Here is a 53012-nt window from a genome sequence, read left to right as displayed (position 1 = left end):
TTCTGTGCATGACCCAATTGAAGAGTTGCCGAAGAAGGCAACTCTGGCACATTCAGAGCAGGAAGAGTGTCCAATCTATTAATCATCCCACCAGGTGAGGAGGATCTAAAAGGACTGACATTATTAACTTGCTGGGTTGCCTTAGAGCTGATTCTTTTCAAACGGAGTCTATATTTCTGCAGCAAGAAATATCAGCAAGAAACCCACATACTCAATCTTTTCAAGCAAGAAATATCAGCACATAATCAAACATTTTCAAGAAAAAAAGAAAAGAAAAGAAAAGAAAGGGCAGAAGTACCATACCTAGGTATTGACACCTTTGTAGGAGTGTTGCCAAACAATACAGGCTGGTTGGGTCATCATCTACTTGCATCCCATCTCCCATATTCATCCCCATCTTCTTCCATTTTCTCAGCTTCATCCTCATCTTCATCCTCTTCCATCTTCTCAGCTTCATCCTCATCTTCATCCTCTTCTACTTGCATCCCATCTCCCATATTCATCCTCATCTTCTTCCATCATCTCAGCTTCATCCTCATCTTCATCCTCTTCCATCTTCTCAGCTTCATCCTCATCTTCATCCTCTTCTACTTGCATCCCATCCCCCATTGCATCCCATCTCCCATATTCATCCTCATCTTCTTCCATCATCTCAGCTTCATCCTCTTCCATCTTCTCATCTTCATCCTCATCTACTTGCATCCCATCTCCCATATTCATCCTAATCTCCTACCATCATCTCAGCTTCATCCTCATCTTCATCCTCTTCCATCTTCTCAGCTTCATCCTCATCTTCATCCTCTTCTACTTGCATCCCATCTCCCATTGCATCCCATCTCCCATATTCATCCTCATCTTCTTCCATCATCTCAGCTTCATCCTCATCTTCATCCTCTTCCATCTTCTCAGCTTCATCAGCTTCATCCTCTTCCATCTTCTCAGCTTTTTCATCATCTTCAACATGATGAAAAACCAACATGTTATCATTCCAACCGAAACCATAGATATTTAAAAAATAAATAAAATAGAAAACCCACATATCTAAATATATCCAATGTTAGTTTGTTAAATAAAACACCAACTGAAAAAATTAACAAACTCAACTAGACAAAATCAAATTTACAAAATTAAAAAACAAAAAAACCAGTTAATAGTCCAGTAATATGATGTCTGGGCAGACAGAAACAAAAGCATACAATCAAACATCCACAGTTATCAAGAAAAAAAAGAAACGAAATCAAAAGAAAAGAAAAGCAAGATCATAATGGAAAAGCCACACCCTTAATATTGCCAGAAGAATAAAGAAAAAGAAAGAAAGAAACATATATTTCATATGGTATTGACAAGCAATTGTTGACAAGCCACACCCTCAATCTTCTATTTTCAAGAAAAGAAAAAAGAAAAGAAAAGCAAGAACATAATGGAAAAGCCACACCCTCAATATTGCCAGAATAATAAAGAAAAAGAAAGAAAGAAACATATATTTCATATGGTATTGACAAGCAACTGTTGACAAGCCACACCCTCAATCTTCTATTTTCAAAAAAAAAAAAGAAACATACTGTATTTTCAAGAAAAGAAAAAAGAACACAGTCAAATATCAGCAAGAATATGATGTCTGGGCAGACAGAAACAAAAGCATACAATCGAACATACACAGTTATCAAGAAAAAAAAAGAAACGAAATCAAAAGAAAAGAAAAGCAAGAACATAATGGAAAAGCCACACCCTCAATATTGCCAGAATAAAAAAGAAAAAGAAAGAAAGAAACATATATTTCATATGGTATTGACAAGCAACTGTTGACAAGCCACACCCTCAATCTTCTATTTTCAAGAAAAGAAAAAAGAAAAGAAAAGCAAGAACATAATGGAAAAGCCACACCCTCAATATTGCCAGAATAATAAAGAAAAAGAAAGAAAGAAACATATATTTCATATGGTATTGGCAAGCAACTGTTGACAAGCCACACCCTCAATCTTCTATTTTCAAGAAGAAAAAAGAAACATACTGTATTTTCAAGAAAAGAAAAAAGAAAAGAAAAAAGAACACAGTCAAATATCAGCAAGAAACCCACATACTCAATCTTTTCAAGCAAGAAATATCAGCACATAATCAAACATTTTCAAGAAAAAAAGAAAAGAAAAGAAAAGAAAGGGCAGAAGTACCATACCTAGGTATTGACACCTTTGTAGGAGTGTTGCCAAACAATACAGGCTGGTTGGGTCATCATCTACTTGCATCCCAATTGGAAACCCATCTCCCATATTCACCAATTCCATTGTCTTGATAAAACAATCCAAGAACAATAGAAAGAAACAAGCAAGAACAATACAAAGAAACTAGGAAACCCAAAGAAACCCTAAGAAAACCTTAAGAAGGAGTGAAAACAGAGAAAGAAACCCTTTAGATGTTTTTTTCAATCCTGTTATTAGTAGCTTACCCCCCCCCCCTTTTATTCTGTTAACTCTTAATCAAGAAAACGTGAGTGTTTTTGAAATTTTTAATTTATATTTTTTGGCGGCAAAAGTATGATGACCGTTGTATTCTCTTAACTCTTAACTCGTAAGTTATTTCCGTCCCTCTGAAGTTCTAATTTAGCTACTCTTAAAATTTATTATATTTACTAATTTATATTAGCTAATGTATATACATATTAAAAAATATATGTGTGGATGGACAGCTGAGAAATATATATTCTATTTTTTCGGAAATAAAATTCATTTTAATTATTAAAAATATGAGACATGATTGGGTTGAGAAAAAATTGATCACAATATATATATATATATAATTCATTATAGTTTGACTAATTACTTTGATTAATTTAATAAAAAAAAACCCGCGATTCACACTAAAATAAATATAATCATAATAATATTTATTAAAAAATTGGCTTTACTAAATGCTAACATCTTTTAAACAAGAGTATCAGAAGAAAGCTTGAGAAGAAGCATTTACAAAGGCCTTAATCTAGATGACTTCAAATAAACTTTGGTTATTGATACCACCATTTAGAAAAAATTCAACAGACGCTTAAACAAGGATTAAAATGCAATGAACATTATTTACCCAAAAAAAAAAAAAAACAGAATTGCAAAGAAGATTGAGAGAAGACAATATTAGAGTTCTGTTGGTTGTGTCCCCACAATCACAACATAATACAGAATGAAGAAGAGGTACTTACTTACCAGAGAGGTGACTACTTCAGTTGTTTGATGAAATACTTCTGAGGGATCTACACCACAGAACACTGGCAGGACCTTGGTATATTTGGTTCTGCTCCGCTCCATTATTACCTCCTTAAAACATTTCCAGAGAAAATAGTGTTTACTATTTTCTCTGGAAATGTTTTGAGAAAACAATAACATAAACACTATTTTGAAACGCCTCATCATTATCATGTAAAAAAAACACTAGTTGTTTGTTGGGTGCACATGCAAAGAAGAGAGTGGTTCTGATCTGTAATATAATGGGGTAGGTGGTGGCGGTTTCGGTGAACTGAAGACAATGGATCTATGGAAGTGAAATGAGAGCCCAAAGATAATGTAAAGTGAGAGAGAATGGACAGATCGCAGCAATAAGTTTTTGAGAAAGGTGAAAGAGAGAGACACGTAGAGATAGAAAGGGAGGAAGCGGAAAAGCTCAAGAGAGAAGAGTGGACGCAAAAAAATAAAAGCAAGCTCTCTTGTCAAATCACAACTTTCACATTAGGTGAAATGAGGACTGACAAAAGCAATTAATGGCTCTGATCTCTGATCAACAGAACAGTAGTATCTCTCTCCTATTCCCCAAATAAACTTTAATCTCATACTACCCATCCTTATAAACAAGAGAATACATCGATATCAGGAGCAAGGGACTCTCTCTGTGGGGAAAAAACGAAAGACCATGAATGACACAGAGATTATAAACTACAGAATAGGTGAATGAATGATACAGGGCTACACAGCACAACTAGATAGTTTTAATATAATAATCAATGGAGTCATAGCAGCAGGGATTTTAACTACAATTGTTTAAAATTAAAAAAAATAATATACTATTTAATATGTTTAGAATTTAAAAATAATAATAATAATATTCTTCATCTTCAATCTTTATTAATAATTTGATAATATCACACTATCATTTTTGGAAAGAAAAAAGATTCAAAATTCCATAAGAAGCCAAGTTTTTGAGAAAGGTGAAAGAGAGAGACACGTAGGTTAAGAGATAGAAAGATAGGAAGTGGAAAAGCTCAGGAGAGATGCAAGGAACCAAATAAAGCTCTCTTGTCAAATCACAAATTAGGTGCTCTGAGGATCTGACTCTGACTCTGATCAACAGAACAGTAGTCTAGCATCTCTCCTATTCCCCAAATAAAGTAACACAAACAGCGCAATTAAACTTCAATCTTATTAAGAAATTTTTCAAATTCATTTATTTATTTATTTTTTTCTCTTTAAATTAATCACACACTAAACTTAAACAACTATTAATTAACCTCCTCTTATATACATGCATGTTTTTAAAAGCAGAGGCAAAAAGTAATAATACTGAGTGAACCGAAACAGAGCTTCTAAGATTCATTCAGTTATATATAAGAAACTTAACACTACAAACAAAAGTAATAATACAGACAGATACAATGAATGAACCATCATAGAGCACAAACAAATATACATACATGACACGTACAGTATTAATAATGAGGATTTAAGAAAAAAATAAAGGTATGGCATGGTATGGAGGGGAAGTTACCTTATCCTCAGCATTCAGCAGCAAGTAAAGGAAGATTATTGAGAAGAATCTCAACTCAAGAGGCTCAGTGTCGGGTGCCATCAAGAGGACTAGCTCAGAAATGCCTCTGTTCAGTGTCTTTTTTGAGCTGAGCTACAAATACAAATAGAAATACATGTTTTATGGTCGCTGAAACAAAAAGAAAAAAGAAAAAGAACGCAATAACACACTTAAAATAAATGGAAGAACCAATGAAATGAAAGCAGAGGCGAAAAAAAGTTCCTTTCCTGTGAGTTGAGCTGCTGCTTGTAGTTGGTAGCTTATCTTGTTGAACAAGATCTTCAACAGTATTGTTATTGTGAGTTGAGCTGAGCATCGGCCAAAGGTAACCACCATTTTTGTGATTTGATTGAAAGAAAGAAAGAAAACTTGAAGAAGAACATTCATTCAAGTCAGATTCAATGAATCGTTTGTTTAGAAGGAAGAGAAGATAACGAAAAGAAAAGGTAACCAACCATTTTTGTGATTTGATTGAAGGGTGAGAAGAGAAGAGAAGAGAAGAGGGGGCTTAGGGTTTTTCTTTGGTGGAGAAGAGAGAGGGAGAAGAAAGAGAGGAATGAGTGAGTGTAATTAAATTAAATCCCGCCCAATTAAATTACATTTTTTACGTTTAAGCTAGATGCCAGTGAAAATTAAAATTAAACAATGAAAACATATATGTACGAGTAATATTATTCATGAGTAAAAAAATCTTATTAATATTCACATTAATTATAGTTTCTTCTTTTGTCAGCACTTTGCAGGTAACAAACAAAGGCCATCAATTAAAGTGACACTAATACTGAATACAGCAAATCAACACATTGAAGTCCTAGCTTCAACTTAGGATGTTGTCAGTGCAAAAGCACGGACCTCAAATTTATTTCTCAATTTAAGCACGGACCACAATGGATCTATGGAGGTGAAATGAGAGTCCAAAGAAAATGTAAAATGAGAGAGAATGGACAGAGCGCAGCAATTAATGATCAGGTCTTGTCTTTCCCATCGGCTGCTCTGACTTCTGAGGAGCGCATTACCCCAAGGGGCAAGTCATCACCTTAATTGGGTCGAGGAATGAAAGTTTAAAAAAGAAAAAGAAAAAAAGAATAAGCTAGCTTCCAATAAAATAATCTAACAGAGGGTTCTGTGTAATGGGGTAGGTGGTGATGGTGGTTCGGTTAACTGAACTATAATTGTTTAAAGTTAAAAAAAAATGATATACTATTTAATATGTTTAGAATTTCAAAAAAAAAATATTAATATTCTTCATCTTTCAATCTTTATTAATAACTTAATCATTTTTGGAAAGAAAAAAAGCTTCAAAATTCCATAAGAAGCCAAGTTTTTTAGAAAGGTGAAAGAGAGAGACACATAGGTTAAGAGATAGAAAGGTAGGAAGTGGAAAAGCTCAGGAGAGAAGCAAGGAAGAAAAAAAGCTCTCTTAATAACCAAATAAAGCTCTCTTGTCAAATCACAACATTAGGTGCTCTGAGGATCTGATCTCTGATCAACAGAACACTAATCTAGCATCTCTCCTATTCCCCAAATAAAGTAACACAAACAGCGCAATTAAACTTCAATCTTATTAAGAAATTTTTCAAATCCATTTTTTTATTTATTTTCTTCTCTCTAAATTAATCACACAGTAAACTTAAACAACTATTAACCTCCTCTTATATACTTTTTAAAAGCAGAGGCAAAGTAATAATACTGAGTGAACTGAAACTGAGCTTCTAAGATTCATTCAGTTATAAAAAACTTATCACTACAAACAAAAGTAACAATACAGATACAATGAATAAACCATAGACTATAGAGCACAAACAAATACATGACGTACAGTATTAATAATGAGGATTTAAGAAAAATAAAGGTATGGTATGGTATGGTATGGGAAGTTACCTTATCCTCAGCAGCAAGTAAAGGAAGATTTTTGAGAAGAATCTCAAGAGGCTTAGGGTCGGGTGCCATCAAGAGGACTACCTCAAAAATGCCTCTGTTCAGTGTCTTTTTTGAGCTACAAATACAAATACAAATACAAATACATGTTTTATGGTCGCTGAAACAAAAACAAAAACAAAAACAAAACGCAATAACACACTTAAAATAAATGGTAGAACCAATGAAATGAAATGAAATAAAAGCAGAGGCGAAAGAAAGTAGTGATAATAATACCTTCCTTCATCAGCTCAGCACCCTTTTTGAGTTGAGTTGCTGCTTGTAGTTGGTAGCTTAGCTTGTTGAACAAGATCTTCAACAGTATTGTTATCGTGAGTTGAGCTGAGCATCGGCCAAAGGTAACCACAATTTTTGTTTGGGGAAGTCGTTGATTGAAAGAAAGAAAGAAAGCATAAAGAAAGCTTGAAGAAGAACGAACATTCATTCAAGTCAGATTCAATGAATCCTTTGTTTAGAAGGAAGAGATGATAACGAAAAGAAATGGTAACCATTTTTGTGATTTGATTGAAGGGTGAGAAGAGAAGAGAAGGGGGCTTAGGGTTTTTCGCGGAGAAGAAAGAGTTATTAAATCCCATCCCGCCCAATTTGAGAATTTGTATATGAGAGAATGCATTACACTGATTGCAGTTTTGGGTTATTGGAGGGCCACACTTGACTTTGATAGACACTACACTACACTGAGAGAGAGAACAATGCAATGGTTGGACTTGGGTGTTATTTTCAGCAGCATCATCTTTGTTTTGTTTTGGGCCCAATCCAATTCAATCCAATCTACATCGACGAGGGATTTCTGAATTCTAAATAAATAATATGTTAATAAAAATGCTAATTAATATATCTGATTCTATATCTATAGTCTATACTACCTACCGGAGAAGGGAAGGGTCCACTTTTCATCATTTCAAATTCATCTTTGTTAATTAGTTACTTAATTATGTACCCAAAAAATTATTGATTTAATTATTTAAAAAAAATATATTCAAAATATACAAATTTAAATACATCTTAAAAGGATAAAATATACTCACTTAATGTTTACCGAAAAAAATATATATAACTTAAAACACTGATTATTATTATTATTATTATTATTATTATTATTATTATTATTATTATTATTATTAAAAAATAGAATTAGCAAACACGTAATATTGACCAATATGCTAAATAATATATAAAGGAAATCCCCTTCTTTGGTTTTTATTTTTTTATTTTTCAAAATTATTATTATTAACTACTCAATGAAAGAATTAAATTATAGAACAGTTTCAGACGTAAACAAAACCTATTTAGAAAGCATGACATATGCTTTGTTTTACATGTCAGGCCTATAAGTCTACACGTCGGCATATTTTATATTATTTAATTTAAATAAAATAAATAAATTATTATTTTAATGGTTTTGAATAATAAAGTTATATTATTTTAATTATTATTTTTTAAATTGTTGAATGTCTTATAGGCTTAATCAGGCTAATAAGCCTATGCCAAGTCTTTTGTTTTTTAAATATATCTCGTGCTAAATTTATAATTTGGGCGTACACAAGCTAACGAATCTGGCCAGGCCTAAAGTATTTTACATAGGTCTGACCTATTTAAGCTAAAGTCTACCTTTGCCTATTTGCACCCCTACTTTTAACAATTGGTTTTCGTCGTTGATTGAATGTGAGTGCTATAAGCATGCTTTTAACATGGGTTAATTTACATATAAAGTAAAGCCATCAAAACAGACTATCTCATCTCGTTAGACCCTAGCCCGCATGAGCTAAGGCCAACAATCCTGCAAATAAAAAAGCCCGCATGGGCCAAAAACCTATATAATCCCACGAGATAGGGCCAGTCCACGAGCCAAAATTTCATATAAATCAGTTGACAAAAATTATGATAGTAGCAAACAGCATCACCAAAAGCTTATCTTAAATTCTCATCATCGATCCATCTACCGCTCCCAACTTCTACGCTCAACAATCAACTATAATGGAAAGAACAATAAATCTTTACGTAATCCTCCAAAACAAGCAATCAAAGAGACAAAATAAACCATGTTGCCATATAATTGAATGGGAATTAGTTTCTCGGGATAAACTATTCCCATATTACAAACTCATAAAAATGTCTCATCCATTTTTTTCTCTTTAATGCAGTGAGTCCCACATATTTAATGGGTCTACAAGAGAGGAATAATTTCTTATGCAACCGGAGAAACTAGGAAAACCATTGCCACTTTGTCATTCCTCACTTTAACATAAATTCGTTGCATTAATTATGTATTTGATTATAAGACTTTGAATAAGATTTTGAAGGGTTTTTGATAAATAAGGTTTTGAAGGGTTTTGAAGAGTTTTTGATTATAAGACTTTAACATTGAAGTTAATTATGTCCATGTAAAAGAGAATATTAAAGTGTGAGCATAGTAAAATCTTATATTGGGGCTTTTTTTAATTGTTCGATAATCGAGGATATTTTAATTACTAAGTATAGAGCATTATTAGCTAGATCGATTATTTAAATTACATTCACAGAGGAGTGGGACATATTTCATGGATATTCAATATAACCCAAACTTAATAACTTCTAGGCCTTCTAAGATTTCTATTTTAGATATAAAACATTATTATATTCAATGATGACAATTGGAGATCAACGTGTAACTGGCATCTAGTTGATAGCAATTATTAGCAACTATTTGTTGTTAAGAGTTATGATTTTCCTTGTGAAGTTTTATGGCTGGTTTTTTTTAAAAGAGTATTGCAAATTTGAGATTTGTTAGTATCGTGCGGCCCTAAATCGATTGGTTTGGTTTGAAATTCAGGCCTATTACATTGTTACGACAAGTGTATTAAAGGTGTGCACATGGCAGTTAAAATCGGAAGACGAATCAAAAATCATAAAACGTAAAATCTAAACGTAAAAAAATTGTAAAAAATCATAAAAGTGTTTGGAGTTTTGATGAAATCGTTTTCATTAAAAAAATCATAAAATCACAGATTTAAATCGGGATTTTAACTACCATGGGTGTGCATGACAACCATCTGATAATCAATTTTTTTTTTAAATTACTGTTCCCAGGAACAAAATTTGATTGAAACAGCGTTTGGTAAAATTGATCTATTTTGTTGTTCTTGAGATGAATTAGTTTAATTTTTATGCCGGAAAATAAAATAAAAAACCAAAAAGTTTTTGTTCCTGGGCACAAAGAGAATCACTTTTTTATTTTTTATTTTTTCATTCATCATTCTCAACCCTTTCTTTCAAAAAGTAAAAAACTACGTCTTTTGCTCTTTCCTCCTTAGACGTTTTTGCCTTCTATAAGTTTTTTTTTCTCTTCCCTTATTTTCTCCTTTGTATGAACTGTGGTTTTGATTTTCTTTTCTCTTTCTCTTTTTCTTTCTCATTCGCTTTACATTGTCTTTTTTATCAAAAAATGATCGAAAACTTAGCATTTGGAAGTGGTTTTTCACGTTCTCAAGTCTATCATTTACGAATTTTTCTAATGTGCTCTAGAAGCACAACATTATTTCATGGTCCTTTACTAAAAAAGGAAAAGATATTTCCATTTATACCCTTTTCTTTTTTCAAATGTTCATCTCAATCCTTTTTTTCTCCCTATTTTTAGAAAGGGAGTACAAGCTCCCGAAGCACGAAAAACGAGCTCGTCATTTACGTTGCACTCTGACATACTTGAGTTTTAGGGCCTGTTTGGTGTGACGTATAAGGCATGATAGTATAAGTTTATACTATACGTTATGACATTTTCAGTTGTTTGGTGTGACCACAGTATAGTATAAGCTTATACAGCATAATCCCTTAGGGCATGTTTGGTGCATAGTATAGGATAAGGTCTGATAGTATAAGACCTGATAGTATAAGCCTGATTGTATAAGACCTGATTGAATTTTAATATTATCCAGCGTTTGACACGATGTTATATAAAATAATATCATCTAGTATTTGGTAATATACTGTATAATACTATATATGATAAAAATAAATATTTTTAATAAAAATATCCTTTAATAAAGAATTTATATAATTCTTCAAAAAATATCATATGATATTAATTTTTATAAAAATTTATTGATCAGTGTGTCCGAAATATAAATTAATTTTTATAAAAATAAAAATATTCAATATTTTAAAAATTAATATATTGAAAAATTAATTTTTATTTTCATAGATTAATATTAAGATAATATATTTATTTTTGAGAATTACATTGGTCAACGATGCTAATACATCAATCTCTTATCAGGCCTTATCCCTCACCCTTAGGCCGGATTAAGTTATACATCGTTTTGATGTATTAGGGGATTATGCTGTATAAGCTTATACTATACGATGGTCACACCAAACAACTGAAAATGTCATAACGTATAGTATAAGCTTATACTATTATGCCTTATACGTCACACCAAACAGGCCCTTAATACATCAAAATGATGTATCACTTAATCCGGCCTATTATAATAAAAATAGTGGGTCTCTCAATGGACACTGAATTTGATGGATGTGTTAGCTTGGTGTTAGTTTTTTTGTTTTATTTTCACTTTTAATTGACAGAATTTTATTTAAAATTCTATAAGTGTTGCTCTAAATTTTATTTTATTTCTTATTTTTATGAATTTGTAAAACAAATAGTAAAATCTCATTTTCACCATTTTCTATGTATACAAAATTTTAAAAACAAAAATAATATCTCTTTTTGTAAGGGCAGTCGGTCAATCTATATAGGGCGAGAAGCTCAGAAAACATTATCTATTCTTAACTCATATTGAGTGATTTAATTCTATTAAAGGTTTTATGTTGTTTTTATTTCTTTTGGGTAATGTTATTAAAAATACAGTATAAATGGGACACTAATTCAACCGATTAATTAAATTTATGTAAATATATATAGTAAATATATAAATAAAAGTAATATAATAATTAAAGTTATGTGGCTCAATGGTTAGCATTTTACTCTCCTCTCATATATTTTTTTGGTATCCACTCTCCTCTCATATTTTACTCTCCTCTCATTTGGTAACCAGTTTGAATCTCAAGAGGTGAAATATTTGTCACAATTTTAGGAACCAATTCAATCAGAAAATCAATACCAGATTAATATAAGCTGAATTGATTCATCAACTCTTTATCAAGTTTTTATCAAGTTACATATATGTCCGGTTAATTGATTCAACCGATGAGACTGATCGGGTCAAGTTAGTTTTAATAAATTGTTTTTTGGATAAGACATAATTACTGTCTTATATATGGACTTGATGGAAGAGCCTCCAGGTCGGGTCAATAAATAGCCTCTTTATTATAATGTTGTTAATGAGGTCTCCTCTTTCTTTTTTATTATTCGGGTTAGAAGTGCGACATTAGAATAATTTAATTTTATTGATTCAAAAATTACCAAAAATAAATAAAATAGAATCCGACTATAGGCCTATAGGCACCTTGGAACCACACATGTTTATCGGGAGCACTTTTTCAGTGTCAATGAAATATTTACTCTCTTACAAAAAAAAAGGAAAAAAATAAATATGAGAGAAAATAATTACAAAGACACATATAATATAATTATAATATTTTTTTTATATTTGATAAAAAAATATATTGAATACTCGATATTTTTTCAATGCCACTAAAAATATTTTTGTTTATGAGGACAGAGGAAAAATGCAAACTTCCCCAATTATAGAGAAAAATCATTGATATTATCAACGCATTGAAGTTCATTTATTCTAATATACATAAATAAATTCTATACAAATTTTTAGAATTCCAAAATCTACATATATATCCTAATATAAATAAATTACCTTCGCACTAAATTTAATGTAATGGTGGTACTAAAAGTTTGCTCCAATTATAGAGGTATAGTACCCTTTTGTTGTTTTTTGCTATAGGTGTAACACCTCGTAGTACTCCGGTTGTTAACATCCATAATATTTAGCATACACAGCAGAAGACTTTATTTTAAAGAATAATAAAACGTCTTATAAAAATACGAGTAAATTTTTTCCAAAATATTTTCTAAAACATTTTCAAAGCGTTCATATGATATATTGCATTAGCGTAACATTAACGTCTAAGTCTACTAATTAAAACTATTAGCCATCACTAGTGGTCATTGACCATCCGGATATGACCTTAAGTATCATTCCTGACGGAGTCTTGCGGACAGCATAATGGCTGTATTTCGGATAACTATATGATAAATACAATAATTAAACAGACCGCTTGCAAGTCCCACACGGACTGCAATCCCCTTTACGGGTCAATACAAACAATAATGCTCCATGCTCAAATAACTGAATACTCTATATAAATTTCAAAACGTCAAAGCATCATCAAATAATCCACGTCTCTAATACTACATTCAGGATTCAAAATAAATGCATAACATAATCTCAAAATAAGATAATTGGACATGTTAATCATTATACATGCCATCATAAAGTCTAATCAGAATATAAACAACAGCTTCAATCTACTAATCCATAGTTGGGCCATTTCCCTTATATTGCTCACTGCTACCATGGGTACCTGAAATGATGTCCCCAAAGAGGGGTGAGATTAACCACATCTCAGTAAACTCAAGGTTCTTAAAGAATCCTCTAATCCCTTGAGCCCACTTCCTGCATAATAAGTCAGATATAAAGCATATATAACAAACATACAGCATAAAGATAGTATCATTATATCAATCCTTGTGTAACCCCAGGGTCAAAGCCATAGACGGTTACACATGTGTGACTCTAGGGTCAAGCCATAGACAGTCAACACAACCTCAGTATGAAATAGCTCCCAGAGTCAAGTCATAGGCAGCCTACATACCATGATCACTGGCCAGGATCCTCATAACATATATTATCAGTGCATCATCATAACATCTATATGAATGTGAATGAATGCACATATACAGTATATCACATACTTTCATACAATAACACCATAATGCCCACCATCATGGTGGGGCAACAAGAGAGAGGAGCAACCAGAACTAGAAGCTTACCTCACTGAGCTTATCAAGCCCAACTCCAATAATATACGTATGCTCCAATACAATCCTCAAGTGCAAGGTTCTCTAGGCACACATAGAGTAGGAATCATTCACATCATTAATTACATATTAATTAGTCAAGTTATATACAAGACTTAACCATTATAATCTACGTGTCACAAGCTTTCCAACGATATATTATAAGCCTTATTCTGACAAGTACAGCCCAAGATAAGTCCGCCGTAAGTAGTAAACTGTAAATCCAATGTCACTTGAACAGAGTCGTGGACTATTTAATTTTTCTGGGATGATGTACTGCCCAGTTTAATCTTTAATATTTATGAAAAATACTAGACATCTCTATCTTTAATTTGGCACAAGAATCGTCTCGTTTCGTTAAGTAACGAAGGAGATATGAATTTCGTAAACTCACTGTTGCTTGCTGTAAAACTGTGACGTGAATGAACACTGCCTACTAATCTTTTTTGAAAACAGTGACGTTAGCTCATAAAATTCCCATATTTTAGGACAAGAAAATAGACATCCATACCTTCAATTTGGTACCTCACACGCTCCATTTGATTAAGAAATGAGTGAGATATGATTTTCGTAAAACTGAACTTACTACTCCTTAAAATTCTGAGAGCATCATCAATTTTACTTCCATATGTTTTTACATTAAATTGTCCAAGCAATTTGAACATTGTACTCTTTTCTACATATTACTTAACATACAAACTTATTTTCACTTACCTTAGCCATCCAATAACCAATCTGACTTTAACTAGATTTAAGGAAAATTCTTTAAATCTTATAATACTTAAGCCTTAATTTCAACATACATCAACCTTTATTTTACTTGGACCATAACACCAATATTCAACCTTCAAGAAATGTAACCATATACACTAAGTGAGAGATAGTTACCTTAGTTACCTTGAAGAGAACAAACTTATGAACTATCCATCTATCAACAACCTTCACAAATACTTTTATGTTGACAGCCCTCCTAATAGGTAGGATTCATGAATGGAACTCAATCTTTATCATTTAACAAGAAGAAGAATAGAAGATTATGACTTCAAGAACACAAGGATGAACTCACTAGTTTCTCTTGGTTCCCCTTAATTAGGCTGATATGGTTAGAGGAAAATGGGCAGATTTTTGAATGACTACTAAGAGAACCCAACGACCAAGTAAGCTTAGGAGTGGCCTAACTTGATTAAATCCCCTTGTCAACCTTCTTATCTATCAATTCATTTTTAAAACAATTGATTCCTTCCACCAAGGGCTAGCTACGTATGATTATTGAGAAGACAAAAGAGGACCAGCCCACTAAGAAAGAAAAGAATACAACCAACTAATAAAGAAAGGAAGACAACCAAGGTTGGCTAAGACTAGCAAATGGAGGGACCAACCATGACAACCAATTCATAAATGCTTCTATTTGATTAGTGTCATTCCACTCCAATTACTCTCCATTATGCGCTGATTTGGAATCAAAAGAGGTCAGATTTTTGTTATTTAATCTATCAAAAAAAGAAAGGAAACATGAGTGGTTATGATGAATTAGTGGAGGGTCCAACTTAATAGAAAGGAAGGCACTGAGTTACACTCAAAATACTCTACATGTGCGCTGAATTTGGACCAAGAGGGATTCAGATTTTCGTCATTTAATTTATCAAGAAAAGAAAAGAAACAAGAGTGGTTGTGATGAGTTAATGGAGGGACCATCTTATTAGGTAAAGGAAACACTAATTTAGACTCTAAATGCTATGCCTATGCGCTGATTTGGATCAAGAGGATGGATCAGATTTTTGGTTATTTAATTTATCACAACAACACTAGTAACTTTGAAACTAATTGAATTACAAGATCATAAGCTTACCTTCTTCAACCCTTTACTCTATATATATTTTTTACAATTTATCTAGACTTATTTAAACAACACTACAACCCCCCTTAAAGTTCTTAAAATTCCCTAATGAATTTAATTACATCATCCAATTGAATCTTAGACTACTTTATGTTTAATTATAATTGAACTCCCACACTTTCTCATATTAATCTTTGACACTAAAACTTGTTAATATTAATATTAAGGTCTTATTAAACTTACTTGAAATAATTTTATCCTTTTACATCTTGTCATGATAATTTCATGATCAATGAACCATTATTTGACCTTAATTATCGTAATCTCCTTAATTAATCTAACTTGATAATGAGGGTTGTTATATTCACCTCTCCTTTTAGAAATTTTGTCTGCAAAATTAAACCGGACTTAGCTTCTAACTCAGACTATAGCCGAAGAATTTCATTCTCATTCTGTTTATGACCATAAGGTTCTCGTCATAACCCTTCAATTTAAAAGTCATATAATTAGGGTTATTATAATAGGCATCTATCCCCCATAGGTATGGGCTAACGATAGCCACTCGCGGTTAGGTGTTACTTGTCTCCGATTTTTTTTTTTATCAAACATCACACAATTTCATTTTCAAATTCTGGTTAGTCCGTAGTATCATACCTGATTTTCACATGTTATGTTTGTAATGGATACACCTACCGTTGAATTATAACACTCTAGAACTTAAGTTGTTTCTCTATGATATATGCATTGGTTGAGATGATTAAGGCATTTTGTTCTTGTTAGCCTATGGTCAAAATAGCTCACCTGTATGAAAATTTTCCATTGCTAGTCCCTTGAGCCTGAGCATATTTTGTTGATAAATGACCTGTTGGCCTGATTGATGGCTTAGCTTATATCCATGTGACTTACCCTGATTGAGATTGAATTACTGATATGTTAAAAATAAATAAAGAAATTGAGGTAAGCTCCACAAAGGTTAAGTGATTAAGGGATGTATATTCTATTTTTACCCTGAAAAAAAATATTTTACTTATGCATAAAAAGGTGGCTGAAAGGAATTAATTTTCAAAATTCTGTAGAAATGTTAGTGGAGCAAGATTATTGAGTTGAATGTGCTAAATTGTAAGAGTATCAGTTTTTCAATCTCATTGGTGTTTTGAGCTATTATTCCATATATTCCTACCCTTTTAACCCGGCCAAGATACAACCTGTGAAGTGCTTTTGATCAACTAGTGCATGTGTTTGATTCTTTATTTTTAAGAATTTTGAGAATATTATCAAGCTTATGGTAGTGTTATAGCTGTGTTGGATTAAGTGCTCATGATACCCTAAAACACTGAGTGTTGAGTGAATATTATTTATCTTTGAGAGGGAAAATCAATGTAGACTTGCATCTTTAAGAAGCTGATGATATTGTTGGAATTTTGTGATGTTGGATCAGTCATGCTTAGTATATTGTGTCTGAGAGTGTCTATGTATTGTTATGCTGGATTAATATTGTTTGTTTCCTGGGTTAAGTCTTGTTCGTTGCTGGGGACAACAACGTTTAAATCTGGGAATGATTTGATCTGCATCTGGCATGTGATATTTTCCAAGCCAAAAATAATAAGAATTTAATCATAAAAGATTATTTTATGTATATTAATTACTTTTATTATTTAGTTTTCCATTTCAGTTTATTTTTCATTTTTTATATAGTTTTTATAGGTTAAAGTGAGAAAAAATTCGAATTTTGAAAAAACAAGGAAAGGAGAGCCGCGCTACCCGCGCGGGTATGCATTTCAGCACAAAATCCAGAGACTTTGCGCGAGTGCAGCGCCACTATGGCGCGACTCGCGCGAACTTCTGCTTGTAGTCAAATTCCGAATTTAAAAGGATGCTGCGAGGCTTTTTCAAGGGAGATTACAACACGGAGACTGAAACATTTCCAGAAGAAGGAGAAGAGCAGAGAATTGTTCTTAGTTTCTTATTGTAATTTCATTCTTTCATCTTTTTCTTTTATAATTTTATGTCAGCTATGTCTATGGCTGACTAATTTCTTTTATTGTAGTTAGGGTCACAAACCCTATGTGAACTCTTTTCGCGATGGATTGATTTATTTTTGCTCATTTATTTTAATATATTTTATTTTTACCCTGTGCGTATTGTTTATTATTTCTGTTAGACTTAATCAACCTAATATGAGATAATAATTTGGGAATTAGGGCTCGCAATAGGAATATTGGGGTTTTGATTCTGAAAGGGGGTAAAGTAACAATTTATGCATGCTCTAGGGATGGACTTGTGTGAATTGCAGTCGTTTAATTTATCGTGATTAATGCTTAATTTCATGCGGGATTGTTAAGAAAATAGGGTTCTAATTGAATTAAAGGGTTAAATTGCCCAGAGATTGGAATTTAACTAATTATTTTTAGAGGATAATTTGTCTGAGTTATTAAAATGAATGAGCATTGTTAATCAATCAAAAGTTTAAAGTGGGGATCATATGGTGCGTGAACCTTAGCTGTAATGTCTTTTATTATTCTCTAAAAAATCCAATTTTATTTTTATCATTGCTTATTAAATTGAAAATTATATATTTTAAATATTTGTCTTTATTTTACCATCAATTCACTATTTTCCAAAACAACCAAATTTTCCAACTTAAGGGGACTGGTTATTGTGGTACTTGGTTTACAATTCCTGTGGAGACGATACTCTACTTACTCATTATATTACTTGTGCGATCGGTACACTTACGGTGAGCATCATTTTTCTTTTTAATTAAATGACATGCTTTATGAACAAATGTGTAAATAATCAGTATTAAAATAATATGCATTTTGTTTATCAAAAAAAAAAAAAAATATGCATTTTTTTTAATACAATAATAATATGCATTTTGGCATGGAATAAGATATAACATCATTTTCCTAGACTAATGGTAATTGCGTAAAAGCATACTAATCTGTCACCACTAGAAGTTGTTAATATGTCATATTTCATAAAGTAAAATGTTTTCTCTTCCATCAAATTGTTGGCCTTTTGTAGCATAAGAGAAAAATTCTGGAGGAGAACTTCAACTTCTATACATAATACAAAAAGAAGGCATGTTATTATAGCCAACAAGCAGATAACAACTAATATCACTACTTACCAAACCTTACATCCATTATGTAATCTTGATTGTTCACTTGATTGGAATATTAACACAATATGAACATTTAAATACTACAAAATAATAACTTAAACTGAGTTACGGCAATGGGTTATGCATTATTACTCATTGATAAACTTGATGCAAACTCCTTGTTAATAATATTTTCTTTGATTTTTTTAAAAAAAAAAGTTTAATAAGAGTAAAATTTCAAATTGACTTTACTAAATAATGTAGATCCACTCTATATCAATAGAGTAAGCATGAGATTTTACTCAATAATAATGTTAAAGAGTATGCTAGTAAGTAGTAACCTTTTTTTCAATGTATTTAGTTCCTACACAATCCACTTATATCCTCCTTTCCATGTATCTATTTTTCAAGAAAATCGAAATTCCTAATTCTCTGCCCCATTTTTTTTTATTTAAATGCAACATGAATCCAATAAATACTAAACAAAATGCTGTACTAGTTAAAGAAAAAAATGAACAAAGAAATGTTGTATTACACAACAGGTGACATTTGCGGTGGTTAAAAGTGATTGTTTGAACTCCAAAGTGGATCCTTAGAGAAGCACTCCTGAAAATACTTTTCTTTTTGAATAAACCACAAGTATCTGTAATCCTGTTCGGGACGAGTTCATAATTAAAGCTTTTAACCTCTTTTAAGTATGCTATTAGGGAGGATCAAATACATATAGATCTTTACCTACTCAACTCTTACACGTCAAGTTAACATTATTTAATTCTTGGGAATACCTTTAGGTAGTGTTTGGTTCAAGTCTTCTTAAAATTTCTCGATCTAAGTGCATGTAGCAATCTCCATTCTCCTCATTTGGTTGAAGGATTCCATTACTTTTAGCCATCAAACACACTTTGCTATATAAGTACAAAAGCATGTTAAAATTGGATAAATTCACTGTTGAAGAATGCTTCTACAGACGTGGTATTTCTTGTCAAAATCTGGAGAAATGAAAAAGTGGGTGAATACAATGACATTAATACCCTTCTTTTTATATGTTGTAATGGTTCAAAATTTTATAAAAAGGTTACTTTCGTAAATTCCATCCATTTCCCCATCAAATTTTTATTTTCAACCAAACATACACTCAGCATATTTAACTCAATTTCCCTACTAATATTTTACGGTACCAAACAACTTTTTTTAAACTTTCTTACCAAACTCATTTTTCAACCATTTTTCTATCAATTACATTTTTCTAGTATTCAAAAAATTTCTCCTCAACCAAACGCCTCTTTAGCCTTTACCATACTTGGATCGAAATTGCTAAAGGAATATATAAATGAAGATGAAAATGAGCTGCAATTATCAAAATCAAATGGGCTGCAAATTGGGGTTACGTGTCCAGAGCAATGAGCCCAGGCCCAAACTTCAGTCTCTGTCTACTATCAATCCAGAGCCCAAACAAAAAGAACAAAGTAACAAACAAAATTCGAAGGGTTTTACGAGAAAACAAAGGGAGAGAGAAAGGAACTGTCGTGTTCTGAATTGGTTCCACTATCATGAAGTTCATTCAATCTCTCATTGGTACTTCTTCTTCTTCATCATCATCATTTCCACACAGAAACACTTATTTCAGAATTTAACCATCAAATTCATTTTTTTCAGCTCGAACCCGTTTTTCAGGCCGTGGCGGTTCATTGGGTCGGGTCTCGGGGCTCCGATTCTTCTCTGCTTCTCCCGAAGAGTACTCCAAGAGGAACTACGCTAACAATGTAGCTGAATACAACACTGTCTTGAGTTCAATCGCTGCTCAAAGAAGGTATCTCCACTTTTTTTTTAAATGTTATTATTATTATTATTATTATTAATATTTTTTTGGGTTTATTGGATTCTTTGGTAGGAATTTCTTGCTGAGGGATGTGTACGATGATATGATGCTTGATGGGGTGAAGCCAACCCGTGACACTTTCCATTCCCTTGTTGTTGGAACCATGAAAGGTTCTAGGATGCAAGATGCTTTCTACTTCATGGACCAAATGAAAATCATGGGTTTGGTTCCTGATGTATGTACTTTTTGTTCTCTTCATTAGTTTGCTTGTGTATGTATTATACATTTATGTTTTTTGTGCTGGGGAGGCTTGGAATGATGCTATTGATAAGGGTTATTGGTTGTAATGCTTGAAGTTGAATGCTGAAAATGGTTATTTAGTGAATTTTGTTGATGACTGTCAGAAACCTATTTGGTTGTTTGAAGTTTTAGTTAGTTGCTGACATATAATGTGATTTGAAGTGGAGCTCTTAGAACCTGTTCTGCTTCTTTTGGCTTGTTTCTTTCCAACTGAAATGTGATTTGAATGTATTTTAGACTTAGTTCTATATCTTGAGTGTGCTAAGTTGAACCTTTTTTTTTTTTTTTGTTCCTGTCTTTCCATGTTATAATAGCTTGTAGAGTGTGGATAATCTTGAGTGATAACTAAAGTTATAGAGGTTATTTTCTTTATAGAGGTTATTTTCTTCTTTAGAATCTTTCCATGCTTGCATGTGTTGGAAGATAATTTGGTAGTTTGGTTATTTTTGTTTCTTGGCTTCAGGTCAGAAAAATGTGGCTTGAGTTGGCTGAAGCTAGATGCAGGCTAGTTTGTAATTTACAATATATGAAACGGTGATTGGGTGTATGGGATGGCTGGATCACAGTGGCTGTTGGTTTTTAACCCGTTGTGAAGTTAATGCCACTTGAAGTAGAGCAGAATCATTGTTCTAATTGTTTTCTCATATAGAGTGCATGCCACTTTCCAGTTTTTATGTTTCTAGATTAGGGACTAATTTCATATTGATGACATAGGTAACTTTATACAACTTTCTGATTTCAACTTGTGGGAAATGCCAGAACTCTGATCAAGCTATTCAGGTACCTATCACCGTCTACTTGCAGACTTGTTTTTAAAATTCTACTGCATTGGAAGTGTTTATTGCTTCTTTCTCTTTAGATGTAAAATATTTTTGTTTGTTTTCCTTTGAAATGAAGATTTTGGAGGAGATGAAGCACATGGAAGTAAAACCAAATTTACAAACCTACATCTGCTTGCTACATGCTTGTGCAGCACATGGACGCTTAGACCGAGTGTATGCTATAATGCTACTTCTTTTACTATTGAATACTTCCTTCACTAAAAATTGCTTTTGCCATCCATTCCTCCCTTCAGGACTCCATTGTTTGTTTTTACCTATGTAGCACCGATACCGACACGGGACACGTGACACGACACGACACTCCGACACGTTAATTCTAAAAAATGTTAGATTTCGACACGTTAGGACACTTTTTGATATTAAATAATATTTTTAATTTATGTAGTGTATATTATATTTAATATCAATAATTTAACAAAAAAATGAATCTAAACTTATAATATTCATAAATTTTGCAAAGAAACATAACATATCCTAAATATTTATATTAAACTCAATAAAATGATAATCGTAATGCAACGTATTTAATAGTTGGAACTAAAAACTCAAACTCAAATCAACTTTTGAACCTTTTTTTGAATTTCTATAACGCGTGTTGGAGTGTCGGGGAGTGTCGAAGTGTCCGAGAGTGTCGAGAAGTGTCGGACACGACACGTCAGAGTTTTTGAAGTGTCGGTGCTTCATAGGTTTTTACCAATGCTTAGTTTGGTGTCATTCTATACCCAAGGGTTGGTGTTTTATTTTTTCACATGTTATGTGTGCTACTCTTAATGGCGTAATAAAAAGAGCCTGCTTGCCAACAATTTATATCCTTTTTTCCTTTTGGGTAAGGTAAGGGGATTTCCTACTTATAGTTGTCCTTTTATTTACCCAAGTGCATATCGGCATCATCGAGTCTCCGTTTATACACTTATATTTTTTGAAATATTTAATTATTAAAATCTATTTATCCAGGTATGCAATTGTCCGTGATATGACTGCAGCTGGTCTGGGATTAAACAAGTTCTGCTATGCTGGGCTTATAGTTGCACACAAGAACAAAAGACCTGTTACTGATGATTTTCCAACAAAAGTAGTTATTGTATCTATTTCTTGATTTGACATGCATTTATGCTGTAGTTGTCCAGTGATCTTTAAACTTATTATTCTGTGGAAAAAGGTTATTGACTTTGTGGAGAGGTCGAAGAGTTGGTATTCAGTTGAAACTGACAGTGCCAATGCTGAGAATGTGATGATGGGTGTTTCAGATGAGGAGTTATACAACTTACCAACAGCTGAATATGTTCATAGGCGAGGATTTGTAAATAGGCCTTTCACAGCATATCATGTTGCATTTAATGCTGCTGCAGACCTCAAGAATGTTGAGGTATGAGGCATGATGTCTGTAGGAATTTTGATGCTATTGTTAAATGGTTCTCGCTGTGCTTCTCCTCTCTTCTGCTGATACTGCCTCTGTGTGACATGAAATCATTCAACCACATTACTGTGAGATGTTGGATCAGATTATCAGCATCAATCTTGTAGTTGGTTGTGCATGATATTTGAATCTGGACGTCTTTTTGGATTTTAAACTAACTCATGCTATCCAATTATCCACTTTCCTGGTTAATAGTGTGTGTGTGTGTAATCATTCAACCACATTACTGTGAGATGTTGGATCAGATTATCAGCATCAATCTTGTAGTTGGTTGTGCATGATATTTGAATCTGGACGTCTTTTTGGAGTTTAAACCAACTCATGCTATCCAATTATCCACTTTCCTGGTTAATAGTTAGTGTGTGTGTTTTAAACTATTTTACCAACATAATTTTGGCTTTCTTACAGCAAGGAAAATTAGTTTCATGTCATTTTCTGTTAAACCAGAATGCAAGTGTTAATCTTCCTTTAGATAGTAGACCTTCTAAAAGTTCTCCTATTATGATTACACTCTGTACTGACCAGAAAGTAGAGATTGAGAACAACAGTGATATAACTTAAGGGTACCATTAGATTATATGCTTTCTGGTATGGACTAACAAACTCAATTAGCACATTACCATCATCCTCCAATGAGCTAGGTCAAAGGCATAGTTACTACCAGGAGTTCAAAAATTAACCAGTCAATTATCTATTAAATTTGAAATAGACCTATCACAGATAAGCAGGTGTAATTAAACCCAGAAGTGTGGCATTTTTTTTGGAAAGGAAAGAGTAACATTTATAAAAATTTGCCTCCTATATGAGATTTGTAGTTTTATATTTTGAATATCAATAATGAATATGTCAATGAAGGCTTGAAGGAGCTGTATATGTGCTGCTACATTTTTTTATTGTATCAGAGCCAAATGTCTGATTTCAAATCTGTGTTTTATGCAACAGTAACCTGTTTCCCCCTTATATTATATTTTGATCAAATTTAGGCCCATTAATTGCAGGTTCTCGTTTATATGTACAAATGTGCCATTTGTATATGGTGGTTAAACTTTAGTAGAGTCAAGCTTGAAAATAAAGGCTTAGTAAACTTTCAATAATTGAACCTGATGATTTCCTCTCATTCACTTTGACATTTTCCATTATTATTTCTACATTTCTGGTTTGTGATGTCATCAAACATCAAATGTTTCCTTCTGTCTGTCCACCTGAACTGTTTGACATATTTGGTTTTCTTTTCCTATTCATAATTGATTTTATTTTCACATTTGTTAATGCCTACCTTTTTTCTTGTTTTAAATTGTCTTTTAAAATTTGCATGGTTGATATCTAACTGCGGCAGTTGACGGACACACTTTTGGAAATGCTGAACAAGGATGGGAAAACCCCTGATGTCTATATTATGATACAAGTAATTAGGTAATTAATTATTGGTTATTAATTTCTTTAGTTTGTAGCATTCAGATAACTTGAGAATATGCATACTACCAAACTACAGCTTTGTGTTGGTATGTAAATTAACCAAGGCTGTGAGATGGAATTTATGCTTGCTTTAATTTAGACACTAATTATTTGAATCATTAATGTGCTGATTAATTGCTTCTCTTATGCTTGCCTTTGATGCATGTCGTTATCAAGGCTTTTATGTGCCTTATCGTTGTCAATGATGTATGGTACCATGCGAAAAATCTGCATAATTTAATTCAGATAACTTGAGAATATGCATACTACCAAACTACAGCTTTGTGTTGGTATGTAAATTAACCAAGGCTGTGAGATGGAATTTATGCTTGCTTTAATTTAGACACTAATTATTTGAATCATTAATGTGCTGATTAATTGCTTCTCTTATGCTTGCCTTTGATGCATGTCGTTATCAAGGCTTTTATGTGCCTTATCGTTGTCAATGATGTATGGTACCATGCGAAAAATCTGCATAATTTAATTGTGGATGATGTGGTGGCGCCATGTTGAAGCAAGATGGCCATGTTATAAAAAAAAAATACAAAATTTAATAGAGACATTTATAGAAAATTATAATGTAAATACAAAGACTTCTTAGTTTATAATTATATCAAGAAATTTTTTCATATAATCAGTTTTTCTAGCAAATTATATCATCATAAAGGGGAAGTTAACACCATAAAGTGTCGCAAACAAAATGCTATAAAGGAAAGAACACACGGTCGCAAAACAATCAAATGAAAATTACAATGTCATTCGAGAGAACTAGCAGCAGTCCATAAAATATGATGATAATCAGCCTCCTTAATCTTCTTTTTCTTTCTCCTCTTAATATCAGTTAGAGATTGATATACATCCATAGGACCTTTGATATTTTTGGTAGTTTCCTTCTTCCTATTGCTAATGCTTACCAACTGATGCCCATTCATAAGTCTTGAGTAGCTCATGTTTCTTCATCACCACCGAAACTTAAATCTTCAAATCAGCTAGAAACAGCAGTTCCTTTGTCTTTTCCTTGCTCCTAATTGAGGTGAAAGGAACCAAATCAGAAAAAAAAATTGAGAAGAGTACAGATGCAGAGAAAATTGTTGGATGGATGTTTTCCTATAGGGTATTTCTTTTCTTTTCTCTTGCTGGGAAGTGGCTAGTTGTATGATAGTGGATGGTATTTGCCATTTGGTCATTCAGATTGAATGGAATTTAAAACTTACGTTAAACAAGTAGCTTTTTTTTTATATTTGGTTAACTTGCCAATAATTTCTTAAAATCTACTGTTGCTTTTGAAGGTTGCCTTCAAGAAGGTCAAGGGCTGCTTTTGCAATGTGAATTAGTTCTTTAAAACCAAAAAATTATTAATGCATATATAATATTGCTATAATCATAAAATTCACTAATCAGTGAACATTTAACATTCTATGTTTTAGTCATTTTATTAGTAAAAAATGGGGCAAACTCTGGTGCACAAGGCTCTTCAACTAGCGAGGCTAGGAATGAAGGTCGATTTTACCCTTACATTTTTGGAAATGTGTTGTTTCCATACTCGAACCCGTGACCTTCCGGTCACAAGAAGCAACTCCGCCACTGCTCCAAAGTTCACCCTGTAGCAAATTGTTATAAAAACACCTAATTTCTTCTAATAGTATTTCTTGACATGGATATAGCAAACACCTTTAAAGCATAATTATACTTGCACTAATCATTGCAATGCTTATGAAATGTAATAAGCTTTCAAGAACAGGCAATCTAGACTTTGGTCTTTTCATTTTTTTTCCGCTTAACATTCTTTTAAAAGAGGTTAATTTAATGAGAACCTTTTTACATCTAGAATATGAAGGAGAGTTTCATGAAGAATAGAAGTAATATGTTTAAAAATAAAAGTCTAAAAAAAGTAGGAAGAAATGTACAATTTAAATAATCTTTTCAAGTATATAATAATGAATGCGAATGAGGGTTACCAAATGAGAAGTATGTTTTGCCGAGTCTGCTATTTTAAAATGATTTGTGTTGCAACCCAGACAGCTATGTTTGGTGATCACTTGTTAAGCATTTATTGCTGTAGCAAATAAGGCACCATTACTCCTAGCCTCAGCCGAAATTTAGAGCAGGACTTGTTAACCACTTGACAAAGTTTACTAAGACTTGATTTGAAACTATTAGAATATAAGGATTGATATTGTTTTAGGAGTCTTATTATGTTTGTAATCTTATTAGGCTGTGCTTGTACAAGTTGTACTACTACTACCCTAGTACTTGACCTATATTATTAGTATAAATAAAAGATTAAGTTAACTTTTTGTGATACATCTCGCATATTCAGAATATTTTTCAAAGCCTCTTCTCTCTTTTCCATCTTTTCCCTTAATTTCAACAAAAAAAGCCAGTAAATCTTAACCAAATAGAAGATGCTTCTAATAATAGTCTCTGAACTGAGTGTATAAGGGCATACTTTTAACCATTAAACTTGGTTAACTCGGATGTGGTATGGTTGGTAAAGTGAGCAAATATGGTTACAGTTTGAACCTTTTTTTTGGTTCTAAACTAGATCCTTCTTCCTTACTGCTGTTTTTTCAACTGGTTTTTTATTACACTTGCATAATAAAAAATTCAGTTTCTTTCTCATTACTGTTATTATGCAGGTGCTATTGTTATGCAGGAGGTATTGACCGTGGTCTTCAAACTTTTGAGGATTACATAAATTCAGGAAAGGCAATTGCTGCAGAACTTTTTGTGGTGAGTTTGTGTCATATACAGTTTCTAGGACTTTCAATACCAAATCTTGTTGAATCCTTAGATTTGCTTGAACAATCTTGAGGTTATCAGTAATGTGGATAAGTACCTATCTGGCAGTGGCGTGGCCCGTGTGGGTGTTTCTGAATTTAAAAATGCTGATTGTTCTCCTTAATTTATTCTTTCTCTCTAGCATCCTTGCTTGGTATATGTGGCTGACAGTTTGTCTGTATTTCCCAACTTTTGCTACTTGAGTCTAGGATTTTTATCTTCTTGAACTCCACTGATGTTTACTAATGCTATTTTTTTTTTTTTTTTACAATTTGAATAAAATGCATATTGAATTATTCAAACCAACATGACTGCAGACACTTGCAGAGGGGGCAATGGTTGGGTACACTGAAAAAGGAATGCAAATTGCTCAAGATATACTGGTAGGTTATCATAGCCTCTTCATCAACTTTGACACATTGTGTGATTTATTTGGTCTATTTAAATCTATAAATGTAGGTATCGATGAACCAAAGAAACTTTTTCTTGAATTCCAAAATGGGAAGTGAGCTCCTACTTAGAGCTGCTGGTGAAAAGGTATGCCAACACTTCCAATTATATCCTCTTGTGTTATGCTTGATACAAGATAGATTAAATTTGTTTCCCCTTTTTCAATGTGTATTACTTTTTTGTTTCTTAAATTGTAGACTGGTGGATATACTAATGCTAACTACATATGGGACTTGCTGCAAGCTCGTAGAGTTGTCCCTTCATTTGCTGCAGTACAAGCATATTACCAGGGCTTGAAAGTGAGTTATTTGCCTCAGTAATGCATCATCTTTTTATGTGCTTTAAATTTTTTTATTCCTTGATAGTTTGTATATTCATATTTGTTGTAAACTGTTTTGAATTGCACAATGTACAGAGGTTGCAAATTCTCTTTTCTGAGTTGGGGATAATAATTGTTCTATATGTTTAATTCTGATCCACTATCACTGGCATACTTTTTTGTACTATCATCCAATCGTGTTTTGTTACATCTTTGAAAGAGTTTAATTTCTGATGTGATTATTATCATTGTAAAACTCTTTCATAATTGTGGCATTACGTGATTGGATGATGGTGTATCTTCCCTAACCATGGATCAAAATCAAACTCTTAATGTAACCGGAAATGTGGCTCGACTTTTTTGTTCAGGAATGAGAAAAATAATTCAAAGTTCTCAAAATGATTCCTTATAGAGATATACTTCAAAATGCTTGTATTGTGTTTAAATAAGGGGTTTGCATTTATCATTTAACATGACACAACAAAGTTTCCTACACACACAACATTTTGTGGGACTCACACTTTTTGAACAAAAAAAAAAAACTACGGCACGCAAAACGAATCTCTATAACATTACACAATCACTTTTCCTACAACATAACTTTTATAAAACCCTTAAATAAATGAAAGAATACAGTTGGAGGATGTGAAAAATGTTGTCACATTATAAAGAACCCGTTCAACTCAAGAGGTTAAATTGTTAGGTAAATGTCATATTATATATTTCTGCAACGCCTCCCCTCATACAAGAATCCATTAGGATTGAAGGATGAAAAGTGTACAAACTCACCTACCTAATAGAATGAGAGTAGTGAAGATCGAACTCGTGACCACCTTGGCCTCAGAGCTCTGATACCATATGAAAAACTAATTTAACCCAAAAGCTTAAGTTGATAGATAAATGCAATATTGATAATTTTATATTATATTTCTCTTACAGACATGAAGTTTTCTTGTTCTTGGCTTTTTCTTAAGTTTATTTCAGTCAATCCTTTATGGACTATGTCTCACTTAATAGACTAGTTCCCTAATTGTTGTCCTCTTAGTTGATTGATTCATTTCTTAAAAAAAAAGTTTTATAATTGTGACATTTGACCTGTTAAGCTATCAGTCCTTTGACTGAACTCTTGATGTTCACTGCTATGTATGTGGAATTGCAGGACCGAGAGATACCTGAAGATGATCCAAGACTTTTATTGGTCTCTCGAACTTATGACAACCTTCGCTTAAGATTTGGGAACAGGGTATTTTAGGTGTTTAGAGATTTTGGCTTTACCTTATTGTTATGAATTCTGTTAGCTGTTGATGGATTTGCTATTTTTAGAGAGAATCCATAAGTTACCAGAATTATTTATTTGATTCATGTGTGAGTTGGTATGGAGATCCCATGTGTTCATTCACACATGATTTTGATTTTATCAAGAAAGAGTTGAGCTAAGCTTTTACAAATGGTACTTTAGGAGAATAATAATTAGCATGTAATACATTTTTTTTTTCACCTTTGATTGTTCACGTATTTGTGAAATGGTTTCTTTGTTCTGGAGTATGAGTGCATGAAGTAGTATACTTGATGAATGTTACGTGTTTATATACAATTGTAATTAAATGGTGGGTACTGGGTAGTTGTAAGATAAAGTATGTGTAATGTTAGTCTTTCTTAAAATATTTAAGTGGGGGAATTTTTCAATTTACGTTTATAGTGTAGAAATTATTATATAGCATGGTGAACACTGGGTAAGTTTGTGTCAATTGATAGAACCAGATTATAGGTATATAAAAAACCAAGTGGGATCAATTATAATTAAATTATACAAATTGTATAAATGTGAAATAATATCCGTGTAGTATTATTCTATCTTGATATAATTTGATAGGAATGAAAATAATTGAAGTGAATAGTATGGGGATTTGTGCAAATCATGGTAAACAGAGAGTAAGTTTTTGTCTATTAAGCAAGGATGTAAATAATATTTTTTTTCTTATATATCAATCGATGGTTATTATTAATTTGATTTTGGGTTTGTGTCTTTTCACTCTACAAATCTTAAGGTCTATTTACTAGACCGGCTAAGTTATCTCATTCTAATAAATATAACATGTAGATCAGAAATATCTGCTAAGTTAAAATATAAATATATTCTTAATTATTAACATAAATATACATATATAGATAGATGTAGATGCTAATCTTAAATTTTCCATATTTAAACAATTTTAAAATATCTCTGTACAAATAACGATTTACCTTATGACTTAAAAAATAAATGTAAAATTATAACGTTAATCATAGCGCTTTTCTGACATAAGATTTCAAAATGACACAAATATTTGTGATGTGACCCTAGCAAAGAAAGCGAAGGGTTATGTTACTGTCTGTTATATTAAATTTCGTGATTAATTTGTTAAAAAATTCTGAATCTTTATTGGCAACGAGATTTTCTAGGTTCTCTTAGGTGGTGTTTGATTGGGAGCTTTTCAGGAGATATCTATCTTTCTCAAGTATGACTTTTAGAAACACCATGTTTGTTTCAACGTTTTTCACCAAAAACTCATCTATTCAATTTGTCTGGATTTATAAGAAACATAGATATCCGCACTGTTTAGAAACCCAATTTGAAGGTGGGATTTTTCGGAAAACCGGTTATCTGGCTTTTAATGCACTGTTGATTTCATAAAATTACCAAAATTTTTCAGTAAAATTTTTCCCCACCAAACAACTTTTTTTTACATTTTTCTACCATCTCACTTTATCTATCTTTCCAATCATTTCTCTATCTATCTCATTTTCTTACTATTCTAAAAAAATTTCCTGAACCAAACGCCCCCTCAAAGTAATTTTTTTGTGTGGATAAAATTTAATTATTTTATTTACTTATAAAGGTGGACCCACTCTAAACCTACTAATTGGGCTGCAAAAATTATAGTCCAGCCCAGCCTAAGGCAGCCCATTAAGAGTTAAAATGATACGGGCCATGGGCCGAAATAGCCCAACCCAAACTCATGGAAAAAGACTAAAATCGAAGCAAAATTCGAGTTGTGAAACTGAGGCCGAAGAAGGTGGTGAAGTTGGTGGTGCTGCATAAACAAGAAGATGGTGAAGGTTTTGGAGGAAGAGCGTGAGATTGATGATGATGCAACAACAACAACAACAACAACATCGAATGGTGAGAACAACACGAATTTGAAGAAGAAGAAGAAGAAGAAGCAGAAAGTGCTATTGAATGAAGCTGAGAAGCGCGGTGTGTGCTATCTGAGTCGCATTCCACCTCACATGGACCACGTCAAGCTTCGTCACATTCTCTCTCAATTCGGCGATATTCAAAGGATTTTTCTTTCTCCTCAAGGTCCCTTCTCTCTCTCTTTTAATTTTTAATTTTAGGGTTTAGGGTTTTAAAACTTTTTTTAAAAAAATATTCTCATTTTATATTTTTAAAAAGTATACGTTAATCTTAAAAGCAAGGCATAATTATTATTAAATTAAGTATAAATTTGGGATAGGATATTGTGACACCCAAGTTATGTTACACCTATGTGACACCCAGTCAATCTCATCGTTAGATCGCTTATGTTGATCCAACGGTTATATTTATTTCCATCTTTGTATGGTCACGATTTCCCAAATTTAATATGTTATATTTATTTCTACATTTGTATGGTTATGATTTCCCATATTTAATGCTTTCACTTTAAATTTGGGAAATCATGACCATACAAAGATGGAAATAAATATAACCGTTGGATCAACATAAGCGATCTAACGGTGAGATTGATTGGGTGTCACATGGGTGTAACATAACTTGGGTGTCACAATATCCTATTCCTATAAATTTATGGAGAAATTTTTTGAATACTAGCAAAATGTAATTACAAGTAGTCACTTACACTTTCCCATCAATTCCAAAATAAATCTTCTACCAAACACTACCTAAGAGATAAATGCACTTTTAAAGTTTGTCTTATATTTAATAAAATTCTAAATATTTATTATAAAACTAGTATAATACATTACTTGGTTATTTCAATGGTTGATGAAGTTTTTTTTTTTTTTTTTTTTGAATGTAGGAAATTCTGCTGCCCAAGTGCCTCCTAAGCGGTCCCGGGCATCCCGAGACCAAGCATTTTCAGAAGGGTATTTATTTATTTTTGGAATTGAATTGATATCTGAATTGAAGTCTTTAAAATGGTTACTGATTTTTATGTTGGTAGGTTTTGATCATTGGTTTCTTTTTCTCCTGTAATTGTGTAGATGGGTTGAATTCGCCAATAAAAGTGTTGCCAAGAGGGTTGCCAATATGTTAAATGGTGAACAGATGGGTATGTATTTGAATCAAAATCCGTCACTTGTTGCTCTTTGTTCTTTATTAAGTGGAAACCATATTGTTCTTTCCTATCAATTCTAGAATGTCAGTATATCGCATACATTGGCTATTATATTCTTGTTAAAATTTTGTGAAAAAAAAATGATTTGGTGTTTAGTTGTGGTAGGAGGATTATATACTTGTAGTAGCTATCTGTTGATCTTTTATCTTTAGTCTTTTAATGGAAATCATAATGTTGTCCTATAACTTTAGAATTTTTTTGTTCTTTAAATTTGGTGATATAGAAATATGATGTGTTCGTAGTGGTGTTTACTTGTATAGTAGCAGGACTGGTCGTCATGTCTATCTGTATTTTCTTGGTTTTCAAGTTTCTAATTTGTGTTGTTTGTATACAATTCCAGGGGGGAAGAAGAGATCATCGTTCTACTATGACCTTTGGAATATTAAGTACTTAAGTAAGTTCAAATGGGATGATCTGACTGAAGAACTAGGTAAGCGCTTTATGATCATGATCAGTTTCTCGTTTTTATTTAGTGGAGCTTTTAAGCAGCTTATGCTAAAGCAATATATATTTGCTACAGCCTTAAAGAAAGCTGTTCGGGAGCAAAAATTAGCTGTAGAACTTTCTGCTGCCAAGAGAGAGAGGGATTTCTATCTTTCCAAAGTTGATCAGTCACGAGCTTTGAATGCTATAGAGGAGCGGCTAAAGAAGGTATACTATGTCTACCCTTATAAAAAATCTAGAGCAAATTAAGTTACCTTGCCATCATTAAATTCAATTTGAATATTTTGGAGGTGTATACTTCATGCATTTAATACGTTAGACAAGAAACCATATGTTGATTAAGAATTCATTTGGTTAGATAGAAGCCAGCCCCAATAAAAAAAAGAAATGATTAGTTCTCTCGAATCTTCATCTGTTATCAACTCTTCCTGTGTTTTCCTTGGTTGGTACAAAATTTTGTAACTTTTTTCTGTTATTTGGCGATATCAAATAAGCAGAATATTAACTTTTTCTGTTGTTTGCTGAGATTAACCCGTACAAATTTTCTTTCTCTGAAATGTTGGTGAGGTGGATCTATTCTTTCTCTGTTCTAGAACAACAGGGCAACATATATTATCAATTTTATTTTGGCAACTAATTGAGACTGTCAGACTATTTTCTGTTTGAGAGGCTTTGGATCCAACCCTCTTTTGGGACCCAAACCTAACAATGAGAATTGTGGATAAATTAAAAAATTCCAACTTTTAGAACAAGAATAAATTAAATTAATAATATTGGCTTTGCAGTTTGCTGCGATTTTAGAAGCTCTTTTATGACTTGCAAGACAAAATAGTTCTGGGTTTTGGGAAGCTCAGAACTGGTATTTGTTTTTAATAATTTGAGTTTTACTCCTTATTTGAAAGACTACGACTTATTACTTTGCTCCTTGATGTTGTTTGAGGCTATACTTGTTAGATCTGTCATTTCCTCACAATCCACAGAAATTGTGTATTTTGAATTTCTGCCCCATTTTAGTCTGTGGTCCACTGCATGGGCTTATCAGTGACTTGTATAACTTTTTCTTGCACTATTTTTAACCCCTTAAAACTAGGGTAGACTGGCAAGCTACGTAGCTATGATTGTCTTATGTAATGGAAGAACTTGTTTTGGATTATTTATGTAGCCATTTTGGATTATTTATGGAAGAATTTGTGATTCATCTTGCATTTTCTTTGACGATTATGTGGTGTTCTTTTGCTTATGCTTTTATCATACAGACTTATTTATATAACATGCTTCCTAAATATAGTAATGAGAAAGTTGAATGATACATTAAGCTATTTCTTTTCATCTGCATTTTTCAAATTTCAATGCGTATTGTGCATATTGAGGAATCAGTCACACTGATATCGTTTTATTCGGCTTTCACAGAAGCAGAAGGTTCAACAAGACTCAGGGCAAGTGACAAAAGCGATTCGTCATTTCAATCAGACAAAGCCAATAGCTGCTAACGCTAAAGAAAGTAAAAATGAACTCTCTGATGATATGCTAGATGCTGTAAGTATCACTTTCATTATTGGTTAGATATAATAGTTCTTTTCTATGGTGTCTCATTTTGTGCTATGCTTTTTATTATTCTCACTCTCTCTCTCCTTTTTTTAACTGTCATAACTTAATGCATAAAATCATTATTTTTTATTAAGGTTTTCCACTATTTTCCTTGCAGGTATTTGGCGGCTCATAATGCATGTATTGATACCCTCGACAGTAGGAGCCAAAATATAGCACCACCAAAGGTAGCATGTGCATTGCAATTTTCTGTGTACTTGGTTACCGTAGTGAGTCAGGGTGATGCTTTCTTGATGTATTTCTTAATTTGTAATGGTTTATCTATAAAACAATTTTGTATTGATCATAACTGGCAATGATTTTAACGTGAGTTGAAATTTCTAAATTGGGCAAATTTTAGTTTTCAATGAATTTTTTTTCCCACTTATGAATTGTAGACTCCAAATATGTTGTACATAATGCGTGTAATTTGAGTTAAACTTTGTACTTAATTTTATACTATCATGATTCATCAATTACGAATTGATAAACTACATTATTTATTTTTTCCGTCTTCTAATTGAAGAGACGTGGCAGTTTATACAAATTGATGCAATTTTTTTCCTGTATGTTATGAATAAAAGCTATTTTTATTCCTTTAGAGACTTAAATAAATCCGACGACAATCTAATGATGATATTTAACGAAGAAAATTTGGAGATTGATAAATTTTTAAATTAATAATTATATATGGTTTGTAATTAAATATTATAAGGGCACTTGACCCATAAAAAGTTATAAAAGGATTATTTATTTGTGGAGATGATAACTGCCGAACCTGAAATACAAGGAAGCAAAGAACAAAATAAAAATGAAAATGAGAAAAATAGAAGTCTCGAGGGTAAAATTCCAAAACTAAGCATTATAGTTCGGGGGCATTTACCCGGTACCTATATATTTTGGAATTTAATTTAGGAGACGGTTATACTTACTACCAGATGAGTTTACTATCCTTATAACTAATCTCATCACCGTTAGATTAGAATTAAATCTAACGGTTCATAATTATCCCTTATAATTTTAATTTTCACTCTTTCATCCCCTCTTTGTCTCTCTCTAGGTTTGAGATCTGCATATCTCTTCCTCTCTCATACCCTCTTTGTCTCTCTCTCTCTAGGTTTGAGATTTGCACATCTCTTCCTCCAAATTTTTCTGGATTCAAGTTTCTATTCTTCCAGGTTCATCTGTGTTTGTGAGTTCGCGCTTGTCCATATATAATTTTTGTGGAACTAAAGTTGTTTTGTTTATCAGCAGGTTCAAGATAATAGTGATTCTAATCATGATCAAGATTCATTGGAAGAATTATTTATAAAGTAATGAATTTTTATAACGAATGAATTACTAAAGTAATGGAAAAATTCGGTAAACATATATAATTCATTACTTTATAAAACAAAAATCTCGCGATGGATTAGAACGAGATTTCTGCCCTTCTTTCCCTTCAAATTGTGATTATGGTTTGATAGACATAATAGAAAACTAGGTTGACTAAGAAGATGGGTCATGGAAAGATTTTGAGTAAACTGAAATAAGGAATAGAAACTTGAATTCAGATATGTGCAGATCTCAAACCTATAGAGAGAGTAAAAATTAAGATAATAAGGGATAATTATAAACCGTTAGATTTTTTATTTTATTTTTTATAACAAAACCGTTAGATTTAACTCCAATCTAATAGTGATGAAATTAGTTGTAAAAATGATAAACTTACTTGATGATAAGTATAACCGTCCCCTTTAATTTATGTGCAATTAACATAAAACATGTAAGTTGTTAAAATCATTAAATGATCAGTGAATATTATATTATGTAATAATACATTAAAAAAATTTATAATAACTCATTAAAATTAAACATTTTTTTTTCTGTGGACGTCAATAGACAAAGTAAGATGTATTGTTAATTATATTTAGTACTTCTTTTTTAAGCTAGAAGTTACTTTTAAGCATAAATTAGGTCAAATAAATTTTGAAAAAAGTTCTTGTAATGAAAAGTTTTTTTCTTTTATAATGAAAAAAAAAAGCTAAAAGCTACTAGGAGGAACTTTTTTTTAAACTCTTATATGTTTTTTTTGAATTATGTGCTTTTTTTATAACGAAGAGTTATAAAAATAGAGAGAGATAGTTTTTTTGAAATATGTACTTTTGAATTAAAAAATTTATGTAATTATCAAACAGTTTTTAACTTTTTTTTTAAGCTCTTTTTTTAGGTTTAACTTATACGTAATTTCTAGCTTAAAAAAAATTCAAACATGCTCCTCTTAACAAAATTTAAATACTGTCATAAAATGCTAATGAATTTCTTTTATTAAATCATAATATTAATGCATTTCCCATTAAGAGAATCATCGGTCAAAGGCTTGGTATACCCTTCTTTTATAAAAGGATTGGCAACTCAAGGATTATGTGGTGGTCTTGACGTATGTGTCGCATATAGTTTGTTTTTATTTCTCTTATATATAAAAATACAAAAGTTAAATCAAATCACAGTATCCCACTATGAATTGTCAAGAATTAATATAATAAAATGAATTGTCAAATCACAGTATCCCACTGTAAAAAAAAATTACGTTACTCCTGAATCAAAATTAGACGATAGTCAACAGAAGTTCAACGAAATTATAATATATCCCAGTCTTCAAATTGTGTCACGGTAAAATGGGTTAAAAAAAATGGCAATGAGTGTAAAAAAGTTTCAAGTTAATAATAAATCAAAATTAAATTCATTATAAAGTTAAGTAATATTTTTTAAAAGAAATATAAACAACTATAATATAAAAGAAAAATCACGCATGTACATAAATTCATATGTAGGAGTTGTTGATCACATCATCTCTTAGACACTCAATTCAACTGTTGACATGTATAACAACATTTTTTAAAGATTGATAAAATTCTAAACATGAGCTACACATCTTCATACATGTTTAATATTAAGTGTCTACGATAGAGAGTACCTACTAAAAAATTTCTCCATGTATATGTTATTGCAAGTAACAATGGAACGAATATAAGCAACTAAAAAACCTGGCATTAAACAATTTCATAGTGGAATTTAACACAACACAGGCAATCATTTAAAACATTTAGTAGATCTTAACAACTATGTAGTCAAATCTGTCACAAGAATGCCTTTGAGATTAGACCTATACATGTAACTGTAGTGTTATCCAAAAGTTCCATGTCAAGTCTAAGAGTATACACTCGGTTGAGACAGGGAATGCTAGAAATAGATTCACAAAAGGATTAGTTTCAGAATTGTTTTTCCTCTCAATCAGCTGCAACACCCACCTCTTGCAGAAACAGTTCCTTCTCTGGCACCTGGTTGACCTTGGGGACGTCCATAGCCAACTTTTATACCAGATGACTGCAATCATAGATTCATTTCTTAAGGGTAGGTCATCCAGTTTGACAGTAAAAAAAATAAAAACTAATCTCCATTAAACCCCGACTAACAAAGATAGAGGTGATGACAATCCTTATATGCACAGTTTTACCTATGCATATTTGCAAAGAGACTGTTTTTCGGATTTGAACTTGTGACCTTTCAATCATAAAGGAGCAGTTTTACCACTGCTCCAATCTCAATCTCTTTGCAAGATAAAAACATCACATGAAAGAATATGCACTAACAACCAAAGTCCAAGATATTGTCACAACTACTAATTTCTCATAACTTTTTACATGAAACTCACAGTAGATAATTACCTCATTGGACACATCAAAGACACCTTCCTGAATATTCTGAAGAATCTTTGCAGCAGTCCTTATAAAAGCCTGCAGAATATGCACTAAGTTACTATTGTGGGTATTGAAAATCACAATATCATTGAGGCTGCAAAGCACATATGCTGTATCTTGCTTGCTATTGATTTGAGATAAATCACCTCTTCCACATTTTGAGCTGTCCTGGCAGAAGCCTCCAAGAATAAAAGTCCATTTTCCTTCGCAAATTGCTCGCCCTCCTCTTTGCTCACTGCCCTTCGGTGAGACAGATCACTTTTGTTCCCTATGAGCATGATTGACATGTTAGGATTGGCATGCTGCCGAGCATCTTCTAGCCAACTTGCTAAATGATTAAATGTCTCTCTCCTGGTCAACAAAAGAAGATTCTGGTTTTCAGTTGATGGCATGATTAGAAAAGTGAAAAAACCTCAGATTTAACCCCCAACATCACATAAAAAAAACATCAAAGAAAAGGGAAACGGCATAGGACATAATATTTTTTTGTTTTACATGAAACAAAAGTACACTGTTTAGAGGCCCGCAGGATATATATCACATACATTCATACACTTAGAAACAGACAAAAAAATAGAGACCCCCATATTGCAACTAGCAGTACTAGCGCTCCCCGGATGAGGTATTGGAAAACCGAAAAATCATATAAGATGGTTTAAACTTTGAAGTTTGAAAATAAACTAAGACACAAATGTTCTAGACTCCTAGATCAAAAGAATAGAAACGTAACAAAACATTTATACAGCATTTCACTTCTATTGCAGGCAATATCAAAGCTTCACTCAGCCCACAATGTTTGCAAACACGTAACAGCACAATTATACAGCATTTCACTTCTATCGCACACATATTGAACATCTCGGATGCATAAAAGTAGAAGTGCAGACCATGAGTTCTATTTCAAAATAACAATAGCACCACCCACCTTGTAATGTCATAAACTAGAAGTGCCCCCGCTGCTCCTCGGTAGTAAGATCTAGTGATGGATCTAAAAGACTCTTGCCCAGCCTACAGTTAAACAATGCATTCTGCATCAGTATTTAGAAGTTATTGAAAACTAAAACATTGGATCCACACTTGGACAAAGTATATGACTAAAGAATTCTATACTCAGCAATAATAAGACTGTTTGATCTTACTCAGATTCAACAAATACACCTTCATGTTGTTGATCAAGAGGAGCAATGAAAGCATTCATTACTGTATCAACTTAATCTAACCATACAAGGCCAAGCACTGTAATCCCAGGCTCAGCCATACAAAACTGAAAAGCACAAACGTGTGGATCAATATTATACTAAATGGTTGTCACTATCAGATATAATTTCAATAACTAGTTTTGCTAGGTCGAATGACAACAAACTTTTAGGACTATCTTATTGGAATGCTTGATAAATATAAAGAAAATTAACCAGTACCACAAACAAAAAGATGCGTTAACTAACCTAGAACACAGATAATAGGTTGTGTGTGTGATATCTGCTTGAACAAGTTCAACTACAGACTTTTCATCCTAAAACAGATTTTAAGCATTCTAATTTTTTTATTTTTTTTTCATGTATATAGTTGATCCGTCAAACCCTTTAAATCTGAACTAGCTTGCACTTTCCTTTCTTTTGCCTTCTAACCCCTAAAGCATCACTTGTGATTTAACAAGATTCAGAATTTTCCTTACAATTACTAATTATGGCCCTACAATCTCATTACCTATTACACAATCAAGACAACAACAAAAAACATACATACTAAAAAAAATTAAGACAAGCTTACGAAAAATATTCAAACCAATTAATACAAATAGTTCATTCTAGTGTTCAAGTACATACTCTTTAGTCAATTCTCACCTAACTTAAAATACCCAATTAAAAAATTGTTCATAAAAAAAAAACACAATTAAAAATAATAAAAAAAAGTAGAGAGAACTTACCGTATCCCATATCTGAAGCTTAATGGGTCGGCCATCGACGGTGACCATGCGAGCGCCAAACTCAACACCAATGGTGAGATCATGAACGGGTTGGAACCTCTTGTCGGTGAATTGAAGGAGCAGACATGATTTCCCTACACCTGCACCGCAACAGAGAAAAAACCAAACTTTGAATGAGAATTGGAGACCCAATTGCGTGAAGAAAAGAGGGTAGGAAAGAACAACCTGTGTCGCCAATGATGATGTACTTGAAGAGGTAGTCGTACGACATGGCTTAGAGGTAAAAAAACGACGTCTTTTAGTGAGAGTGATGAAGAAGAAGAAGTTTATGTTTGGTTTCGGTGCGAGTTGGAGATTAGGACGATGAAGGAAGAAGGAAGAAGGGAACGTCGAGTGTTGATGATGGGTTTGAATCCCAAACAAACAGTGTCCGAAACAAGCATCTACAATATTATTTTTTTATTTCTATTCATTATTTTATTTATTTTTTTAGTATTTCTTTTTCAATTTTGATAATGCCTTTGGCGATTAAATCACATCACTAGTCATATCGAGTAGTGGAAATTAAAAGGAAGGATACATAAGGCAATCATGTTTATCATTTTGTTAAGCGTTTATGAAAATATCAGAATTTTAATAAATAATTATCGTAATTTTAAAAGGAATGATACATAAGGCAAAAATTTAAATATCGTAATTTAATAAATAATTATAAAAATAATTTTGTTTGAAAAGCAATTATGAAAATAATGCATCTAGTGATGTGCATTATGGTGGAAGAGGCGGTGAATTATGCCTTGTGCAACTCTTATTTTCATTTCATTATTTCATTTTCTCTAAACTCTCTCTAGATTTTTTCTCTTGGAGCTCTTTCACTCGAGTAAATCTTCTAACTGGTTTCTATATTTTTAAATTATAATAATAAATATCTAGTGACTTAGGATATAATTAATGAATTAAAATAGGATAATGACTTAGAATATGATTAGTGACTTAAGATAGAATAGTGTGGATATGTTTACTGATTTAGAATATATTTAGTAATTTAATAAAAAAGAGTTAATTAATATTTAATTTTATTTGTTAGTTTTAGTGTTAGTACTATTTGTGAGATTAATATATATTTATTGTATTGATTTGTACGAATTATTTTGTAAAATTAAATTTCACTTATAAGTGTGTTTAAAAATGTTAACAAATATTATTTATAAAAAATTAAAACTTTACTTAACCCATTTAAAAAAATAATTTTTTAAATAAAGTAAAGAGCATTTATGATTTTGTTCATTGTTTTTGGGATGCCAGGGTTCTTACAAGGATTGAGGGATAGTTAATAGAAAGTGATGGTAAATAGAAATCAAAACACATTGAAGATTGAGGGATTTTGATATTAGTTGTTGGTTTTGAACACTTTGCTATTAAAAGACTAACCTCAGGCACTATATTTCTGCAACATGACAATAGGGTGAATTATGTTATTAAAATAATTGCTATTATGTCATTTACACTAGATTATCATTAAACACTATTCAATAATCAAGTAGTGACTCTATACCTATTTATCTTGTAAGCAGTTTCCTTTCTTTGGTGTTCTGATGTGTCATGCAATTTATAGCCAAAATTGGAAAAGAGAAGAAGAGACGCCTATGAAAAGATAAAATTTGAAACCAATACCTTAAAATGACCAATGGAATATATATCAGTTGAGGTAAAATACATGTCAAAGTAATGAAAAGTAGAGATATAAAACATCAAAATCAATTCTACTTGCAAAACATCATGCTACTACACTTCCATAGCATCTCCTACTTCAACCACTTCCACCTTCTCCTTCAAGGGGGTAATCTTTGTTGACAGAACCTCTGTACCAGCCACAAAATATAACACGTTAGAGATCATGTATCACTCATTTCACATGAGAAAAAACTTCACAGTTCTAAATGTCAAGGATGTACATTGACCTAAGTTGCTTGCACAATGCAGCAAAACACAAGTGATACTTAACCAAATCATGTCCCAATGCCAAAGATCATTAAGTTTCAAACAAAAAGTTATTCAATGGTCTCTTGTGTAATAAATTAGCAAGGTTTGTTACTAACCAGTCTTTTGGGGGAATGTAAAACCCTTCGGATTGACAAAGGTTCGAGGATTCGGCAGGAGGTGGTTCCTCAGATAGTCCTTGTGTCCCTGTGCAGTATTAAATAAGAATTTGCATAAAAATTAAAATTGGATTCTTTAGATTCTTACCGTAAGAAAATAACTCAGGACACTAACCTTGGTTATCACACAAATGTCAACATTACTTCCACTTCCCAAGTCATTAAATATACCGGCACATATGGCCTCGCATACTAGCTTTATTCCTTCATCTCTCTGTAACAGAACAAAATTTTTATGCCAAGTTAAAAACTCTGACAAAGTACATAATAAATTTGAGGACATTATAGCACAGCCAACACTAATATCAATTAAATGTGTCTCTTTGGTAGAAACTTATAATTCACATATTGGTTTCATACCATACCATTGAAGGAAATATAAAATCAATACCATATTACACTATTATCAAATGTAAGTGTCTAACAAGTTTTAGGGTGTCTTTTCTCAAAATTCTTATATCACAGAACTCTATTGAACAGGAAAATATTTCTGATCCTTAACGTTCTTACTTACAGCCAAGCCTTCCTTAAATTTAGACTCAAACACAGACATTGCTGCAAGTGAACCTGATCCCATTGTCGCAAAGGGAAGTGAGTCAGTTGACCCATGTGGATAAATCTGCAAAAAGTATCATCAAAAGGTCACAAGAAACAAAAGTATATATATGTAATACAAGGAAAGATGAGCATAAAAGATCAAAAGTTTTAGCAACAAACTCACTGTATATAAATGAGGTCCAGTGACATCAACCCCGCCAAGCACTAATGCAGCTTGGACATAACCTTGGTAACTGGACAATAATTTAGAAAGTCAGAATAAGAGGTTAATGCAGAGAGCAAGTTTACCTGAGGGAAGATCTAAAACGCAACTTGAAAAGGTGTCTCTTCAGAAGTGTCAGTGCCGTAACAACTCTTGATTCTCGACCAGTATGGTGGCGATGCAGTTCCAGTTGTGAACTAACCATGTCTGGCATAAAGAACAAACTTCTCGTTTTCAACAGTTCTACTGTATTAACCAGGGAAAAACCTAGACACTAGCATATGACCATAGTTTTAAATTGCAAGAATTGTTACCATTGTAGTCTGTAGACCACAATTGCAGCCTGATGTGGTTGCTGCTGCATGTTCAGCAACTACAATATTGTGACAATTGAAAACTAATCTGTGAAAATAGCTGTAAGGCATGAAATAAAAAGGTAAAACGCGGCAACAAGCTTGTAGCTGGCCCAAGTCTTTAAGACTTGGATGTGATGAAAAGTGACAAAAGATTCAATCCTCCACTAGACCACTTATCCTCCCTCCCCTACCCAGGTGTTCTACCTCTAATCTGCCAAAAAATATAGGTCTAACAAAAAGCACATGATCATATTAACAAATATGAAATACCTGTTACTGCCTCTGTATCAGCAGCAGTGCCTGCCCCACAGCAATATATGTTGGGTGCCATATAATGAATTTTCTCACAGTTTTTATCAGCAACTATGGGTCCTTCAGTAGCCCTTGTATCTGCTCCAAGAATGACACCATCCTGAGGCAAATTTGTTTATGTGAGAAACACCAATATTAGAATATACTATCAAATCAGACATTAAAAAATAAATATTCAATCAACAAATGCAGTTCCATAAAACTACTTGGAAACCAAGACTCAAGAACTACTACTGAGTTCAATATGATAAGCACTTCTACAGGTAGTTGATTATTTATTTTCTATAAACCACTCAATAGTTACCTGCCTACATTTATTACCAATTATTTCTAAATGTTATGCAGAAGAGAAAATTAATCTTTCATATATGTTAGAATACAATTTAACATTTTACTATCAGAGAACCAATTTGGTTTTATCATTTTATGCCAAGGAGGTCAACGATGGAGGCATATACCTATTATGGGGTTTGATGGAATGCTACAAAAGGAAACCAGTACATGAGCTTCATTGACTTAGAAAACTCCTTTTATAGGGTGCTACACAAAGGAGCTTGTATGACATTTATTTGAACTACAAAGGATATGTATGATGGGGCAGCAAAAAGTATGCAAAGCGCATACTTATCGAATTGTAACATAAGATTTTCCTATGACAATAGGTTTGCATTGCACCAAACATCAACCTTGAGTACATCTTTTTACCCTTGATATTGTATCTTTTTACCTCAATACATACATTTTGCACTTGATATAGTCATAATTAATGAGACGAGATAAGGAGTAAAGGGTTAGGCAGGAAGTATGAGTAAATTTCAAATTTGAGTTGTGGAAAGAAAGTATGCTACTTGTGGTTTCTGGTTATAATAAAGACCCAAAATATATATGAAATCCCTTTAGTGCTAAGCTTCATTACTTACAAATCATATAACAATAATAAAGGGCCATGCCAATACAAAGTAAGATAATGACTGAGAATCACCAAAATAAAAACACTCAAACTCAAACCTGAAAAATCAAACCAACAATAGTAGTTCCTGTCTTGAGAAAAGATTGAGGCTTAAGACCCTTCTTCTCAAGCATATCATTCCTTCTGCAGAGATCAAAACTGAATCCACCCTTGGGAGGAACATCTACCCCTTTAGCCATGCCTTCAAACTCCAATGGACCTGAAAACGAAATCACGCAAACACAAGATAATAATACCCCACAAGCATTATTCTTTCAAAATAAAAATAACAAACTGGACGCAAAATTGTCACACACCCCAGCAACTCTAATTGCGATCCTCTGAAAATTTCAGCAAAAATTTCAACAATAAAGAAAGAAAAAAAAAATATACATTGCCCAGAAAGAAAATTTCTATTTTGGTATTAAAAATCTATTCTTTTCCCACCAGAGCTTCAGAAATTTGATCTGGGCACACAGGTTAGTTAAAAATAAAAATAAAAAATAAAAAATAAAATATTAAAAATAAAAATTAAAAATTAAAAATTAAAAATTAAAAAAAGGTGGTAAGAAACGAAAGAGGGAAAATCAATCCGAAGATAATAAAGACATTGTACCTTTGATGATCAGCGTAGGTTAGTTTAGAAGTGAGTAGAGAGATTCATAGATAAGAGAGAGGTGCTTAGTTACTGCGAAGAATGAAGAAAAGAAACAAGACGTTTTATGTTTTAATAGCAGTTAGTAACTTCTGTATGGCTTGGAAAGAAAGAAAACATTGCAAGAGCTCATTTGGGTTGGGCTCTTATGTACTATCATCAACCCAGCTCAACTCTTCTTACATGAAATTGGCCCAACTCTCTCACGTCATTATAAAAAGAAAACGCTTGCAATTTTAATTTTAAGTTAATTAATGTCTTCGACTCTACAAGGAATTGTATTAATTTACGAATTCATATATATTGGGGAGGGGTGAATTTTATCGTGCAAGAATAAAAATACTTACTTATTATAATTAATTGATTTTACTTGCATTTATTGATTTATGTGTATTCACATATTCAATAAATTAGAACTATTAAAATAAGGTTAACCGTTAATTTGGGATATAAAAATTCTTATTCTTGCACGGGTGTAGATGTAAGACCCCACTTTTAGAAGAAAAAAAATAATGTAGTGGAGTAGTTGAAATAATTTTTTTCCCATGATTTTTCCTCATCACCACCCACTTCAGATTTTTTTTCCTTCACACTTTCTTTTGTTTCTCATTAGACCCACCTACTACCACTATCTCTACTCAACTAAACATTTTATTTTGTCTCCCCGCTCACCCAAACTCTCGTATCACCATCTCTCCCTTTTTTTCTCTATTGTCTTTAGCTGGAAATTTCAAAGGGGAGCAAGACTTGGAAAGAGGGGTTCAATATCAAGGCTGAGAAGGAACAAAACTAGGACAGCAACTCATGGAAGAAGAAAAGAAGATCAAAGTTGTGGTACTGAATCTCAACAAGTAAGTATTGTTGGACAAATAGCCTCAAACTCAAGAGAGGGGTGAATTGAGTTTTAAAAATATTTTCGTAAATGCCTCACTTTTCTTTTTGAAAAAGATTTTCTTGAGTTCAAATAATTTACTACACAAAGAGACTAAATAATAGCAAATAATTCAAGTCAATAAATGACAATATATGAAATCAAATATGCTCAAATGATCTAACAATGCTTATGCAAAGATAAAGGTTAGAGATATTGCAAACGAGATATATCCTGGTTCGGTCACCACCACTGTGACCTATTTCCAGACTGAAACCGTTTTGTCAACCTTCACTATTCGGTTGAGCTTCAAGGGTGCTCAACAAACCACTACAATATTCTTCCAAGACTTCGGTTACTTGGATACTAACATTTTTCCTTCACTTACACAAGGGTTCACTCCCCTCTCAATTCAAGAAGTAAGATTGAAGTGATTAAGAATGGCTAAGTACTCTCAAAGTACAGATTTTACAAATTGAAGAACTAATAGGTGTATAGCTTCAAAAGAAAGATGAGCTCAAGTGTATGCAATGATCAAAGTGAGTAATTAATGAGCAATAATAGGCTAGAAAGAGTAATAAAGGTTCAATAATTGATCTATGGTCGTGTCATGTTCATCATTGTTGATGTGGGTATTCATATTGACACCTCATTTGAAAACTAGCTGTTTATAGCCGTTTTGATCCGTACATATCCGGATATTTGTTAGGCACATATCTGGATATTTTCAGTGCAATATGCGGATATTTCATGGCAGCTCACTTTTTGCACGAATTCTGAGTTTATTTTCATTCAAAAATGGTTTTTACAACATGGAAAGCATGTAATTGGTTATGGAATATGTCTAGAAGTGTTTATATCATGTAGGTTCCTTTCCAAACCAATTTTGGGCATATCAAACCATTTATTTTGTCATTTCTTTGAAAATGCATTCTTTTAAAAATAAAGGAGCAAATTAGGATCATGAATAAGTGTGACTGCATTGTGCAAAGGCTGCTTAAGTTATATCAAAGACCTTGAAATGCATGTTTGACTTGTTAGATCAAGGTTCTTTAAGCACTTTATGATTAGGTAACTAAATCTATGACTTGAGCTCATGCAATGCTAGAATATATACACCTTTACATATTAATTCTAAGTCCTAAATGAATATACCATTGAGATCTTTGACTTGATCTGATGCTTGATTTGCATGCTTTCACATTTGTTTGATTTCTTTTGGATGTTGCTTTGTCTTTGAGCATTCCTCTTTGAGTTTGTTTGTTATCATCAAAACTATGTAGATGTGGAATCATCAAGGTATTAACTTTGAGTACATGGCAACCACATCATCACTCTGATTCTTCAATCTCTCCCTTTTTGATGATGACAAACTTTAAATTGAGAAAGAGAGTTAGTGTTGCATAAATTTATTCATTTGAAATTCGATACTCCCCCTTAGATCCTGGTATGGTTGATTAAGTTTCAATATATCCCCCTATTTACCTTTCAACGTGATTAATTGAATATTTCTTAATTTAATACACATTTCTCCCCCTTTGGCAACATCAAAAGGAAACAAGTAATCCAATAAAGAAGATATCGTAATTAAGCATGCAAGCAATGAAATAGTGCGATCAAATTTGAAGGAAAATACGATGCATATCATTAAGCAAAAAGCGATATATACATCAAATAGATACGTGTAGTACTCAAACATATCGTCAAACAAAAAGAGTACAAGCGTCCAAAAAAAATCATAGTCTAGCTAAGTAAATTTCAACAAGCAACCCTAGACTAAGAATCATCCTCGGAGCCAGATGCTATAGGAAGATGCTCATCACTGGAAGTGTCCTCGTAGGAAGCAGTAGCCTCATCACCCTTAGCATGATCGTCACGAGAAGCACCATCACCACTGGCAGGAGAAGCAAGACCAAGTTAGGACTCAATGCGAGTGAGACGAGTAGAGATATCATGACGAAAGGCAATATGGGCAGCTTCTTACTGCTGAAGGTAAAGCATGATATCATATGGAGTCTATCCTTGAGAGGTGAGCGGAGATGGCAGCGGAGGAAGCGAAACCGCAGCAGCAGAGGAATCTGTTGGCATATCAGCAGCCTGCAGAGTGCTCAAATCCTCATCCATATCGTCGGCTAAGGCATCACCATACAGGGCCTCATCATCCCATTGCCACTGACCATGTAAGCGGATGATGTTCATCTTCATCAGCAGCTTCTCTCCAAAGTAGTTGTGACCGGGCATGAGCTTCTTTTTTACTTCACCATCCATGGGTACACCCTTAAGCTCCAAAATACGCTGAATGAGCATAGGGTATGCAGATGGGTAGTGGAGCCATATGATGCGTCTCGCATCTGACAGCAGAAAGTGTGGCGCCAGTCAATGAGGAGCTGATTGCGAATAGCCCACATGGTGAATAGATCATTCTCATGAACAATGGCATAGTTGGAATGCCTAGGGAGAATGATGTGAGATATCACATACAGTAAGATGCGAGCGGAGATGCTCAGCTTCTTGGCTGAGAGTCGGACCAATTGGTCCGTGCAGTTGTTGCGTAAAATTGGCAAGTGCACCGATCGTACCAAGTAATAAAATAGTGAGTAGAGATTGTCTCCACGAGGATTGAGGCACCGAATTTATTTTAACTATTCCTTTCTTATTGGATGAACAAGAGTTGGTTTGAAAGTAATGGTGTTTGTAACAATTGTGAACTATTCAGTATTTCGTGAATAATTCAAAGAGAAGTTTGAAAACTTAAAGTAAAAAGTTTGAGAGTTTGAGAAAAATATATAAAAAGATATTGCAGTAAAGGACTCCAACACCTTTCCGATCCCCACCTTGTAATATTGATTAATATTTATATTTAATTACCCAATTGATCAAACAATTCACCATCTAATAATTAATTAGTTAAGCCTTAATCCCTTAGTGATCTTAACTTTATTAACCCTATTAGAATCTTAATCCCTTAGAAATCCTTTTTCAAGTTAATCTTTTAACACAGTGAATTTTCCACGTTTGCAGTTCATGTAGTCTATCCCTAGTGCATACATGAACTGTTATTTTACCCTTGTCAGGAACTAGAATCCCAATATTCCTATTGAAAACCCTAACCCTCGCAATCCTAATAGAATGATCAATTCTAAAAGAATTAAAAGATGAAGAACATGATAAAATAAATGCAATTTGAAATAATTAAATATAAATTTAACCAAACTACAAGGGGTTCACATCAAGGGTTGTGACCCTTACCACAATATAAAAAGACTAGCCAGACATATTCATGTCTGACAATTCAAAATATTCAAAGGAATTCATAAAATAATAAAACCAGAAAATTGGAGAAGAAGCTTGCTCTGCGTTCTGCCTCCGTCTTCCTCTCTGTGCAAAAGTGTTTTCTCTCTTGAGGTCTGAGTCTCTATTTATAGAGTCTTTGACCTGGCGGAGAATCTTGACTAATCTTTTCAGCATCTCACTGTAATCTTGTCTCTGATTTAAACGAAGATTTAAGTTGATTTGTCTGCACCTCCCACGCCACTAGCGTGGTTCCCACGCTGTGAGCGTGGGAGTTTTTCTTCTATATTCTGGAGCACCACGCAACTGGCGTGGCTGCCACGCTGCAAGCGTGGATTGTGAAAAAGGCTGGCGCTACTAGCGTCAATCCCATGCTAGTAGCGTGGTAGCTTCTGCCTATTTTTTGGACCTCTGGCGCTACTAGCGTGAGTCTCACGCTAGTAGCGTGGTTGTCTCTGTGTGAAAGGGCTCTCTTCACTCTATGGGCGTCATACCCACGCTGTGAGCGTGGGCCTTCAATTTAGCTTTTCCTCTTTAGCTCCAATTTGTCTATTTTTCCTACGAAATTAACATAAAATCAGTATGCAATCTCTGATTAAGAATTTGACAGATCAACAGTGATTATTGCCCTTTTTGCTTAAGATTTAATCACATTCTTTCTCTTTTTGGTTTAGATTTCCTTATATGCTGAATGCATATCAAACAATTCCCAGATTTGAACTTTGATGTCATGAGCAATGTAATAGATTAAAGTTATCAGCAAAGAATAATTCTGTGAAAACATGGAACACAACATCTTAAGAATTCAGACTGCTATGCATGTATAACTCTCTGTTTAAAATTTCCAATAATGCTTTTCAGTTATATCAAGAATTTAGACTCCAGCTTGAATATTCCTCATCAGTTTAAATGTACTCTCATCACACTCAGTGTTTAAGGGTTTCACACTTATCCATCGGTGTAGTAGGAATTCCATAGGCTTGAACTTATTCTCAATTCCTAAGAATGAGGAATCCATTTGACATGTATAGACTGATCAAAAGGTCTTTGATAGGTTATAACTTGGCCTGGTTTGGGGGTGAGAATCTTTTGGTCAGAAACTGATTGGAGAGATTGAAATACTGATTTTAACAATACTTCCTTCTCTTCTAGGCTTTGCCTCATTTTACAAACTTGGGATTCTTTCCCTTTCTTCACTACCTTTTTCTTTCCTTGTTTGCAGATGTTTTCTTTCTTTTCTCTTTTGAGCTGTAATTTTTCTTCTTTTCCTTGTTCAGCTACTTAACTTTTCCTTTTGAGAAGTAATTTGACTTTTCTTCTTTGATCAGCATTCAATCTCTCAAGGTGTGTCAAGAGGAACAGGATTAAGTAATTTTCATAAGGTTTGAATGAACTGTTTAAGTATCAAAGGGGCTTACCAATGGAAATTCTTATGGGTAGGCTGTTTGGCTCTAAGTTAACAATATTAAAAATGCCCTTATCATTTCAGTAAAGCATGCAAGCCAGAGAAACACTTAAAGTTCTAGAAACTACTACAGTGAGGCCTCTCTAAAAAAATTTCTGTTTAGGCACAAATCCTCACAATTATAATTCAAACTAGAATCTCAATTCAAAGTTTCACATCAAGCATTAACCAAAAATTTCTACCAAAACAGTTTTAAAAACGAGCAATCATCATTCTCAGATTAAAACAATTAATTGCTCACAGATATCATGCTTCATCTAACTCAATCTAATCACTTACTGCGTAAGCTTAGAACACTCTGGGACTGCTTGTTTAGGAATTTTCTAAAAAAAATTCTCTTTTTCTTTAAAAATTGAATCTAACTAAAAACAACAAATAAAAAAAAAATTGAAGGTTAAAATATCTCCCCTTTTTCAGAAAAATTTATGTTTAGACGTCCTTTCCGTTGTGTAGTTCCGCAGTACTTAGCAAGTCTCGCATACAGCATGCGACAATTCCCAGATTTAGAACGTTGTTGTCCTCAGCAACAACTATACTGGTCAAAGAAGCTAATTCTGCCAGATGGTACACACACACACACACACTTGTTAAACAGTCAAAACAGAATAAACTCAGTACGTAAAAAAAGGGAATAATCAAACCATAATCTCAAAATAGCAAAACGAAAATACTAAAGTCAAGATAAATAGTGAGGACACTGGCGCTGAAAGCGTGGAGTTCACGCTGTGAGCGTGGAACTCACTGCCTCATTTTGTTTGATGGCGCTCTCAGCGTGGAATTCACGCTATTGGCGTGAGTACTTCGTGAGGTTTCCACGCTGATGGCGTGGTTACCACGCTGTGAGCGTGGAACTCACTGTCTCATTTTGGTCTTGTGGCGCTACTAGCGCCAAATTGGCGCTGACAGCGACAATTCCCAGATTTAAATTTTTTCATATGGTCACTAATTCACTACTTACTTGACTTATTAAAAATTAAACTATCCTAAGAAAATAAAATAAATAAAATAAAAACAGAAAAATAACTATTGGGTTGCCTCCCAATTAGCGCTTGTTTAACGTCACGAGCCTGACGTACTCCTTGTGATTTATGGTGGTTGGAAGCATGCTACCATTGATGGCCCAATCTTCTTGATCCAGTATTGTTTCCTTCCATGATCATATGCATGTGGATGAGGATGATGGTTCTCAGGAACTTTGAACTTAGTCTTCACATGCTTTTCCTTACTCTTGGGCTTTTCCATCTTAACCTTTGGCTTGCTTCCTTCTTGCCACTGATGAACTTCCTTCTTGTTCCCTTCCTCAGCCTTTTTCTCCGCAATGTACTTGACTTGATTCTTAGGTTGAGAAGCAGGCAATGAAGGAGCTTCATTTATGAATACCTTGAATATTGCTTGCTCTCCATCCACGCGCATTATCAACTCACCCTTAGGTACATCGATCAATGCTCCTGAGGTTGCTAAGAATGGCCTCCCGAAGATCATAGGCACACTGGCATCTTCCTCAATGTCAAGGATGACATAATCAACAGGAATTATAAATTTGTCTACCTTGACTAGCACATCTTCCACAATACCATGTGCTTGCTTTGTTGAGCGGTCGGCCAGTTGAACATTCATCCTAGTTGGCTTGACTTCATCAATTCTCAGCTTCTTCATCAGGGTTAATGGCATCACATTAATGCTGGCACCAAGATCACATAAGACTCTCTCTATAGTTGTCTTGCCAATGGTGCATGGAATACTGAAGCTTCCTGGATGCTTCAACTTTGGAGGCATGTTTTTCTACAGGATTACACTGCACTCCGCTGTTAATGTGACAGGTTCATCCTCTGTGAGCTTCCACTTCTTAGATAATATCTCCTTCAAGAATTTGGTATACGAAGGCATTTTCTCTAGAGCTTCTGCAAAAGGAATGTTAATTTGCAATTTCTTAAAAACATCTATAAATTTAGAAAATTGCTTCCTTTGTTCATGTTGTTTGAGCTTCATAGGATATGAAGGTTTCTCAAAACGAGAGAAATCCCATTGCTTCTTTTGAACT

At 33.0% G+C, this 53012-nt stretch overlaps 4 protein-coding genes and 1 long non-coding RNA gene across 7 annotated transcripts; 2 read left to right on the top strand and 3 right to left on the bottom strand.

Annotated features, from left to right (window-relative positions):
* Nucleotides 1–13051: 13051 nt before the first annotated feature.
* LOC133288341 (uncharacterized) lies at nucleotides 13052–14962 on the bottom strand. The gene is made up of 3 exons (XR_009748381.1): nucleotides 14639–14962; nucleotides 13724–13795; nucleotides 13052–13254 (listed from the first exon to the last, which is right to left on the bottom strand). It is a non-coding gene; the product is annotated as an uncharacterized LOC133288341 (long non-coding RNA).
* Nucleotides 14963–20178: 5216 nt separating this feature from the next.
* LOC133285397 (pentatricopeptide repeat-containing protein At4g35850, mitochondrial) lies at nucleotides 20179–29569 on the top strand. Of its 2 annotated transcripts, none has more exons than XM_061482931.1 (13): nucleotides 20179–20268; nucleotides 20350–20503; nucleotides 20585–20747; nucleotides 21527–21592; nucleotides 21710–21807; nucleotides 22609–22726; nucleotides 22814–23020; nucleotides 24408–24484; nucleotides 27166–27259; nucleotides 27625–27690; nucleotides 27767–27844; nucleotides 27955–28056; nucleotides 29236–29569. In XM_061482931.1, the coding sequence occupies exons 1-13, from the start codon at nucleotides 20244–20246 to the stop codon at nucleotides 29326–29328; spliced, it is 1341 nt and encodes a 446-aa protein (XP_061338915.1). In that variant the 5' UTR covers nucleotides 20179–20243; the 3' UTR covers nucleotides 29329–29569. The 2 variants fall into 2 exon arrangements, with proteins under 2 accessions (XP_061338915.1, XP_061339556.1); XM_061483572.1 differs by having other exon boundaries at nucleotides 20244–20268; nucleotides 20368–20503.
* Nucleotides 29570–31109: 1540 nt separating this feature from the next.
* Nucleotides 31110–34875, top strand: LOC133287509 (pre-rRNA-processing protein ESF2). The gene is made up of 7 exons (XM_061485443.1): nucleotides 31110–31419; nucleotides 32138–32204; nucleotides 32322–32389; nucleotides 32796–32885; nucleotides 32976–33106; nucleotides 34310–34435; nucleotides 34605–34875. The coding sequence occupies exons 1-7, from the start codon at nucleotides 31167–31169 to the stop codon at nucleotides 34620–34622; spliced, it is 753 nt and encodes a 250-aa protein (XP_061341427.1). The 5' UTR covers nucleotides 31110–31166; the 3' UTR covers nucleotides 34623–34875.
* Nucleotides 34876–37517: 2642 nt separating this feature from the next.
* Nucleotides 37518–40578, bottom strand: LOC133318142 (ras-related protein RABB1b). Its single transcript, XM_061520405.1, has 6 exons — nucleotides 40379–40578; nucleotides 40154–40293; nucleotides 39152–39234; nucleotides 38373–38577; nucleotides 38194–38262; nucleotides 37518–37852 (listed from the first exon to the last, which is right to left on the bottom strand). The coding sequence occupies exons 1-6, from the start codon at nucleotides 40422–40424 to the stop codon at nucleotides 37760–37762; spliced, it is 636 nt and encodes a 211-aa protein (XP_061376389.1). The 5' UTR covers nucleotides 40425–40578; the 3' UTR covers nucleotides 37518–37759.
* Nucleotides 40579–41826: 1248 nt separating this feature from the next.
* Nucleotides 41827–45380, bottom strand: LOC133316781 (proteasome subunit beta type-7-A-like). 2 transcript variants are annotated; one of them, XM_061519454.1, is made up of 9 exons: nucleotides 45306–45380; nucleotides 44749–44909; nucleotides 43699–43840; nucleotides 43183–43279; nucleotides 43034–43103; nucleotides 42827–42931; nucleotides 42428–42526; nucleotides 42253–42340; nucleotides 41827–42015 (listed from the first exon to the last, which is right to left on the bottom strand). In XM_061519454.1, exons 2-9 carry the CDS (start codon nucleotides 44887–44889, stop codon nucleotides 41939–41941), a joined length of 819 nt encoding a protein of 272 aa, XP_061375438.1. In that variant the 5' UTR covers nucleotides 44890–44909; nucleotides 45306–45380; the 3' UTR covers nucleotides 41827–41938. The 2 variants fall into 2 exon arrangements, with proteins under 2 accessions (XP_061375438.1, XP_061374846.1); XM_061518862.1 differs by lacking the exon at nucleotides 45306–45380 and adding an exon at nucleotides 45007–45256.
* Nucleotides 45381–53012: the final 7632 nt, after the last annotated feature.

This window comes from Gastrolobium bilobum, unplaced genomic scaffold (genome assembly GCF_033153095.1).
Source record: "Gastrolobium bilobum isolate Gb01-03AN ecotype WA unplaced genomic scaffold, APGP_CSIRO_Gbil_v1 utg4904, whole genome shotgun sequence".
NCBI classification, from domain to species: domain Eukaryota; kingdom Viridiplantae; phylum Streptophyta; class Magnoliopsida; order Fabales; family Fabaceae; genus Gastrolobium; species Gastrolobium bilobum.
This window is presented reverse-complemented; position numbering and strand designations above follow the sequence as displayed.

Excerpts from the sequence above, each read along its gene's own strand:
- LOC133285397 (XM_061482931.1), top strand. The coding sequence starts at position 20,244 with ATGAAGTTCATTCAATCTCTCATTG. Across the intron at positions 20,504-20,584 it reads TCAATCGCTGCTCAAAGAAG|GAATTTCTTGCTGAGGGATG; the intron begins GTATCTCCACTT and ends ATTCTTTGGTAG. Across the intron at positions 22,727-22,813 it reads CTGATGATTTTCCAACAAAA|GTTATTGACTTTGTGGAGAG; the intron begins GTAGTTATTGTA and ends CTGTGGAAAAAG.
- LOC133287509 (XM_061485443.1), top strand. The coding sequence starts at position 31,167 with ATGGTGAAGGTTTTGGAGGAAGAGCGTGAGATTGATGATGATGCAACA. Across the intron at positions 32,205-32,321 it reads GACCAAGCATTTTCAGAAGG|ATGGGTTGAATTCGCCAATA; the intron begins GTATTTATTTAT and ends GTAATTGTGTAG. Across the intron at positions 33,107-34,309 it reads TAGAGGAGCGGCTAAAGAAG|AAGCAGAAGGTTCAACAAGA; the intron begins GTATACTATGTC and ends CGGCTTTCACAG.
- LOC133318142 (XM_061520405.1), bottom strand. The coding sequence starts at position 40,424 with ATGTCGTACGACTACCTCTTCAAGTACATCATCATTGGCGACACAG. Across the intron at positions 40,294-40,378 it reads CATCATCATTGGCGACACAG|GTGTAGGGAAATCATGTCTG; the intron begins GTTGTTCTTTCC and ends GTTGCGGTGCAG. Across the intron at positions 38,578-39,151 it reads CTAGTTTATGACATTACAAG|GAGAGAGACATTTAATCATT; the intron begins GTGGGTGGTGCT and ends TTTGTTGACCAG.
- LOC133316781 (XM_061519454.1), bottom strand. The coding sequence starts at position 44,889 with ATGGCTAAAGGGGTAGATGTTCCTCCCAAGGGTGGATTCAGTTTTGAT. Across the intron at positions 43,841-44,748 it reads TTGTTGGTTTGATTTTTCAG|GATGGTGTCATTCTTGGAGC; the intron begins GTTTGAGTTTGA and ends AATTTGCCTCAG. Across the intron at positions 42,527-42,826 it reads AATTTAAGGAAGGCTTGGCT|AGAGATGAAGGAATAAAGCT; the intron begins GTAAGTAAGAAC and ends GTTCTGTTACAG.